The sequence below is a fragment of the Thamnophis sirtalis genome, unplaced genomic scaffold, assembly GCF_051295495.1.
Source record: "Thamnophis sirtalis isolate CommonGarterSnake01/CBP01778 unplaced genomic scaffold, rThaSir2_p1.2 scaffold_7, whole genome shotgun sequence".
Classification (NCBI taxonomy): Eukaryota; Metazoa; Chordata; class Lepidosauria; order Squamata; family Natricidae; genus Thamnophis; species Thamnophis sirtalis.
The window spans coordinates 76212363-76273310 of record NW_028261387.1 but is presented as its reverse complement, the minus strand read 5'-3'; the positions used below and the strand labels follow the sequence as shown (position 1 = coordinate 76273310).

General features: G+C 38.8%; 1 protein-coding gene across 1 annotated transcript; it reads left to right on the top strand.

The window, feature by feature from the left end:
* Positions 1-3054: 3054 nt before the first annotated feature.
* Positions 3055-42270, top strand: B4GALT5 (beta-1,4-galactosyltransferase 5). The gene is made up of 9 exons (XM_087720455.1): positions 3055-3456; positions 26188-26322; positions 31056-31169; positions 33736-33860; positions 34648-34764; positions 36356-36543; positions 36694-36816; positions 37651-37752; positions 41998-42270. The coding sequence occupies exons 1-9, from the start codon at positions 3333-3335 to the stop codon at positions 42143-42145; spliced, it is 1176 nt and encodes a 391-aa protein (XP_087576581.1). The 5' UTR covers positions 3055-3332; the 3' UTR covers positions 42146-42270.
* The last annotated feature ends 18678 nt before the right edge of the window (positions 42271-60948 follow it).

Below are 60948 nucleotides of genomic sequence, written 5' to 3'. Positions count from 1 at the left end.
ACGTATGTACGTACGTATGTACATACGTACATACATACATACATACATACATACCAGGGATGGGTTTCTCGCCCCGTTCCAACCAGTTCGGTTGGAACGGGGCTGGCGGCGTCCTCGTGCACGCGCGCAGCGCACGCATATGTACTAGCGTCTGTGCGATGCTCCAGCTGCTCCTGGAGGATCGCGCAGGTGCTGTATGCGTCCTGCGCATGCGTGGAAGCGCAGAACTCGTCAAAACTGGGTAAGGGGCGCGGGCAGGCAGGTGGGCCAGTTGCCGTTCCCGGAAGGTACTTACTTCTGGGTTCGCCGACCAACCGGTTCGCAGGGACCGCCGCGAACCGGTTGAAACCCACCCCTGATACATACATTCTCCTCTTTGAATAAAATAATCAATTTAACAATTTATCCTTTATCTTCCTTGTTATGGAAATTGTATATACTTCTATTTGTACCTAAGAATCGTTGTGAACTATTGCCATCAATTCTCCTGACCTTTGGGCCCAAAAGTTACATCCTAGTAGCTGTACAAATCATTTTGAAGCTCTTCCTAACCGTTTTAGCTCCTAATAAGCTGCAGTACCTACTTTCATTGTTTTGCATAAAGGTAGTCCTCAACTTACAACCACAACTGTCAGTAGAATTTCTGTTGTTAAATAAATCATTCCAGATTTTACGAGCATTTTTGCCTCCCTCATTGATTTCGCTTGTTGGGAAGTCGCAAATGAAGATCACGTGACCCCAGGATGCTGCCACTGTGATGAATATATGCTGATTGGCAAGTACTTGAATTTTGATCATGTGACTCTGGGGATGTTGCAACAGTTGTAAGTGTGGATCGACCATAATTCACTTTAGTGCCGTTGTAATGTTGAATGGTCAATGGTCACTAAACGAATGGTGGCAAATCAAAGACTTCCTGTTTTGCTACTTCTCTCCTTTGTACACACATTTAGTGGTTTTCATTTCTTTCTCATTTTTCAGTCTAGAAAGTCATGTATTAATCTGGGAAATGAAAACCAAAAGTCATAGACTGTACGATTGGTTGCTGTGGGTGCAAAGGGGGAGTTCCCCCTTTTCTCACCCTTCTGTGGGCTCTGTATGCTGTCTGAAGTGTTTACCTCATGATCTTCCTGTGTACCAGAACTATCCTGTCTGCTGTAAATATAAATGTTAAATACATTTTTATATATAAAACTACAAGTTTGTGTCAGTGCCTCTGACTTCATTTGGACAATTCCCTGACATATATAGATCTGCTAAACAGCTCCAATGTATATGACCCTAGGCAGTGCACGAGTACACCAGTACAAAATTAATATCTCTTAAAGGTAAAGGTTCCCCTCGCACATATGTGTTAGTTGTTTCTGACTCTAGGGGGCGGTCCTCATGTTACAGGAAAGCTTGTGCAACTGGCACAGAACTTGAAGTTGTGCAAAGGCTCTCCTAACCGCAGCTGCCACTTGCTAGAAGAACCCACAGATTGCAAGGACTCAGTGGAAATGTGTATTTCATCATCATTTTCATCATATTTTTTCCATTTTTGTCTGTTTCAGTTGATGCTTTAGTTTCCACACAGGTTAATATGGTAGTTGATTTCTGAGTTCTTCCATGAAATGATTTTGGCCCGTAACTGTACTGTGAACTACATTTGTATTTATAGGAGAGAATATAGAATTTGATCTGGGGCAGCCCATAAAATTTGTATTTTTCTTCATGTATATATATATGCTTTGCTCTATATATTTCTCTAAATATTTTGCTCTATAAGCGCTTCTATAAATTGATGCTGCCCTGTGTCTCCTTTAATTTACTCTTCAAATCTGTTGTTTTTCTTCTAATATAGGCAGATGGTTTCCTCCTTGCTAGTCCTAAAGCAGCTGCAACTCTGAATTTTTCAGCCTTCCACATTTTCCCTTTAGATCTTTTGCTTGTCCTTTGCTTAGCTGTTTGTGGTGGTTGATCTAGACCTTGCCATGGGGTGTTTTCCGTGACCACCAGTTGGAGGAATTGATAAAATGCATATTCTGCTTTTTGCTCTGAGAAGTTAAATGATTTCAAATAATTGGATCTATAGAATCAATGACATGAACTAGTGATAACATCTGAAATGTCTTCAGTCATTCCACAAAGGGCCAGGGTCATGTGCCAATAAAAGTCCCATTTTTCCCATTTGTTTTTTACCGCTCCAGTCTGGTGCTCTAGTGCGTTAGACTTTACAATCATATCATTGTGGCAAGCATGGCTGCAGTATTTATTTAATTGGAAGTGTATGAGGCTGCCCAATTCTTTGGTCATTATAGACCATGCTGATTAAGGAGGGAAATGCATAAGGAGGATACAGAATCAATAAAAACTATCTTAATAGGACTTTTCATACAACAAACTAGTTTGTCTACAATTGATTGTATAAACCCAAATTGGTATGTAGTGTCTACCTTCACAAGATAAATGAGGCACAAATACTGTGGCTCGACACAGTAACCGTTTTAAAATGGTGATTTAACTAAATGTGTGGACACAATCTATATTTAAAGATTCTTTTGACAAGGCTGCTCTTCTTATGCATGATGAGATAATTAAGTGAAGTCATTATAGGAGAGCTGTGTTAGTCCATGGCAGCCAAAAGGCACCAAATTTACATGTGATGAAATGAGCTGTTATCTCGCAGAATCTTATGCCGTTTAACACAATTTATTAGTCAGGAAAGCCGCTACCCGATGGAGTTAAGTGACTAAACTACAAGCCATTGAAGGCACACGCTTTGAAGCAGAAGGTCTAACGAAAAAACGGCCTCCGAAATTCGCTAAGGCAGAGCGCGACCGGTGACCTCACTGGCCAAGGCCACCCCCTCCAAGGCTGCCCACGAGACCAAGAAGAACGAAAAGGGGAATTTGGGGACGGTCCCTGAGAGGTGGCCGGCGAGACGGAGGGAGCGCGTCAAGTGCAGGTCAGCTTTTGACGCTCCGAAAAACGGATTTTGCAGAGAGCCCCTGAAGGCCCCTCTTTCCCCGCCCTCGCCGGCTCCTCCCACTCCGTTTGCCGGTGCTTCGAGCCTCGGGAGCGGCCAGGAGGAGGCTATAAGAGAGACCAGAGGGGTTCGTCGGGCGGCGCTGCTGGCCGACTCTTCACTCATGCAGCGCCGTCGCCGGAGGGGGGGAGCCGCGCGGAAGCACAGAAGGAGCAAGTGAGGCGAGGAGGAAGAATCCCCCGCTACTACACTACCTCCGCCCCCCCCCCCCGAGTCAGCCGTCCCCTCAGTGAACGCCTCCGCCTCTTTCTCCTTTCTCGCCTCAATCGGCTCGCCTGGAAGCGAGGCGAGGAGGGGGCGGACCATGCGCTGGAAGCGGAGCCCTTGGAGGCCCTGGCGGCTTCCCCGGCGGTCGTTGCTGGCCGCTCTCTTCTTTTTCTCGCTGTCCTCCTCGTTCCTCTACTTCGTCTATGTGGCGCCCGGCATTGGTAAGGGTCGCGCGGCGCGGTTGGGGAAAAAGCGGCTCAGTCGTCTCCGAGTTGCCCAGGGAGGGGCGGCGCGCCCGGGACGGAGACGGCGCTTCCCCGCCCGGCCTTGGCTTGTGAGAAGGAACGGCGGGAGAGGTAGAGAGAGCGAGAGAGCGTCGGGCAGCCGAGGGTGGGGGTGGGGGTCTTTTGAGGGGAGATGGGGGGTGCGCGATTTTGGCGCGCGTGCGCCCTCCGCGGGCGTGGGTGGGGGGCTGAGAGGAGTCTAACGGTAGCGCAGGAAAGGGGAGGGTATGAGCGCCGCCTGAGGTGGTGAGGGGCAGTCGCCAGATTCAGGCCGCCGCTGCCGCTATTGCAGCGCACGGTGGAAAAGCGGCGGTGTTGCCCACCCCTTCCCTGCCTCCCGCCCGCTCCAGTTGCCGCAGCCAGGGGTGGGGGCTCGGTGCCTGAAGTCTCTTGCCTCTCTTCCAAAATTTCGCCAACGGGCATCGGTGAAGCGCGCTCTTTCTCTTCCTCACAAAACACATTTCCTTTCCCCCCACGCGTAGTTATTGGCGATATGGACTCTTGGAGGCTGCGCTCCCGGGTCGCGTTTCCTTTTTGCAGCCCACGAGAATGCCTGGTTTTGAGCCTCAAAAAACGAGAGTTCTCTTAAGGCTGCAAAAAAGGAATATACTTTGGTCCCTGAAGCGCTTTTCCTGTTATTTGGACATTATATACACGTACGTACATACGTACGCTATGTATATATGCATGTATGTAGTCCATAATATAGTGATGATTTAAAAAAAATTAGTTGAGCACATGGAATCTTTTTTCTTTTAGTATATTTTGGAGGTGGGGGCCCACTTTGTTATTTAAGATAGTATCTCCTTTTATATATGGTAGTGAAGATACCTAATACTCCCACCCCCTATTTCCCCCCACGACAACCTTGTGAGGTGGGGGGGCGTAGATAGAGTGAATGGGCTAAAGTTACCCAGCCAGATCAGTATCAAACATTTCCCTGACCTCAGCAGAAGCGAGGTTTTTTCTTCTCCCTTCTCTCCTTAATACTGTATTCTTTTTACATTGCTATCCTCTGGCTTATTTAATTTTGCCCTTGCTCTTTTTATCTTTGACCTTGATTAATTCAGCTGTTTATTCCTTAAAATCTACATACAAAATGGAAGGTGGGATACGATTCAGGTGTTGAATTGGGAAGGTGGATTTAAAAAGTATGTTTGTATTCCCCCATTTTTTCTTTTACAAAAAAGCATCATGGAAATATTTGCTTGATATATTTTTAGCTCATATTACGGTAGTAGGTAGACAGTATAAAAAACACAGGAGGTATACAAGCCTTTACATTGACTGCAGATTGTGATCAGGGTTGGGTCAAGTGGTGATTGTTAAAGTGATTTAAAAACAATAATGTTGACTGCTATTTTCTCCCTTCTTTCTCCTTTTGCTCATATTATCAAGTGTCAGTATTCTGCCAATAGTCAATTGTTAGTTTTTGGTTAATAGAGGTGTTCTGCTAATCTTCAGATTTTTCTTGCAAATATTTTAGGTTCATGCTAAAATGATTTACAATTTAACAGATCATGCTTTTTGGGCTGCTTATTTCTTTGTGAGATAGATTTTGAGAAGTTTCTCACTGCTCTCTGGTGTTCATGCATATTTTTATGTGACTTAAAATTATAGAATTTAATCTTAAATTGATCACATTTTACTCTAAATGACAATGCCAAAATAACAATTTCCTAGAGATGAATAGTAGGCAACAATAATGTTTTGGAAGTATAATGTTCCTTTGCAAACACTTGCAGATTAAATTTGGTCTTCAAATCCAGTTAAATACTAGTAACTGTCTATCTACATGTCTCAGTACTATAAGGTTGCTTTCCTAGTGTGGGTGCCCTGTATATCTCCTAGACTATGCATCCCTTTAAGTCATATTGAGTGAAGAATGAGTAAAAGAATCAAAAAATTGGCATAAGAACTGCCTGATATGATAAATTGCTTTTACATCAGGAAAAAGTTTCTAAATAACAATTTTCCTGGTAGTATGAATATTATTCATACGATGCAACATTTAAATTTAATTTCATTTTTATTGGTATTTTAGAATAGAGCATCAGATCTAACCATTTAAAGTCAAGTCTCTGGTGTGGATTTTTGCATTGTCACAAAAGACAGTCTGGATATTGATAATATTTGCTTAATTGATTACTTTTGGTGAACAGTAGTGTTACACAAAAACAACTGTTGCTGAAGACAATGGTGTATAACCCGTCTATCTTGTATTCTGTGGGACACAATATCCAACAAAACTTTGTAGAAAGTTTAATAAGCTTGAATGCTATTTTTTTTTATTTTCAGCCTGCAATGACTACATAATAAATATATGATACTTGATATCTGTGTTAACTATGAACAATTAAGAATTACTTCTTTGTTAGGCTTAGAGCTTTTCTTTATGATAAAAAATAAGTCCTAACATAGTTAAAAACAGAATGAATTAATAATAAAGAATTCATAAGCAAATGCATAACTGCCATAGAACAAATCTATTTCACAGAGAGGCACCTCCCATATCTACGTTGATTCTCAGTTTGCTTATAAATTTCTTCCTGGAGGAAAGGCATATTCATTGAATTACAGTGGCCTCTGAATGCAGTTTTTTATGACTTTGTTATACAAGAGCTGCTCTAGAGATAGAAGTGTCCTTGGACTTGCAAAGCAAAGCTTATTTGTACTGTAACAATTTTTTTTCTCAACAGAACGTTTACATAATTATTTCTTAAACTTCCTTTTTGTCCTATGTACAAAAGAAGAAGACTTTTAGATGTTTTGCTGCCTCTGTAAACTTAATACTGGAAATACCTACTGAATAATTTATTGCTGTCTGGAGAACTTGTGATACATTTAGATAATTCTTTAGTTTATTTTTTTTTTGTTAGTCTCCCTTCTTTTACTTAACTATTACATTCATTTTTGATCTTTGGCCATCATTTAATTCACACACACACACACCACCACCACCATCATCATCCCTAAAAGCTTTAACAGCACTGCTAAAGTGATTTAGAAGACCAGTGGAAAGGAATATATTCCAAAGGCAATGAATCATGAAAAGGCAGGATTATCAACAAGATCTGTTGCTGGTTGAAATTCTTGTCCTTTTTATGTTATTACTTTAACACAAGGGAACATTACGGAATAAGGTTATAATCCTAGAAATATTTTTATGATTCCTTATATCTGAGCCATGGTAATCTGATGGTTGTCTGGTTATTGATATGAAACTGAACCTATTCTGATTACCTAGATGGATGATATAGAATTGTTATCTTATTCTAAGAAGTTTTTGCAGGTGATTAGAGGCCAGTATATCCTAGTTCTATCTTGTGTCCAAAAGGTAGCATTGGAAGACTATGCTTCAGTGCTTGTTTATAACAAATTCCCTCAATTTGAAAAACTCAAGATGTGTTGCACCACGGGAAGTTCTATTTGTGTGAGTGGGGGGTACCTGTCACTTATGTAAATGAAGTGCACATGAGTGCAGACAGTCACTGCATGTGTGGAGCCATCCCATCTCCCTCCCCCACTCTGCTGGACCACAAAGCTGGAAAGGTTGAAGACCCCTGGTTTAACACATTTGGAGGGCTTCATGTTTAGGAAATCTAACCCATGATCTAATGTACCTTATGTACTAAATAACAATATACTCATCAATAACAATATACCATCACTATCTCAAAGTATTCTTTATTTAATCTCAAGTGAACAGCCTGACAATGTTGCCTGGTTTCAATTTACTTAGATATTATGATTAAGTCTGTGTAGGAAGGATATATATTGGTTGTGTCTATACTTGACTTGGTTGATTTGGCAATAGTTATTTGTGTTTGCCCACATACCTTTTTAAATTTGCATCCTTTACTAAGGATACTTTTAAAAATATCTAGAAACTGTGGTTTGTTTGAAATTCAGTAGGTAAACAACGTTGCTTATAGGTGAAAGTCATGCTTATAACTCGCATTCGCTACTACAGGTAGTCCTCAACCTATGACCAAAATTGAGTCTAAAATTTCTATTGCTAAGCAAGACAGTTGTTAAATGAGCTTTGCCTCATTTTACAACCTTTTTCCACAGTTGTTAAGTGAACCCCTGCAGTTAAGTTAATTATATGGTTATTAAGTGCCTCTGGTGTCCCCATTGACTTTGCTTGTAAGTTGAGCACTACCTGTAATGTGTGTTTTAGTCTTAGCTTAAGGTTTTAATTGTTACATTGATAAAAAAATGTATACAATTCTTTGGAATCCAAAGGCCATTGGCCTGAGCTTGGATAAAGATTGGATATTTCTGAACTCACTCAGTGCTTCAGAGTCTTGGAAAACAAAATGTCTTACTGCTTTCAGCACACTATCAAAGAGCTTCCAATTCCCTCAAAAACACATTGGTTCTTGAAAGCACTCTAGTTAGGTTTCCCCTATTATTTGAGGAGCTGAGTCAGTGACTATCTAGGATAGCCTAAATTAATGGTCCATTGGATATTTTTTTATGAAAATAAAAATAAAGTAACTTTTTATTGTATCTGTAATTGTATACAAATGCATTGTATCTATAAAATATTTACATTTGGAATTGGAAAAATACAGGTAGTCCTTGACTTATGACTACAATTGAGACTTCTATTGTGGTTGCCAAGTGATGCAGTTGTTAAACAAATCATCACATGGCCAGCCCCGATTTTGCAACCACTTTTACTATATTTAGGCAATCAGACTTCCCAATTGACTTTGCTTTTTGGAAGCTGCCTGGAAAGGTAGCAAATCACATTCTTGTGACAAGAAGACACTGCAATGTTATAAATGCAAACCAGTTGCCAAGTGTCTGAATTGTGATCACTCACCACGGGGTGGTATGATGATTGTAACTTTGAGGAGGAGGCATAATTCATTTTTTCCAAGGATGTTGTAACTTTGAATCATCATTAAATGAATGGTCATAAGTTTATAAACTTTTTAGAATCAGTATTAACACTTGTAGATCTGCTTTGTTGTGTTAATTCTCTTTTGGACTTATTGACTCTTAGTCTTTAGTATAGCATGAATACTTTATAGAGCACATTAATAAGTGTGATATGCTCACTAATCACTTTATAGAAATAGAAATATGTTTGTTTTGAAATTTTTAAACAATTTCACTATTTCTCTTGAATTTTTATTTTATTTTTCATTGTTTTAAAAGTTAATCTTTGAATATTTTAAAATGTTATATAATCTGCAGAACCATTTTTTATATTTAGTTCATATCAGTGATTCTTTTTATTCCTAATGTTTCATTACATGAAATCAAACTTGGATATATTTCCATAGAAAAATACTTGGAGATCAACAATATGTCTATTTTTAAGCACTGACCTATTGTTTAAATCTAGCTTTATATAGAATGCTTCCATGAATGGGATACAAAACCCATCATCTCTGTTTCTTGGAATTACTTTAGATATATACATATCAAAAACAATCTAAATTAAATCTCCAGACAAGCCAGTTTAGGAAACAGCTGTTAGTCTGAAATTCTTCTTTTCTGTTACTATAGGATTCAACTTATGTGTGACATTATACTATTATACACACACACGCACACACACACACACACATACATATACAGTGACTTGCGCTGCCATTGTTGATAGGAGTGCAGTTTTCTCTTTGTAAATCCTTGATTAAGGTATTAATTTCTGCTTGATTGTTTGATTTGTTTATCTGGTTGCAGACTGTTGAAGAAGGTATGCTCTGTCTTTTTGTTTCCTCCTTAGCTTAGAATGCAGGGAAACTGAACATGGTAGACTAGGCTAAAACAAAACAAAACACTAGGGAATTCCTGGAAGCATGGCATTCAGACAAATCAGCCATCAATAGTTACATATAGATAAATCATACATACATACATACATACATACATACATACATACATACATACATACATACTTTTCCTGACTCAGTGGAGACAGCATCTTTGTGTGGGTTATTCTCACATACCATCCAATAGAACTGAGTCTGCAAAGTTTAAGTCCCGCCTCTTGAACAAGACGTGCTTCTGAATCTCTCCTTAAATATTGTGCTATTTTCCTCTCTTACTCCTTTTACACCTTTCCTTATTTTATTTTCTTCCTTTTAGGTTTCTTAGCTCCCCTCGTTGATTCCCTGCAGGTGGCTTGACTCCCTGGGGAGACATTGCCACGAGGCATCGGCTGAGTCATTATGATCCTATTAATTGCTTACAAGTAGTGCTCGACTTATGACTGCAGTTCTGGGCTCAATTATATTTATAAGTGATATAATGGTTGTAAGTTGATGAACCCTTGTAACCAGAAGTAATTTTCTGGCCTTTTTTGTGACAGTTGTTAAATAAACCCATTCATTTGATTGGGAGTTATTTTGCCAGAAACCAGGGGAAAAAAATCACAAATTGTCCTGGAACCATGGAATGCCATGACCATTCCTAGAGCTGATCCACTTGACATGCAGACATATGATCTTAGGAAGGTGACACAACCATTTACAGTATAAATGTAAATTTACAATTTACAAAGTTATGTAAACATAACTTCAGATGATTGTAAGATGACCAGTCATTAAGCAAGGATTACCAATATTATGATTTATAATTTAAGGATAATCTATTTCCCATGCTTTAGGCAATTTTAATAATCTAAATTTAGAAGTCAAAGGCATTTTTCAAAAGTTTACCTTCCAATATTTTGTTTAGGCTATAAACAGTTGGAATGATGAAAAGGCTGTGCTAGAGCAAATTCTCAGAAGAATATATTATATACAGTTAGTGGCTTTTTGCCTTGGATCATGTTGACTCTAATGGATGGTATTTGGAATCTTTCAGGTAAAGACAGTTAAGGAATTTAAATTGCAAATTGAAAGGATGTAAACCAGGGGTGTCAAACTTGTATTGTCGTAGCAGCATCACGTGACATATCGGGACTTTCCTTCCCCTTCACTAAACCGGTGGGGGGTGGGGCCAGCACATGACACATCCAGCTTGCAGGCCATGAGTTTGACACCCCTGATATAACTATTTGGGTTTTTTGGGATTTGAGTGTGTTTTATATTTTAATTGAAATAAGAATTCATATCTGCATGAACAAAGTTTATTTCTTGTAGGCTCACATTAATGTTACATTTGTGACTCCTTAAATCAGAAATTTAAAATATTACTGGAAGCCATTTCCATTCTATGAAGTTTAAAAGTTTTACTGCTAAGAGGAAGAGAATAGAAATGTATGAGCTTGAGAAGCACACTCCACTGTTTTTAACTGAGCAAAATAAGGGGAAAGATGTTTGGATCAAGTTGTATGAAGAAGTAAATATATTTTATTCGAAAGCTGCATTTAAATAAAAATGTGTGCATATATCATAAAAATCAGTATATATTTCTCTATATGTACTAAAAGCAATAGCGTTTATTTAAATTGATCAAAATTTGTTAGTGATTGGTAAGTTTAAAAGCTGAATTAATTGCTATAAAAATAAAGGAGAACTTTTTTTTCTAATGAAGGATTTTAAAATACCTATGTGTGAAGATCTCACTTTTCCTTCTTTCTTCAACCACTTTGATTTTTAACTTTAAAAGTCGGTCAAAGAAATCTACTTATAAGATTAAGCAAGAATAAACATTTGGGAACGTGGTGCAGATTCAGGCAACCAACAAGTCTGATGTATATGTATAAATAATTACTTGAATACAATCATGGCATCATATTAACTGACAGATAAAATTGCCAGAGTTACAGTTTTGCCATAGCATCTGACAAGTACCATTTCATGCAAAGCTACTTTTTGCAAACAAAATAGAACAGAGCAAAATAGAGCTGAATGAAACTTCTGGGAATTCAGTCTCTAATTTATCAGAGATACAAAAGCTGAGTTTTGCCATAGCATATTCAAAATTGAACTGTAGTGATTTTTTTAATCATATGGTTCTTCGGAATTTTTTTACTAAAAACCTACCTTTAAGTATTGGAAGGTTTACTATAGATTATGGTGCAATTCTATGCTAGAATGATTTGATTTGTGCATATTATTGACTTTTTTCCTGTATACATTGGTTGAAGCTATATGATGCCACAACAGAAAAATTCCATGTTCTTCACCTTTGTGATTTAAGTAAAATTAAATAAAACATCAAATGAATTATTTTCAAGAAATCATGTTTTTGAAGGTATGTGATTTATCATTTATGTTTATTACTTTTTCATTTTATTTTTTATTCTTGCTAATCTTATTAATTTTGGTGACGGTGATCCTTTAATACTGCTTTATGCATTTATACTTTTTTTAGTTGGCAAAATTTGTCTGGTGTACCAGCCAACAAGTGCAAAAAATAGAAATATCACTCCTTAGTAATAGCAGGGATTTTTTTTTTACAATGGCATAGTTGACTAAAACTGATGACCTTTTTATTCCCCACTGCAGAAAGCTACAACTGTAGGAAGTCAGAGATACTTTGTTTCTGTCAATTATAAAACTTCTTCCTGAAAAGTTCCTACTTACCATGTTCCCTAAAAGTTGCAGTTGGTACAATGACAACTGCCACTGTCCATCATTCAAAAATACGTTTTTTAAAATTCTGTTCAGCAGATTTTATCACAAGGTGATGAAAGTCAGTTTATATGAATGTTCCTGTTTTTCTCAGTTATTTACTGTTAAAAGTGATGATAAATTTATCAAAATGTACCTTTTTAATAACTGGATAAAGAGGTTTTTGCCATGTTTTTGCTGTGATAGACACTAACAAACATACCAGGGTAATAACTCATTTTCTCCAATATGATTTGGATATTAGGGATTGGTTTTTTTACCAAATATATTGCGTACTCTGAGCAAATGCTGATTTAATTTGCAGCTATTGTCTCTTGGTTAGAGACACCAGACTGTTTTTCTAAATAAGATAACTAGAGTTATCTAATTTAGAAAAAAAATATTGTGTAATCTAGTTTCAGATTAAACCAAGAATCAAACCAGAAAGAATAAGATTGCTAGGTCATCTTCAAACTCATGAAAACATTCTAGCTGATAATTTGTGACTACTTGTTTGCAAGAGAGAGATATTAACTAGTTTATGGGCAGAAAGCTTTGCATGATGAAGTTCTGCTTGGGAATTCAAGCAACACATTTAGTATTGGTATGCAGCATTTTATTCATTAATTTAAATCTTAAATGCTATGGGATAACAGTTTCAGCTATCTTATCAATAATTCATCAATGATTTTATTGTTGCTGTTGGATAAAAGCTACTCCGTACTTCTCTATTCATACATACTTTCTCAGTCAATGTATCTCTGGAGAAATGTAGATGTGAACATTTTTACTAGCATACTCCCCATAGCAATTAAAGCCTTTTTTTCTAGGCAAGATTCCCAATGGGACACCTCTAGAAAAAAAGAAACCATAATTCATTAGCTTTAAGAATAATACACTTAGCAATAGACAAAAATAACAATACTGGCAATCTGTATGGTAAATGAAATTCATCTAGACAAAGCTGCAAAATAATGTTTCTCAATTTGTTATGAATGAAAATTAATATGAGTGAAAGTATAGAAAAATGATCCCGTGTCACTTGACTATTTTAACAGGAATGTTCATACTTTTTGGAAAGATTAAATTTTCAGAATTTGCCCTGGCTATCATGCACAATTTTACAAGTACCTTTGAGAAATATATATTTTATGGGAAAAAATGGCTGTTGAAATATGTACATAAACAACATTATCATTCTTTGATTTCATCTGCTCCCTTCATTCTCCATAGTTGGTGGAGATAGCATCCAGGAATGGATTAACTCCATCCAACATTCAATCAGACTGAGTCTACAATCTGTGATGTCATGCCTCCCCTGGTAGCTCCTCCCAGCTTTTAGACTCAGTCTTTCCTAGGTCCGCCTTCCTGTCTTCCAACTTCAGAGCCTCCTCTGGTTCCCCTGGCAGATTAGTGGGGGTATGCAGTGCCAATACTGGAGCATCAATGGAGGGCTGAGATAGCACCCCGGCTGTGTCCTGGTCCACATTGAAGAAGGTCTTGTCTGTGGATGTGGGCGTGGGTCCCGCTGTGGGGGCTGCCCATTGGCGCTTGACCGACTCAAGAAATGCCTTGGGGGTTGGCACTGTGTTGGTCTCAATGGCCTGCTCACCAAAAATGTTTCTGCAGAGAACCCCTGGTGTTGAGGTGGTGCTTCTTTTGCTCTGTTTCCGAGCTTGGCAGCTGCCTTGGCTTTGAACAGGAGTGACTTATACAATGAAGGCTGGAACAACCCGGTGAAGGCTGGCTTAGGAGGGGGCATACCTTCGTCTTCGGATAGTTTATCCTCCCTAACTTCCCCCTCCTCTCAATCCAGGTCACTGTCCTCTTGTGATGAGGCTGAGGAACTAGAAATGTCTTCACCCTGGGTTTCCAGGCCCTCTGGTATCCTAGGAGAGAATGCCACCTGAGGCTACATTTATGGCTGCGGAAATGCTGCTTTCATGCATTGCTGGAAGGCCCGCATCATTAGGTCCTGAAAGTTGGGAGCCCCTGTGGGGGTTGCTGGCTGGTGCCCATGCCCAATTGTGCAGGGGGGAAACCCAGAGGTGGTAGTCCCATGGGCAGGGCTGAACCTAGTGAAGCCGTATGTGGGGGGATTGCCACCCCTGAGCAAGACCCCAAATGCCTGATGTGTCAATAGGGATCCTTGCTTGTAACGTGGGTTCCTTCCCTGTGTCCCCCCCCCCTTGTTGCAGGGACTCCAGGGGCCTTCCCCTTCTGTCCCAAGCCTGGGACAGACTTATGGCCACTTGCCATCTTGTAGAGCTGCTCCAGCTTCCTGTGCCTTTGCCTTTCATACTTAGAGGGTTTGGAAGGCTTGTGACCACTCTCTGCCTCTAGCTCCGCCCTGGGGGAAAGGTGCTTTTTCTTGTCTCTAACCTTTGTCCCTCTCCCTTCTGGGCAACCTCTGGGGTGGCCACTAAACTTGGTTGATCCTCTGCCCCTCTGGTGGGGCTGCTGGCTGTCGCTGCAGGTACCTGGGTCCTGCCGGTCTTCTCGTTGCCACTCGGCGCCATCTTTGAACACGTGGCTCCTCCCAGCTTGAAGATGGTGTCCGCGCCAGGAGACAAAGGGTGCCGCTTAAATTTCTTCTCCTGGCGGCTTGTGCTTCGAGGAGCTGCCGCGTGCCCCTGGTGCCGGTTCTCCCACCTCCTGCCTCATTCCGGTGCCGCTGGAGGCTTGGCTCTGCCTGTGGACCCCCTCCAATGAGGTGGGCCACATGAACAATGGTGTGGGTGCTCTACAGCATTTGGGGGAAGCCACAGTTCGCTGTTCGACCCTGTGGGAGCAGCGGAGCACTCTGGCGCCCGGCAGAGTTTCCGCGGCAAGGCTCACCTTCTGGGCCGGAATCCAGCACCTTCTCTTGCCGGTGGCCCAATTCACGCAGAAGCGGCGTGGGCGCTCTACGGCGTTTGAGAAAGCTGCGGCTCGCCAATCGACCCTGTGGGTAGCAGTGGAGCACTCCAGTGCCGCTGGAACCCCCGCGGCAGGGCTTGCCTTTGGAAGGCTTGTGCCCTTGTCTCCTGCTTGCCCAGCAGAGTTATTTTCTGAGTGATGCTCGTCTCACTCAGAGGCTGGGCAGCATGCCGCCCCCGAGGGGGCTTTTGGCCGTCTTTTTGCAGCTCAGGGAGGTGTTCAGCTCTCATGCGGCTGCTGCGGTAGGGAGACAGATTAATCCTTTTGCTTCCTTTAATTTCTTCAAATTTATCGGAGATCCAGGATGGCAAACCGTCTAGTTGAGGGACTGAATTGATAACTGGGCGGTGCCTGGTGGACCAGGGGCGTGTCCCAAGAACTTATCTGACTCAGTCCAATCAACGAGAGGATAAGGTCCTGGATACTCCTCCCCTCACTATGGAGAAAGAGGTGGTGCCATCCCCCAAACTATTCTTAGACGTTGTTCAGTGGCAGTGGGTTTCCCCGGGATCTGGCCCTTTCCCTAACAGTCAGGACAAACGTTTCTACAATATTGGTCTAGATTTAGCCAAGGCTCTTGAGGTTTCCACCGTGGATGCACCTGTCGCAGCCCTGTCATCGATAACGGTGATTACATGTTCCTTTGAGGAAGCCCTCTGCCCTGAGGACAAGAGGTCCAAGCAGACCCTGGTCAAGTGCCACCAGGCCGCCATCTGAGCAGTCAGGTCCTCCACAGCAGCATCTTTTTTCAGCAGATCTTCCTTACTCTAGTTGAAGCAACTGCAGGGTAGGATTCCCCTCTCTGATTCAAGAGCCCATCAAGACCTTAATAAATTAAGGGCTGTTACATCTATCAAGCCATGCCCACCGAACCAGTGGGGAGAAATTTTGAAACCACCACTGGTTGAAACTTAAATGAGGTTTTTACACTGTTTATTGATGTATCATTTCAATGAGTCTTTGAACTTTCCCTAACTTTCCGAGGTTATTCTGCATTGTGTCAAAGGTTTTTTTGTGGGGTGGAGATATTTGCAATTTAATGTTGCTAGCACGGAACCCAAAAACAATATAAAATGCCAAATATCCACCTAAAACCATATTCTGTTCATAATGGGAATATGAATAAACCTGTTCATGCTGTGAATATGGTATCTTGCCTGCATTTCATGAACAAGAACAAGCTACCTAAATCTGAAATTGCAATTATATAAAAAAAGGATGAAAACCTACCTAAGCAAAGGCCTACCTGCCTTCTCTGTCCAAAGCTCTATTTTTCAGTGTTTTCCAAGCTCATTGGCTGGCTGCCAAAGTTTACATTACTAGTGTATGGTCCTACCTTCCCAGCTTCTCTGTGGTTGCTGAATCGGAGAATATAATTCTAATGGCAACTTCTAAAATTACAGAAAGCAGTGAAACCCTCGAGCAGAGCAGTAGGAAAATTCCTGTTTAGATCCCATATAAGTTTACATCCCTCAAAATTCTTATTTCCCCCCACCATAGTATCTGTCTTTAATCCTATCTATAGAGTGTGTCTTTCTTTAGGAAGAGCATTATAACAAAAAATCTACCACAAAGTCCTTTACCCAAACACTACCAACTGTTTACACTCAATCTGTGGGGGATATCATTTTGAAATCTTACAGAGGTGAGACTATGAATAGGTACTGGTATGCACAAGTAGGGTTTTTTAGATGCCATTAATTTGCAAGGAAGAGATTATTTAATGATAACAGAAAATAGCTTGACTTGATATTATTGCTTACAAATAAAATTACTGTCTTTGTAATTTTCATTTAAAATCTAAAATGTAAGGGGGAATGTCAGACTTCTATATTAAATAATTTAAATATTGTTGTTTCCATGTCCAAACTACACATAACTCTGTGTGTGTGTAAAATGACCATTGTCTTACCTGAAGGGTCGTTTTCAGAGCACTGCGAAGGAGAGTCCAAGCAAGGGTTAAATACAGCCAATCTGCCCAGAACTAAATTGAAACTTGAAGCCACGCCTCTAGTGCTGACCATCTTCAGATTTTTTCAATGAAGGCGTGAAACTGTTGCACGCTGAGAAGTTCGACAACAAGTCAGAGGCCTTCCCGAGCAACTGAGAAGGATGAGATTAGATGCCAGAAGGCGCTGGAGAAGACGATAGCAAGAGCGGAAAAGCAGGCACAGTTGAACAGGCCCAGATCAAGATCCAGGTCCCCATTAGGGCCCATCCCGCGCCATTCACCTTCTCCTCGGGGAGGGTTCAGCCCCTCTTCTCCATCTGGGTCCCCCTCTAGGTCTTACATCAGCTCCAGGAGGGTGGGGTCCCCCTCTTCGCTACCAGGGTCTCCCCTGCCACTGGGTCAGGAACCTGAGGACCCCCTGGAGGGCTCCTCTAGGGGTTTCCACTCTGGGCCTCATCACTTGGATCCAGACCCTTATCAAGACATGGAAGACCTGGAGTGTCTTCCAGAAAGCATTAAGAGGCTGATTTCCACCGCCATTTCCCGTGGCATTGCTTGGAGGGACAGACTATCGCATCATAGTAGGTCCCACTACTCCTCTAAGACCCGACCCAGAGATACCTCTCCTTCCCTTGTCAGTGAGGGCTCTACACGAGGCGATGACAATCGCAATGACATGGGGTTCTCGGAGGATGAGGACTCAGCGCCTCCGGACTCACCATCCTCCTCTAACCTTCTCCCACCTGTCATGTTCAAGACCTTGCTCCACAAGGCACGCAAGACCACAAAGATAGGGACGGGGGACCCCATGGTTCCCCCTCCTAGGGACCCTGACATGGCAATGTTTTCCAACACCGCCACCAACAAGGAGGAGATCCCTGCTCCTCCACTCTTTCTGGAAGTGCTCAAGGGCCAGTGGTCTCGCCCCTCTAATTTCTCTACACTGGGCAGCAATGACCGTTGCGCCTATAATGTGGAGAAGACCTTCGCTCAGGCCCTCCAGATACCCGCTATCAACCAACCGATTGCGGCACTTGTCTCTTCTTCCCCGGCCGTATCAGGGGATGCAGCCGACAAGATGAAGCCTGAAGATAAACGGGCGGAACTCACCCTCAGGAAAAATTTCAATGCCTTCCTTTGCCTAGATCCCACCTTCCTCCCGAAGGTGAATACGCCATTCCATAGGGCACAGGAGATCATCTTGCCAATTTTTTGCCCAGATCCGTCACATGGACGCGAGCGACTGGCACAGACTGGACATTCATCGGGCTCTCCGGATCTACTTAAGGTGGACTTCGACGGTCCGTAGATCAGAGGCCTTATTCATCTCTTTTGACCGGGTTCCCTGGGATCTAGGGTCTCATCATCCACCATAGGGAGATGGCTGAGGCAGGCCATCATGACAGCCTACGAGGCTGCAGGTCAGGTTCCCCCTGCTGGCATTACTGCTCACTCCATGCGCAGCATTGCCACGACTGCGGCCTGGGCCACGAGAGCGCCATTCGAGGACATCTGCAGAGCGGCCACGTGGGCCTCCTCTACTCCTTTTATACAGCACTACCGGTTGAATGTTTACGCCTTGGCTGAGACGTTCTTTGGTAGAAGGGTCCTTCAACAGGTGGCAGCCTCCCCTCCCCCGGGCCCTCAATCTTCCCTCCCTGGGACGGTAGCTTAGGTATGTCCCTGCCGTGACCCCTCCCTCTACATCACCTAAAAGACACGTTCAGGTAAGGCCAACACTCTTTTTCCAGGGTGCTGCTCTGTAGAGTCCAAGCAAGGGACATACCCAAGCTAAATGTCACTAGAGCGGGACGCAGTCACGTTCAGGGTCTCTCCGCTGGTATGAATGCCCTGAAGAACTCGCCTCCCAAAAGCCCCTTCCGCCAAAGCAAATTTGTCCAATTTGTAATTCCAAAGAAACGGAGATAAGGAAGTCCAAGTAGCCGCCCTGCAAATCTCTTCAATCGGCGCTTGTGTCATCCAGGCCGCCATAGTGGCAGCACTTCTCGTAGAATGTGCTGTGATGTGGCTAGGCACAGGTTTGGACAGAAGAACATGAGTGAGGGTATTGCAGGCTCTCAACCACCGTCCAATGGTAGAGGAGGAAACCTTGCGGCCCTGGGAAGCTGGTTGGAAAGAAATGAAGAGCAATTCGGAACACTGAAACACAGCTGTGCGCTTGATGTATTTGCGGAGCATCCTACAGACATCAAGCATGTGCCACCGCTTCTCCCGCAAGTGTCTGGGATGTAGACAAAAACCTGGGAAAATGACCTCCTGGGCCCGGTGGTGATCCCTATTTTTCTACTTGGATTTTTGCATGCTTTAACTGCTAGGTTGGCAAAAGCTGGAACAAGTAACAAGAGCTCACTCCGTTATGCAGTGCTAGGAATTGGAACTGCCAACCTTGTGATCAACAAGCTCAGTGTCTTAGCTCAGCGTCTCAGCCACTGAGCCACCATGTCGCTAATACAGCCCTAGTACATGGGTAAATAACTTTATATTTGTTAATGTATTTTTATATTTGTAAACTCTAAAAAAATTATTAGGGGAAAATATGCTCAAGTTAGCTGGAAGACTAAATCACTTAGAGTTGATGTGATTGGCCAGGTCCAAGTGAGCTGCCTGATGCGTAGTCTTGATATCAGGATTGCCTTCAAACAAAGCTTTGTTCTCAGATCTGGGGTAAGGCTTTTAAGGAACCCCTGGCAATTATTGTTGCGGGGGGGGGGGGAGGGTGTTATTAATGTAGTTTTGTACAGAAAGCCATGTTCCTTTTAAATTATGTATTCCTTTAAATATTGCAAGCCACCAAGAGTTTTTATTTTACAGTTGGGCTGCCTCAAAATCTAATAAATGAATAAATGTAAGGCCAAAACCACATTTCACTCCAATTCAAAATCGATGTTAGGTTTTGCCTTTTATCTCCATTATTAAATGCCCGTGGTATTGCTAAGTGATAAAAACATTTTAGCATCTTTCTGCTTTTCGTGCTGATTTCCATTATTGGTTAGCCAACCGCTTTTGTAATTAAACATTTTTGGAGAAGCAGAGAACCTGTGTTTTGTCAGTTCACAAAACATTCCATGTACCCTCTGTTTCAGGGTATTCAAAATATCAACTGGATAGCATTACCTGCTTATCTTTTAGCAGTTTTTTATTACATCAAATATCTAACTGAATAATTCAGCCAACATAGAAGTCAAGCATCTGATAATAGGGTGGAAACTAGTGCCGTAATTCCATTGATGCAAAAACTTTTCATCTACCAAATTATTGGTAGAATGAAATAGTGAAGGTGATTTTTTGCCTCTTCTCTGACATCATTAATGTAAAATCTGTTGCTCTGTACTTTTTTTCCTCAAATATCTATTCAACCATTACTGAAATAGGTAAGAATGTTGCAGTAGTTTCCATCTTTTGTTCACATTTTAGCATTGTTCTAGCCATTTATAGCAAACATTTTTTAGTTTGAAAATCTGAAATAAGTAATGGTTCACATGTATGGTTTTAAACAGAAATCCTAATTATATGATTTTTTAAACATACCAACATTATACAGATGGATTTAATTTCACCAACTTAGAGAATCAGTGGACTTAGTATAAGTGGATTGTGCTGCACGTATAATCCAAAAATGAGTTTACTGTCTTGCTTGAAAAAAATCTACAGATCTCATTATTCAAAAAACAAAAAAATAGCTTACAAGTATTTACCATATGGTGGGATGACTTTTAACAAAGAATACCATGGGAAAAAATAATGTTGGTGATTGCAATAGACAAAACATTAAAAAATGACATGAAATTAATGGCCCATCTAATTCAGTGTTCAACATTTCTGTTTATTGTGAGACAGGTTTGATATGAAGGCATGTTTTGTATGATTGTAAACATGCACATATACTAATTGCCTGCTTTAAAAAGAACACTGCAAGCTGTTACATCTATCAGAGTAGACAATTTTTAAATGGGGGTTGATCATTCAGCAGTTTCTGTATCATGCTAGGAATACACATAACGATCTGAAAGCTCCTCTGAAATGTAGTCATTCTGAAGGTAAGTGAACATTGTAATTTTTGAAATTTATTTAATCAGTTTTTATAGGCACCCAGCTGGTGACTCTGGGTGGTGAATAATGCTAAAAGTAAAACAGAACAATGACAGAAATTAAATACATAGCAGCTAAGAAAGGTAACAATGCAGCCAGGAGATAGGTCCACTCACACACCCCAAGCCCAGGCAGTCCCAGCAGATCCATAGAGCCCAATCTAACAAACAAGGTCTTGCATGTTTTAGCACAAATATCCCCACAACTTCAGAGATTTGTCTCTCCCATGCCCAATTTGACCCATGCCCAGCTACTCATCTTGCACAATGTCCCCACAAGTCTAGAGGTACTTATACAAAGGACTCGGTGCCTCTGGTTAACCAAAGACCCCATTTAACATGCACCCTGTCACAGCCCTTCAGCCAACCAGCCCTCATTGGACTAGTTAGGAACCTCCACAGTCCCAGTGACTGAAAGTCTCCCTTCAGCTCTCACCCTCCAGAGTCCATATCCCTCCTGGTATTGATAGTAAGTGTTGTGACTCAGCAGATGTCTGCTGTGACTCTTTTCGGGATACAAGATTCATTATGCAGCTGGGGCTTGTAGAGGCAGGTTTGGAGATAAAAGGAAGGATGCTGCCACGCCCTAGTCGCAGGAGTCAACATACGTTCCTTCGTGTGTTCCTTGTTTGGTACAACATTGCTTGATTATCGTGATTTATGGAAGATACACTTGGATAAGTGCTTTCTGTTTCTTGTAACCCTGATTCAAGGCTACACTGGAGAAGTGCATTGCTTGTAAGAGTTTTTGTTTTTCATTCTTGTCAGAGACTTGTATTTATGTTATTTTTGGGCTCGAAGCCAGTTTGAACTGTGAACTGATAAAGAAAAGTTCCTTTTAAGTTTATTGAGCCAAGGTGGCGCAGTGGTTAAATGCAGCACTGCAGGCTACTTCAGCTGACTGCAGTTCTGCAGTTTGGCTGTTCAAATCTCACCGGGCTCAAGGTTGACTCAGCCTTCCATCCTTCCGAGGTGGGTAAAATGAGGACCCGGATTGTTGTTGGGGGCAATATGCTGACTCTGTAAACCGCTTAGAGAGGGCTGAAAGCCCTATGAAGCGGTATATAAGTCTAACTGCTATTGCTATTGCTGCTATTTGTCTGGCCATTTGTTAAGAGCCGTGAAGGGGGGACAGAACAGTAAGTGAGACTTTTTCAGCCAAAGTCCTCTCAGGTCATGATGGCTTCCTCTTTAAAAGCAAACTCCAAGATGACTGCATTCAAAGTATGTAAGATGCAAAAGAAAATATAAGTGATTGTATACGGTATATCTGGGGTCACTCCTTTTTTAAATAAAATCTTGAATTAGTGCTGCTCACTTGTTCCATCATCCTGAAAATTCTTTTTATACTTTTGCTAAGCTCTGTATGAGTTATTACTTTCCTTTTCGTATGGAGCTGCAACTTGAAGTTTTGCTTCATTATTTATGAATAAGGTTTCTGAATTTGGAACTTCTACAGTTGTTACGAATTTAATAATCAAATACTAATTCACAATAAATATTTAAACATCACCAGCCTGACTTTTCTTAATACATTCTGGAAAATAATTAGATATTCAAAACCAAGGAAGCTTTCTTTGTGTAAGTTCATTCTTTACAGAAGTGTGGTAGAAGTTAGTGTTTATCTTTTCCCCATAAGCTCTTCCTCCAATTTGCCATGCTAGCCTTCAAAGCAGTCATGTTTAGTTTTTCTCTCCAACTATAAACATAATTGTATAAACAAGAACTTCACTCAATTTTGTGTGCAAGAAATTTCCATTTCTTAAATGGCTTCTAGGTAAAATGCTTTTGAAGCTGAGAAGAACTGTGTAAGCTGTTTATGACAGTGGATGTTTGCCTTTTAAGAATAAATAATCCATTAACTTTGCGCATGTATTTGAGATGCCCCAAATACCTCTTTGAATAGTAGTAATCCAAAATAAGTGGCCATGGTGTTTTGCCTGTTACCAGATGAGCATTCAGGCAGATTAGGATTATTTGGCCAAAAAACTTCCTTATTGTTGGGTATTTATTGTCTCTATATTTACGGTTTTAGAGCAGATGGAGTTACAGTAAGTATTTGTGTATGGCTGAAGGTTTATATCTATAAGAATGAGTATGCTGTTACAGGTTCCTTAATGTTAGAAGGACTTCCAACTTGACCTAGAATCATTTCAAAATATTGAAAATTATATATTATTAGATATGACAGATTATTACATAGAAAGCAGTGTTAATACCTATTCAGATATTTTTGTTTACTGGAAACAGACAGGCTGCCCTCCAGTCTGAAAGACCAGGTGCAGATTTGCCACATTTGCTGAAATCTTGCAGATTTCATTTGGTGATACCATGGAGACAGTAGGTCGCAAAAAGGTTTCTCAGAATTAAAAAATGAGTAACAAAATCAAGGATTTTTTTAAAAAAATTATGAGCATCACAAAATCTTGCAAGGGGTGTGTGTCTTTGATAATGCTCAGATAGTGTTCTTGATAGTTTTTAGACCAATGTGTTGTATTTCTTGTTATTTGAAGAACAGCCTTTCAGCATGTATCTGAATCAAATTAAAGCATAAGAAACCATCATAAATTGTTCAGACATAGTACCTGAAATTTGTGTTTTCCGATTCAGGTTTCATCTAGGTTTCACTGAGTTAAATAGAAATGGCGTATCTCTTAATTATTACGATGTGAATATCATGTCTCAATGTGATAAATTTATTTTATTGAATTGTAACTTTTTAAATAATTCGCAATTTAGAAATGAATGAGTGTTAGATCATAAAGATGCTGTTTTGCTAATGGCTTCAGGCTTCTTAATGCCTGGATTTGAAATCTTTTTGAAATTCCCTTTTTGCGAAGGAAGAAAAGAATATAATCATAAGCATTTAGTTAGGGCATCCTTTTAATTTGGATACTTCTATAGCTTTTTCAAGTGATCACGTATACATTAGAGCTGCAGAAAGTGTTTAAACCAAGTTTTAATGTATAAAAATGCCCAACAATCAGTAATTGAAGACTGAAAGCAGATATAAATACATTACAAAGTTAGGTGGTGGTGATGATGATGATATCTATTCAATTGTTTCTTGGCAATTCTATGGACCACATCTCTCCACACCTTCTGACCTTGCATTACTTTTTTGAGTTTTTCTATGCTCTGGCTGGTGTCAGCTTTGATGGTGTCCAGCCACCATGTTCTTTAACGGTGGCCTGGTTTCCTTTTTTTACCGCTAACTCTCTAAACATACAGGTAGTCCTCAACGACCACAATTGAGCCCACAATTTATCTTGCTAAGTGAGAATTTTGTTAAGTGAGTCTTTTTCCATTTTACAACTTTTCTTGCATTATTTGTTAAATGAATCACTGCAGATGTTAAATTAGTAACACAGTTGTTAAGTGGATCTGGTTGCCCCCTTGACTTTGCTTGTCAGAAGGTTGCAAAAGGTCCCAGGAAACTGCAACCTTCATAAATGTGAGTCACTTATTAAGCATCTGAATGTAAATCACGTGACCACGGAGGATGCTGCAATGGTCATAAGTGTGAAAAACACTCATGTCACTTTTTTCAGTGATGTTGTGACTATGAATGGTCACTAAATAAAAGGTTGTAAGGCAATGACTACCTGTTATTGTTGTAATCTCCAGTTTATTCCCCTCCATGGCTTGGCCAAAGTAAGCCGGTCTCAGTTTCATGATTTTGCCTCCTAGTGACATATTTGGTGTTATGCGCCAAAGTACTTTTGCTTGTTAGTCCCCTTTGCTGTCCAAGGAACAAAATTATATAATGAATGTTATTGTATAAATTGTCTTATGAGACAATTCTTTTCACAAGAGAAACACACTCGTTTCTCTTATGAAAAGAAATGAAACATCTCAGCTAAATTGCCACAGAGCCTGTATTGAAGTGCTGTCCTAAGAAAGGGGTAGGGATCCATCTGACATTGATTTAAGGTAAGAAAGGTAGTCTTTTATGAAGGATGGCTTGCTCATAGTCTCGTTTTTTTTTTAAAGTCAAGAATACTGGAAGACTTTTTTTTTAAGGTAGAAAGAATGTCTATGTTTGTAATGTGAATTAGATTATAGTTCTGCGTTTCTAATTATAATAATTAAAGTGACCTTTTTCTGACCTGTCAAAGCTCAAAATACTGTTCTGTAGCCATAGATCTCTTGAATAGAATTGTCCTTTTGTTTTGCTTAATGTAATTACTGTTTACATAATGTCGATGTAAGAATTGGGATATTTAGTTTATATTTTTTTTGAGTTGGGTTTTCTGTACTTTAGAAAATATAATTGAATATAAGGGCAGTAGCTCAAATAGCCCAACTTTATTTCTATCTGTACAAATAAGCTGATAAATACTGAGATTTAGAGCTTCCTGATACCAGCATATGTCAGCCTTTATTACCAAGCGTAACAAGCTCTTCACTTGCAGAATGTTACTGAACCAAAAAACTGAGTTCAGGTTCCTATAGTCTTCCTTCTCTATGCTCTGACCTCTTTTCAGTATTTTGATTTTGTTTAAGTTCTTATTTCTCTATTTCCCTCTGTTAACATTTTTACCATCTTAGACTCTTTTATGTTCAACAATCATTTTCTAGAACTTCAATAATAGAGTTCTAACTTCAAAATGTGCATTTTTCAAGATCACAATGCCTCTTTGTAATTTAAGTGAAAGTTCTAGAAAGTTCAAAAGAGTTCAAACTTAGCATACTACTGTACATGTTACCAAGTTAATACTAATGCGTTCATGCTATTAACTCATCCTCCTCAGATATGATTGCTTTTACATTTGCTTGTACTTTTTATATAAATCCAAACTAGCAGCTGGTAAAAAAAATGTTTGGAAAGTCACTTAGTAAATTTAGATTAATTAGTGCATCGCAGCTGAAACTGTCCCACAGGTGCAGGTAATAAGATTAAATAAACGAGAGGAGAAAGGATGGAAACTGAATATAACAAATAATGTCTATGTTTCTTAGTATTGTTTTGTTCTGGGATGATTCGGAATATAAATTTCTAGAATTGTATTACTAGAATATAAGTAAATATATTTATTTTAAAATATTTAAATTGCATGATAAGAACTTTCTAAAATATTGGTAAAAAGAGCGGTTTCTGAAATACTTCAGAATTTATTCTCTTTTTCAGAAGGCTATAACTAGTCTTATCTTTGTTGTCTTACAGTGAACACCTACCTCTTCATGATGCAAGCCCAAGGTATCATGATTCGTGAAAACATGAAAACGATAGGAGCGCAAGTTTATGAACAGGTGGTCCGTAGTGCCTATGCCAAGAGGAACAGCACTGGAAATGACTCTGGTATGTTTTGTGAGAAATTGGGTAAATAAGGATTGCTGTCATATGTCATTAGGGCTTTTCGGAATATAAAAGGGAAGTGGGTAATCTAATTTTGGAGGAAACGATGTTATATAAGCTAGCTAGGGAGAGAAGGCACATCTCCTGGGACCTTTCAAATGTAGTTCTCCAGCTGGTGGGATCTGCAACATGACCTCACTGCTAGATCTAATAGGGCAGGCTGATATAACTGGGAGAGATAGTCTGTCAAGGGTCATTCCAACACCTTGAATTGGACCTGGAAGCAAACTGGCAGCCAGTACAGATCACGGAGCAGAGGTATAACATGCTCTGTTCCAGGAGTACATATAACTGCCCACGCTTTACTGCATTTTGTATTAGTTGAAGCTTCTGGATACTTTTCAAGGTCAATCCAATGCAGAGTGCATTGCAATAGTCCAATCTGGAAATCACTAGGGCATGAGTGACTGTAAACAAGGCATGCCAATTCAGGAGCATGTGCAATTCATTCACAAGACAGGGTCTTCATAGTCATGACTGCCACTAGCTCATCCAACAGGGATTATGACTCAAGGAGGATCCCAGGTTTGTGCACTGAATGGGGCAATGTCTGAATGGGGCAATGTAACCCCATTCACCGGCAAAGATGATTTAATGAAACTAGTCTGCCCCAAATCCAAAGCACTCAGTCTTGCCAGTTTCAGCTGAAGCCTGTTGTTCCTCTTTCAGAACCTTCCAGCCCCTGGGATAAGACATTCATAGCCACATCTTACTAGAGGTGGAGATGTATATTTGACTATCTCAGAATGCTGATGATACCTCATAGCAACAAATGAGTTTTCACAGGGGTCTCATGTAGACGATAAGAAGGAAAGGACAAAGCACCGAATCCTGTGCCACTTCACAGTGGGGGGAGCACTCCTCCCCAATCATCACTAAGTGCAAAGGAAGAAGATGAATCAAGGCAGCACCGTGCTGCCCATTTCAATCATCTCAGCCGATCCAGAAGAATATCATCGTCAATGGTATTGAAAGCCACTGAGAGGTCCTGTAGGGCAAGGACACATGCACTACCCCCATCCTGTCCATGCCAGTGGTCATCCAAAAGCACAATCCATGCAGTTTCTGTCCTTTAGGTTCTGAATCCTGACTGAAATGGATCCTGACACATAACGAGATGTCTTTGGTAATTGCTTTAGAAGAAGTGCAGCTGATAAACCGAAGTGAAAGACACAATTTCTTTGAAAATTGACATTGGCTTCATTATTCCTTAGCTATTTAATAAGAACAGCAAAAGTCCTGGCTTGTTTAGTGTTTCTTGCTTTTCAACTGGCTTAGATGGCGTGACTATGAAATCCCTGATACAAAATGTAGGAAATTGTAGTAATGTAGTAACCAACTTTGGAAATGTAGATGTTTATATTTAGCACAACCAACTTCTACATATGCATAGTACCTTGTTCCAGCCTTTAGCTATATGGGTGGATCATAATCAGATCATAATCCAAATATATGGAAAGCCGTAAAAATCATATACTTAAATAGTTGTGGCTTTTAAAAAGAGTGTTTTGTTTTAATTTTTGGATTTTATTTTCAACACCATTTGAACACTTAAGTTTTTATTTCAAACTCACCCAATAGCCAAATTATCTGGGTAAAATTACATAAATGCTAATGTAAAAAGAGAAGGAAACTGGAAAACAGAAGTATACAGGAAAGATATAAAACACATAAAAATTACTATTTTAGCATGAAGCATGGACTTTAAAATTAAACTGAATATTAAAATATAAAAAACATCTGATTATACCTGTAATGCTACTATAAATAATATAATGGCTTGACTAGAGAGAATGATGCATCAGCGAAAGTTTTAAAAAGCCCTTTTGGGACAACCGTGACCTGGATGTCTGAGAATCTCCATAGATATTAAATATGTTACAGGCTCATTTGTATCGCAACAACACTTTTCTACTCTTGTTTCCTTCTCTAGCTTCATTTTTAAATATAAAATGTTATATTTCAAAATAATGTATGCATGATTCTGGAAATGCTGTTAGCTGGGATGTTGTATTGCGCTGATGGCTTTCCATGGTATTTCCCCCTAAAATGAGTAAGCATGTTTTCACAGAAACGGTCCCTTGTGTTGACATGTGTTGCTTGAATTATTATTCAGAGTAAAATGCACTGTTCATTTTCCTGGTATCCTCTCACAATAACGTCTTTCAATTTCCTTATAAAATAAACTACACCCAGGAAAAAAGGAAATCATTTCTAATTTCTTTTATGCAAGGTTTCTGGCTTTTGTAGACATATATAACACTATCTTTGAAATCGCATAGCTTCCCCCCCCCCCCCCCGATTTCCCAGTCAATCTTCTTTGAAAATTTCAATTGTCTCCATTGCTTAAAGTATTTTCCTGAGTTAGTTAGGGAAAAAAACCTCTTTACAAGTTGATATGCAGCAAAAGAATTGCCAAATGGAATAAAAAGTAACTAGGATACATACACCATTCAAATTGTATCTTTCATGTTTGAATCAATTCCCCTTCAGTAGTTCCCTTGTTCCTTTGGAAATTTAAAAAATGAAAAAACTTAAACTAAGGGCACAGTCACAGTTTCTATATGAAAGAAAATTTTAAGGTATCTATGCAAAGGCATCTTAATTTATGTATTTTTGCTCCTTTTACTACTGATAATACAATAGTACCAGCAAAATAATTTTATTTTCCATTCTTTCCTCCCTAATAATTTTACAATACATAAAGAATTTTGCAGTTCTTAATTATTTTACCTTTACTTTAGACAACTTTGAAATTAATTTAAGGCCCTGTAGAAGTTAATTCACAAAAAGGAAAAAAAGATTTGGAGATTTGAATTTATATCTCATATATCTCATTGTATTTAGAGAGGCTATGCAGCCTCTGAACTCATTCACAACCTTCTTTATTTTTGCATGTAATTTTTTCATGAAAATCAGCATATTGTTACATGAACTAATTAACAGGCTCATTTATAAGAAAGCCACAATAGTTTCATTAAAAGTGAAATGGTAAAATTTAAAAAGGAGCATTCTGTGTAATATGTTTTATATCAAGGAAATTCACGAGTTGAAATTCTGATTGTCTAAATATGCATTCTTCAGATCTGTACAAAGTGTAGCTATTGTAACAATTAAGATAAGCAAAAAAAGGAATTAGTGGTTTGTTATTGATAAGAATATATGATAGTAACATGTAAGCACAATAACCTTGCTAATATAGATACTAATAGAGTGCCTTCTATTGTCCAATTTCAGTCTCATGTTGGCCTCCTTCACGGTGAAATATGAGCATGCTGCTGAAATTATTACACATTCTGATAGCTGAACTCTTTAACACTGTGACCTTGTTGGGAAAGAAAGGACAATCTAAATTTTGGAAAAAACAATTAGAATCTTTTATTCTTTAGTCTGCATGTCTTCATAGATTTGATATGTTAGGTTAGAACAAAAAATATTCATCTTCAGTGCTAGGAAACATCAGGAATTTTACGTCACATAAGGCATTTTAAAAACAGTTATGTAAATAGCTGCAGCTAGCTAGAAAATTTGTTCACATTTGTCATAAACAACAACATAGTGCTAGGTTTTCCTGGATCATTGGAATTCTCTTCCTTCTGAAGTTAAGAGAGTTTTATGTTTTGGAAGCAAGTGAAGACCATTCTGCTTTGTTTGGTCTGCAGCAGATAGGTTGAAGTTATTGAAAAGATAAACATCCCTGTTAGTTTTGATTTTATACCTGTTACTTATATTTTTATGTTTTACTTGCACAGGGGCTTGCAATTTGGTATGTGCTATTGTAAAATGAAATAAACTAATCAAATAAAAATAGGTTGTAACATATAAATTGAAATGGGCCCAGATTAAATATCCAATCAATGGATATTAGAAATGGGAAAATGTGTTATTGATCCTGAAGTTCAACTTGTTCCTCTTAAATCAGTATTAAGGTCTTAACAGTATACTGTAGCTAATGGAAGAACTAGATTATTTATTGATGCATTACAGACTCTTTTAAACATGCAGTCAGAAACATCAAGAAACGGTCTTATTATGTTTGATCATTTTGTCTAGGTCAGAATACTATACAGTGCCTATCCAAGACGTTAGAGTATTTTTCCAGCCCTATTTGGAAACACCAGGGATTAAACTTTAAATACATTGTGCAGGTGCTTATTAATGAACTAAAACTTTTTTTCTTAATAAAAATCTGATTTGAAAGGAGAATAGCTTCTTTATCAAAAGAGATAAGTTAGCTAATATTTTTATAGCCACTATAAGATACGTCAGATGAATTAAGTTTCCAAAATTCTGTCTGTTTCTGCTTTCCATTTTACATAATAAAATCCAAAAGTTGCTTTCATGGTGCTGTTGACATATAAAATATGAGCATAACATGGCAAATCCTAAAATAAACATTAGGAATTCTTCAAATGAATAAAATAAACAAAATGATGTATTGATGCAACTATCAGTGTCTTACTGGCTTTATAGGCATTTAATGCATTAATTCTGGAATTTCTTTTCTTTCTTTTCTTTGAGAGGAAATTTCATTTCCTAATGATGAAATCATGAAAGTCATTGTTTATGTTGCATAATACTAAGGATATTAAGAAATAAACCGAATGACTTGGTTAGTAATAGTAAATAATGAAATACTTTTGAATAGCAGTCTTGTTTTCTCACTTTTCCATCAGATTATCCTCTTGATTTGAATCACAGTGAAAACTTTCTGCAAACAACAACTTTTCTTCCTGAAGATTTTACTTATTTTCCAAATCATATTTGCCCTGAGAGGCTTCCTTCTATGAGTAAGTTTTATTACGATTTACATAATAACTCTTCTCCTTTTCCAGTTATATGCTCACATATATAAAGTCATTTTTCCAGCCAGAAATAAATTCTCTGAAATCTTATTTATTTCAGTGTTGCTCCATATATTTTACATTTTTAATTGAATCTGAATTCAGTTTGTTCAACCTAGAATTCATTATCCATGTATAAGTAGATTGCTGAACTAAGTTTATATCATGGAGGAAACCACTGCTTACTTCCTTGAATTGCTTTATACTGCATCAAGGTTTCAGCTAACATCTCCAGACTGTACAGAAGCCACTTCTTGAAATGCCAGATAAACCATTGAATTGGCACCAAGTGAAGAAAGATAATTATTTTGTTCATAGAAAGGGAGCAGGTTCTATTGCTTAGCAAAATAGATTCAAAAAGGATGTTCCATTGAATATTCCTTAAGCAAAGCATCCCTTCATGCTTTGACATTGTCCAGACATTATTTTGTTTATTAATGAACAATCTATTAATAAAATCTGCTTAGTTCATTCATGTCCAGATTTTCTCAACTGTGGGATGGGGGTATTTAACATATATAGATTGGAACTACTCTCATATTTAAAAATAGTTTATTGTCATCAAAAACATTTTATTATCCTCCATTGGCACATGGAGACGACTCTTAGATATTCATAAAGGTAATACAGGAACACTTAAAAGAATATAGGTTGTTCAAGCTTAACGTCTGTTTGTTAATGCCCGTTCAAACTTACGTCAAAGTTCAGGCCACACATTTCAGGCATTACAGGTAGACCACACATAGGACTGTCTCCCATTATTTATGATGATTAATGTCCCTGCAGTCATGTGATCACCATTTGCAACCTCCTTTGTTGGTTTTCTACAAGCAAAGTCAATGGGGAGACCTGCAGGTGTCACAAGTGGCAACCATGTGCAGTTAAGAATGGCAATGGATTTGCTTAACAATGACAATCAAAAGTGCTAGAATTTCCACTGTTTAGCAATGCGGTTATGTGTTGTTGCTCCATGTACCACATTGTTTAGTGACAAAAATTCCAGTCCCAGTTACCATCATTAAGTGAGTACTGCCTGTAATGCCTGAAACATATGGTCTGAACCTTAAACAGGATTATCCTAAAATGTTGAGTTCCATCTACTGTTTCTAAAGGCTGGTATAACCAATGAAGCATTATAAGTGCACATACTTGAAAGATTCATGTGTTTTCTGAATCTTTTACTATTGAAAGATTCAATAGTGTTTGCTGAGTTTCTGTGCTCTAAATTTAGGAATGAGCTGTCTTGGTTGGTGAGTATGCTTATATCGGTGAAGGATAATGAGGCCTAGTCACCCATCATAAGTAACAATTGCTCTCCAGCAAGTTTGGCAAATCCAGCATACAAATTTGTTCTATGTGGAGTTTATGTGCTTCTTTTCTTCATACTCAGCACTACAGTAAGAGTGTGATGCTGTTATATGTTAAGCATCTGAAAGTAAAAGCTTGTACTTGGTTATTCTTCCAAATGAAGTATTCAGTACATAAAGCAACCTGAACAAAAAATTACAATGGTGCCAAATAGTGCATGAGCTGAGAGCTTATGTACCCAAGGCAAATTTGTGTCCAATCACACTTGGCCAATAAATTATTCTATTCTATTCTATTCTAAATTAAGAGACTTTTGACTGATACTCAAAAGTTATGGCCGTTGCATCTCCTCCATGGTCATATGATTATGATCTGGGGTCTTGGCAAAGCAATCACATTTACGACAGGTTACCAAGCCCTCCACAGTCATGTGACCTCGTTTGCAATCTTCTGTGCTGGATTCCTCAGAAAGCCAACAGGGAAACCATCCAGAAAGGTTGAAAGCCACTTCATTTCTCTGGGCAGCAGTGCGCTACATGGAGAAATGAAGCTTGGAGTGTTTTCCTTCTCCATGCGGCACACCGCCTCCTCTCCCTGCCCTGAGACTTTTTAACTTTCTAGCACATGGCAGGGAGGAGAGCCAGCATGCTGGTCCAGAGAAAAGAAGCTCTGAACATTGGGATCCAAGCTTTTTTCCTCTGGGCCAGTTCTGGACATATTATCTGTTTCTTTGAAGATCCACTGCTTTGAAGTCACTGCTCCTGAAAAGGCCAGGCCAGCAAAACACTGCTCATTGAGCAAAACAATCACATGTGCCTTGCTTAACTATGGCATTGACTTATTACTGTAAAAAGCAGGCTTTATTACAATTGCAACATGTAGACTAATACCCAAGTACTCCTTGAATGCAAGAGGCTTCTAATTCTCATATCATCTAATTCTTGTACCATTAACAACCTACGGTAGTAACCCTTCAAATTTTATTTGCAAGGGTATGGTATCTCCTGATAATTTAGGTAAATTTATTGACTTAGAACTTTGATTAAAATAGTAAAGGGGGGAGTTAATTCTGAAAATTGCAATTGATTGCAAGATAGCAATAACAATAGTATAACAACAAAATGTATAATATGATGAGATATTGCAAAATGTATTTTTTGAGCTCTGCTTGCTGCTTCTCATTTTCTGCTATTTATATACACAGAGGGGCCAATTGATGTAAATATGAGTGAAATCAGTATGGATGAGATCCACCAGTTTTTCTCTCAAGATCCTACTATCAAATTAGGAGGCCACTGGAAGCCTAGTGACTGCTTGCCTCGCTGGAAAGTAAGCTACAGAAAGGGAATGTTGAAAATTATAATGCTATACCATCTCAAATCCTGAGTTTGTTATGTGCAATGTAAAGGGCTTATGTTTTTCTTTTGAAATGTTTTTATATAAGCTGCTGGCATTATAACTCAGAGTTTTCTATTTTGGTAGCTGTTATAATAGAAGAGAATATTTGTACAGTAGAGTTCTTAGTGCTTTCTGAGCTTAGTTGTTTGCTTGCAAACATTTTATTACTCAGGTAGCTAATATTGTTAATGTGTCTCGCACACAAGTTGAAAGCAGAGTTTCTAGCAGTACCTATTTCTCGATTTTGGAAATCTCATTTCAAGAACTGATCCTAGGAATATTAAAAATAAAACTTGAAGAACTGGAGTTTCAATATGATATTTTAATGAAATGCAAGTTGAAGAACCAAGCCTGAAGCCACAGGTTTAAATGTTATTAATTATAATCTAATATTTAGTATTAGCTGGGGATGAGGTTTGTTTGCAAGGACTCAGATGATAAGCCCATTTAACCCCTAAATCAAAAGTGTTGACACATGCGCTGGGTCTCCGAAATCTTATTAGGCTAAAATAAATTAATTTGAATTTTATTGTAACATATTCGAACAGAATGTTGCAGGAAAAGAACATTTAGGCAAGCCAGTTCCCACTCTTAAGGATTTAAGCATTTTTCTTGCAAAAATAATGGCCATGTGAGGTTTGCATCTTTGCTTATGAAGAATTGATAGCTTAGGTTGCTTGCAAGATCTTAGAAGAACTCATGATCTCTCTCCTTGTAGGTGGCTATTCTTATCCCATTCCGCAATCGTTTTGAACATTTGCCGGTTCTTTTTAAACATCTTATTCCACTGCTGCAACGCCAACGTTTGCAATTTGCATTTTATGTCATTGAGCAAGTAAGTTTGCATTTATTGTTTTTGTTTTCAAGGATAATTTCTAGATTTGTGAAGACCATTTTGTTTTGATAACATTTTCTCATCTAATCAAATACTGAAGTAATTCTTTTAATGAGGCAACTCATGTCATCCTGAAGCCTTGGCTGACTGTTCCCCTAGCCAGAAACTTCTACCCATGCAGAATGCAAATATAAAACATTCTTCCAGTTACTAGAACTGCTGGAGGAGGCTTCAGCAAGGAAGCCATATTGCTTTACAAAACATCTTCAAGGAATTGTTTCATTTAAACTTATAAAATAAAACTTTGAAGGATTTGCACAACTATGCTAATTCCTTTCTAGTGATGGAAAAATGCTGATCTGTTGTATAATAGCAATACCATTTAAACGTCTATTGCCCCAAAGTGCTTTACAGTACTCTCTGAGTGATTTACAAATGTCAGCATATTGCCCCCAACAATTTGGGTTCTCATTTTACAAACCATGGAAGATGGAAGGTCAACCTTGAGCCCGACAGGATTGAATTCCATGCTGTGAGCAGTTTGCCTGCAATACTGCATTCTAATCATTCCACCACCAGGGCTCCAAAAACCCTGCAAGAAAGATATACTTGTAGAGTTTTTGCTCAATGATATTATATCTCAAATGTTCAGAGTGTTGTTTCAAATTTGAAGTGATGGAAGACTTCCAAGAGTGTGTGTGTGTGTGTGTGTTTTGATTTGTAGATAAAACTTAAGGCTATCTAAATCAAAATTTTGGTACTTCCTAAAACATATAGCTTTAATTGACTCAATGTACCTCAACTATGTACAAAGTACCCCAAACAGATTTGAATTGCCAAACTTCTTGAAGAAAAATGTGTGTGTATGTGTACAATTGCCTATAATACATCTGAGTAAGATCCATTTAAGAAGTGGGATCCTTATACTTGTATCAAAAGATATTGTAGTTCTTTCTACAGACTAAGTTGGGTTATCACAGGACAAAAGTGATATATAAATTTTGCATTGCATTTATATTTAAGTGTTAATCAAATTCAGCCTATATATCTAGATGGGCATGGCATCACTGAGTTTCTAGGCATGGGTTTAACTCCTATTTAACTCCTATCTTTCAAGAATTATCCTGGCACCAATGTGTGTCTTTTTTTGGTATTTGTAGTTACGCATTAGGGTGATCGTATAAGCCCTAAATCTATCTGCAGGCCTTAATCTACTGATATAGCAATAGCAATAGCAGTTAGACTTATCTAAGCGGTTTACAGAGCATATTGCCCCCAACAGCAATCCGGGTCCTCATTTTACCCACCTCGGAAGGATGGAAGGCTGAGTCAACCCTGAGCCGGTGAGATTTGAACAGCCGAACTGCAGTCAGCTGAAGTAGCCTGCAGTGCTGCATTTAACCACTGCGCCACCTCGGCTGATATGTCACACATATCAATCTAATGACACAAAATTTTCTTAGGCAACATTTGAAAGAAAAATCTTTGAAAAAGAAAACTTAGCATACTGTAAGATATGAAGCAACTAAATTACCTATTCATCCACTTCAGGTATTGGAACTCAAGCTGTCTTTTTGGGCTTTTCTTCTAGGCAGGTAATCAGCCCTTTAATCGTGCTATGCTCTTTAATATTGGCTTTCGGGAAGCTATGAAGGACTTCGACTGGGACTGTTTGATCTTTCATGATGTGGACCATATACCTGAGAATGATCGTAACTATTATGGATGTGGACAGATGCCAAGACATTTTGCTACAAAGTTGGATAAGTACATGTATATGTAAGTAAGTATAATTCCCTAGTAAGTTTAATGCTAAAAGTAGAAAATTAATTAGAAGCAGATACTATGGTAACTAAAAAGAATTGAGATAGCTATATTTGCTGTGATCATTTAAACTTGACTGACATTTTTATTTTCATGTATCTGTAGCCTTCCATATGCTGAATTTTTTGGTGGAGTGAGTGGCTTGACAGTGAAACAGTTCAAGAAAATCAATGGCTTTGCAAATGCGTTCTGGGGCTGGGGTGGAGAGGATGACGACCTTTGGAACAGGTATGTTGCATGCAGCAAATGAAGAGAGTGGTTTGCATGTAAATTCCAATTGACGGGGCTCTGTGATTTAGTTTCAAATTTCACAAGACGTGTGAACAAAAAGAATTGCAACATGAAATTAAAAAGGAATGACTGTAAGTTTTTTCAGAAAATTTGTATCCTTGGTTGCATCTTGCATTATATACTCATCTTAGCAATACCAACTGCCTGGAAGTCTTCCCTATTTTCTCTTTATGCTATTCAGCCCTATTTTGTTAACTGCCACTCTTACAAGATGTAGAGAGTGCCCATCTCCCCAGCCATGTCATTATCACTGATACAAAGTTAGCCTTCCTTCCCATTGTTGTTAATTTTAAATCAATTTAGTGTTGCCATTTATTGTTTTAATGTTTCATATTGTTACTTTTATTGATTGTAAGCTGCCTAGTAAAGGTGTAGGCGGCATATGTTTAATAAAAAAATAAAAAAGTCTACATCTCCCACCTTTATAATTTAAGTTGACCCATGAATACTGATTATTTCCTAGGTATAGTTAATTTACTCTATTAGATAAGCTTTTTTAAAAAGTATATAACAACAATAATTATTCTAGCTATGCCATAGCTTCGTAGTTATCAATAAATAAACAGCTTATTCCATTTTTAACTGGAATATAATAACAGGCTACCACGCAACTAATTCAAATGAAAAAGTGTATAAATAAGCTAATTTAGGAGATATTTTGGGATGCTTGTTTATGAATAATGTCAATATGATGTTTGCTCAAATGATTGGCAAATACTAAATTGAAAGCAAAGTTCAAATCAAAATTTAATAACTTCCTTTCTCCCCCAGGGTTCACTATGCAGGCTATTTGGTTACTCGGCCAGAAGGAGATACAGGGAGATACAAGTCAATTCCCCATCATCACAGAGGGGAAGTTCAGTTCTTAGGAAGGTAAGTTGTTATAAATTTTGTATATATGCAGATTTTACGGTCCATCAGATTTGAGTGGATGTCATTCTAAATGCTAAAACTCTGCACCTTACAATATATGGTGAACAGTCTAAAACCTCCAGTGTATTTGTTAAACAATATAGATAAGCTATTGTCTGCATTCACCAATTAGATGGTGAGTTAATGGGTTAGCCCATTAAGTCCTTCATCTTAAAAATTCCTATGGATCTTTATTTTGTAACACCAAGTCATTGCGTTGCTTTTCTTTATGATTTTTAATCATCCGACGGTATTTCAATTTGAGTTTAAGATTATTCTAAGATGGAACTAACTTGCTATCTCTGCATAAAAGTATGTGTTTGTGGGATAGGTAATTATGGTAGTTCAGATTATCTTATGTCACAAACTAATTCAGCGCTCCTTGTTTTTCCAGTCAAGATATATTTGTCCCCAGCAATTTCCTAATTATTGAAAGCCTTGCCAAATGTTCAGATGTTTCTACTGGAAAAGGACAAACATGGATTATTCTCAGACAGATTTCAGCAAAATTTTAAGATCTCCTTTCTCTTTAGTTGGCAAACCTAATGTTTTTGTGACCTCTACTTTCAAGGATAAACATGTAGTCCTTGACTTATGATCAAAATTGGGACTTGCTCCTGATTTTACAACTTTTTTGCTATGGTCATTAAGCAAATCACATGAGTAAAACAACTTCCTCCTTTGCGTATCAAAAGGCTCCTGGGAAGGTTGCAAATACAGTTTTGATTGTGTGACTATGGGGACACTGAGACGGTTGTAAATGTGAGGACCAGTCATATGTCCCTTCTTTTTAGCGCACTCATAACTTCAAATGATCATTAAATGAAAGGTCATAAGACAGGGAGTACCTGTAGTCCAGATATTTTCCTAGTTCTGGCTTGAGTTTTAGTTTTGACCATTGGGAAGATACTATTTACTGCCCATTGAAATAGGCTGAAAAATGATGCCATAACTTTACCTTCCTTACCTTTACATTCATTTACAAAAGGTTGTATGTTGTGCACATAGTAAATTTTATGTCAAGATTTCTCATGTAGATCAGTACTGAATTGTAATAACCCTGAAAATGAATTGCAATGAGATCCTTGGTACTGAATGCTGTATCTTTTAAAATTGCCTTTTTATGTATCAAGCATACAGAGATTTTTATAGGTCTGCTTTAATGTAAAATACTGATTTCATATTGAAGTATATACTTCCAATTAATTGTATTCTGAGTTTATAGTACACAGTGTTCTGCTTTCTGATCTTCTTTCCAGTCAACCATTCCATTTTTTGAAATGTTTCTTCCTGTTTTTTTTCTTTTAGTCTTTACTATGCTGTTGAAGTTACTGTATAGTGATTTGTTTAACTGGGAATTAGAGCAGTTATAATTTGCAGGTTTTCTCCCTAGCCTCAAGTGTTTGTGGGTCATTGATGCTTGTGTGGAAAGGAAAGGAAAGGAAAGGAAAGGAAAGGAAAGGAAAGGAAAGGAAAGGAAAGGAGAGCTTCAATACCTTGAGCTGATTTAGTTTTAAAAAATTATTGCTTTGGGCCAAAGCCTGTTTAGGGTCCATTAAGTCATTAATCACTACTTTGTTTCAACCTTAAACATTTGAACAGTTTTTAAGGAAAGTTTCTAGAGTACCATCTTTAGGGAAAACTTGTTGTGGCCCGCTGGCAGCCAGCAGAGTCTGACAGTGAGGAGGTTGGAGAGGAACATGGGCCAGTCCTGAGGGTTGAGGAAAGCTCAGACGAGGGCTCTGCGTCAGAGGCAGAGAAGGAGCTAGACGGCAGCGAGGCAGAGGAACAGCTGGAGCCTGTTCCCAGTGTGCACATGCACAGAGCTGCCAAAGAGAAGAACAACTAAGAAAGCAGGGTCGACTTAAGTGTAAAGCCACACCTTGGAGGTGATTGTCCCCTCCCATGGGAAACAAAAGAGGAATGAACAGGGAATGGGCTTTTGCAGGAAACAATTTGTTCATTCGGTCGATTCAAGATTGGCAAGTTCTGTGTGTGACTTTAAGAGACTGTGCCAAGTTCTCCCTGTATTTGGAAACTACGTATTTTTCAGAGTGTAAGATGCACCAAGGCTTTGAAGAGGCAATTTTTTTTAAAAAAAATTTTGCACTCTGCAAACCTCCCCCAAATGGCCCGTTTTTCACAAAAACGGGCCCATTATTTTTTCTTCCAAAAAAAGGGATGAATAGCCCTTAGGAGGCTTGTAGAGTGTTTGGGGGGGGGCAGCAAAAAACGGTCTATTTTTTGCAAAAACGGGCTTGTTTCTTGTCCAAAAAAGGGCATGGATAGCCTTTAGAAAACTTACAGAGTGCTGGAGGCCTTGGGGAGGGGGGCAAAATTGAGCAAAAAACACCCTGTTTTTGGCATGTTTCTACCCTCCCCAGCCCCCGGGATCTCTTTGAAAGCCTCCTACAAGCTATGCACGACCATTTTGGTGAAGGGGGCGGGGTTTCAGGAGGCAAAAAATGCTGTATTCAGTGTATAAGACACACCCAGATTTTCCGCCTCTTTTTTGAGGGAAAAGATGCGTCTTATACTCCGAAAAATATGGTAGTTATCTGGCAGCACTCCAAACAAGATAAGGTGTTTGTGGATAAACATTCCTCTGAAAGACTGTTTAATAAGCCTTGCTGACTATGAATAAAGGAATTCACAGTCCTGTAAATAAGAGGTTTTGTAGGGACCAAGACTCTTTGCTTCTTGCTTTCTAAGGCAGCCTGGGTCAGAACATAACTTGCTTTCAAAAGCAACTCTTTAGTTGCTTAGTTGATTTATTCAAAAACAGCATGCCTGAATTCTCACTCTGCCTCTTCTCTTTTTCTCCATTCTCCTTGTTCTGTTATGAAACTGTTATCTGTTTCAGTTCCAGCTGCTAACAAGTAAAAGCAAGCCAGTCCAAGGGAGAAATTTAAACTGTAATTTGCATGTGATAGAGCATTAAATGATTTAATTGATAAAGAACTCACTAAAGGGACTTTTATCCCAGGAACATATTTCCCATGGCTCTTTCTGAAGGAGATGGAGAAAATTGCACCTTCAGGAATTATTGAATTATGAACATTTATGCCATACACACATTTTTGTTCTTCTGGTTAAGCTTTGCTAGTAGAGATAAATAGAGACACAGTGGCTCAGCAGCTAAACTGAGCTTGCTGATCAGAAAGGTCGGCAGTTCGAATCCCTAGCACCACATAACGGAATGAGCTCCCATTACTTGTCCCAGCTTCTGCCAACCTAGAAGTTTGAAAGCTTGTAAAAATGCAAGTAGAAAAAAATAGGGACCACCTTTGATGGGAAGGTAACAGTGTTCCGTGTACCTTCGGCACTTAGTCATGCTGGCCGCATGACTACGGAGATGTCTTCGGACAGCGCTGGCTCTTCAGCTTTGAAATGGAAATGAGCACCGCCCTCACATATTCCCACATATTCATGGGAACAACTAGCACATATGTGCGAGGGGAACCTTTACCTTTATGCTGAAGGGGTGACATGTTATATCCCAATGGAGTTCAGCTAGGGATCGTTGGTATGAAATTATGCCATATATTGTAGCTTCAGGTTATGGAACAAGAAGTAGGGGAAGCTCTGTGTGTCTGTATATGTGTGTGTGTGCACGCAATATGTATTATGTACACATGAACACACACCTAATTATTTTTAGAAAATTCAAAAAGACACTTCAAAATAAAGTTTTTTTTATAGTTTGTAATGTGTAATGCTTTCATTTTTGTCTGTTAGGTTTGTATTTTGGTGTTGCTTACATATATTTTCTTTGCAATATTTATTGATCAGGATCTGAGCATTTCAGTAGAAATCCATTATTCTAGTTTAGATATCCAGCTCTGAACAATGATTGTGTCCTCCCATGGTTAATTTATAGTTTCCTCAGTTAATCCAATTACTTGTGTTCATACTTTATATACATATGTATGTCCTATGTATATAAACTAATATAAATACAAAATGAAGCTATGAGTAGGATGTAAAGTTTTGGAATCCTGGTGAAACTGTATTCTGCCTAGAACTCCTCAGACCTTTTAAAGTAAACATGAATGGACTTTTGATGTCTGTTAGGGTTAGGGTTAGGATATTTTTTAATAAATTAAGAAACTATTGATGTTCAAAATGTAGTCATTAGTAGTCTTTTATGCTCTATGTTGGAATAACGTTGGTTTTAATGTTTTCTCTCTTTTTCTTTTTCAATAGATATGCACTGTTGAGGAAGTCCAAAGAGAGGCAAGAATTGGATGGCCTCAATAATTTGAACTATTTTCCAAATATTACATATGATTCTTTGTATAAAAACATAACTGTCAATCTATCACCAGAGCTGGCTCTGGTGAGTGAATACTAAGAGAATATGAGAAGAGAATGTCAAGAGATGGTTTTATAGATGTCTCCTGGACAAGAATAATCTTGTGTCGAATGAAGGATCACAGTATTTTGAAGAATAATTTTCAAAACTACGCACAGAGATCATCAGACATATTCATACTGTCAGCGAGTTCAGACTTAACTTGCTTTTTCCTTTTTTTTTTGGAAAAGAACAATGGTGTGACCTGCTGCTTTTGTCCCAGCATTCCATTTCCTTAAGCAATCTCCAGTAACAAATAGAAATTGAATGTCCTTTCCTGCTCATAAAACCAGTTTGGCTTAAAAAGAAAAGAAAAGAAAAGAAAAGAAAGAAAAATCTTGATTTCTTGACTTAAAGTGCGGGAAGCTATCCTGTAAGTAACGGGTGTCAAACTCACGGCATCACATTGCCATCATGTGACATATTGCGATGTTTTTTTCCTTTGTGGAGTTGGGGTGGGTGTGGCCTCTCTGTGAGGCATCCAGCCCGCGGGCCGCCAGTTTGACACCCCTGCAGTAAACTATGACCATTATTGGAGATGAACGGCTACCTAACAGTGGCACCATTTTTTTGCATTTGTGTTTGCATTGGTTTTCTAATTGACTTGCTCGAAGGAAAAAAGATATATATATATATCTATATATATATATATCTATATCTATATATATACACACAATCACTTCTTAAAGAAGTATAGATGTAGATAAGCTGTATAAATTGCTTTCCTTTATTTTTAAAAAAATGCAGTTCAAAACTGAAGCCGAAGGTTTACAACTTAGCATAACTCAAGTAAGCCCTCAACTGTGCAAGCACTTCAGTACATCAGGATGACATGCAAGTAATTCTCTTCAGGGCTATTTAAGCAGTTATTGAGATTGAGATTGTCAGTTGATAGGTTATTTTGGAAACAATACCAGTCTTTATTGGAAAAGGAGGAATCCGGCATTGGGAGAGTGAGTTTTATTCATGAAAGTGCAAAGGCCAATTGCATTTTGGGGATTGCATAGTCTTTCTGGGTGTTTTTGTGTGTGTGTGGCCCTGTGCGTTTTGTCCCCGTATTCCAAACTGACAGCAAAACATTAGAGAAAATATCTCCCTGTTTTATCTTGGTAAGGAAGGGACAAAAAGTCTCCAGAAAGTTAACCAAGTTTCCACTTTGGTTTGGGTAGAGTTTGCAAATCAGTCGGTCTTTGGTTGGAAGTCTATAGTGATTTCTGTATCATTAATTTCAGGGGGGGGGGGAGGTATAAATAATATTTTGATATATTTATTGTGTAAATGAAACTGAACTAATGTAGACTAAAACTGTAGGTTGAAGTTCTTGGGTATGATTATTAACCAGAAAAACATTGCACAAGTACAAGTACTGGGATAAATGTATCCAGACTCCAACTCTTAATTAAAAGAATGAAGGGCATTGAGATTAGTTTAAAAAATATGTGAATATCAGGCAGAATTGGTTGGTCCATAATCTCTATCTAGTTTTTGTTTTAACCTACCATAATAAGTTTGTGCCTTTGTTTTGTTTTGTTTTTCTGGTTTAAAACCAGTCCATCTCTTTATATAGCATGTACAGACTTTTTTAAACTGGGGTATTTACTCTGGTAAAACAAATTGTTCTTTAATATATATTTATAGACAGAGTTTAATGTGAAAAGTACTTTAATCTCTTTGATTGCATTGTTGCCTTCAGTTGCTTTAACTTGTATAGGGTTGTGGGTTTTTTTTTATTTTGTTTTTTTTTTGGGTTTGGTAGATATATGACCCCCCATATATAACTGTTGTGGAGGTGATTAACCAAACCCATTTTCTTGAATATCAAGAGTTATGAAGGGACGAGTGTGTGCTTGTGTGTGAAAGAGAAAGTGTGCATGTGTGTATCTTATCGGCTGGTATGAAAGGGCAGGAAGTCTGTTCTTGAATTTGCTGATAAGTAGACTTTAAAATGTTTCATAATAGTATCTTTATGGTTGCTGCAGAGGGAATAATTTACCTTTTATTCTTTTAATGGCACATGAAGCAATAAAGACTTCTACATTTTGATAATTTTCAGTTGTGAATAATTCATATGTATTTTTTTTAACTTGGAAGGCTAGTAGAAATTAACATTTTATTTAATGGTGCTTCGGTTGAGAATGTGTTTCAATCTGTCTTAATTCACCTTGACATTTCCAAACAGCTATTTGGCAGTGTTGCCCTCCCTCCCCCCCCTCTCTCTGTCTTTAAAAATAGATTGTGCACCCTTCTACTAAACCCTCTGAATTAACTCTGCTAAGAAATGCACTTGTTGAAGATTGGTGTGAAAGAGTCAGTTTCACTTCTTAATTAGTTCTGGATTGATCGCCCACCCCTCAAAAAAAATATTTTCTTGCCCTTCCTTTAAAAGCGTGGAATATCTTTTAAATGTGCACTGTTGCTCTTATCAGATAAGTCAGCTATTGTATGGTAAATATAATTGTTGGAAACATAACTGTCAAGCGCATGTGTTGATATGGTGTTTTTTAAAATGTGTACATTAATAGCTGAAATTTCAACAAAGTGCTTCCCATTTCCATCAGCACTGTCAGCTAATATTGCTAAGGGATAAAACACTATCATTACAAAAATGTATGTTTTATATGAGCCATGTGGGTCTTTATTTGCTAAACCTCTTTATTTTTTTTTTGTAAAAACTGTTTTGTATTCAGTTTAACATCTGAGCAACCACTGTGCATTGCCAAACATCTACTGTCAAAGATAGAATTGAATCATATGTAATTTCTTTCTTTCTGTTGTTTTGAGCTTCTCTGTGTTTTCTGTGAGGCTCCAGGGGTATATTTTTGCACTGAAATCTAGTGTTAAAACACAATTTTCAGCAATCCATTGTATCATTGCATTTATGCACCTGTGTGTTTGTACATTTTTGTATTTGTTAACTTATGAGTGATTTTTTTCAGTAAAAAGAATACATATTCAAGAACCAAGAAATAGTAATAATGTTGCTTTATTTGTGAGTGAATTACTAACCTGCAGTTCAGTGTAATGAAGAATCAGATTTATAGGCATGCTTTAATGCACAATTGGATTAATTTTACAATTTAAAAAAGATAATGCTTTCAGATTGTTAATTATTTGATTCAGTTTCCCTTTCATTACAGAAATCAACACATGAACTTTATTTATTAAACTTATATTTATATGAAATTTAACTTTCACATTTCTGCTTTATAAATAAAAATTGCTTCATTAAAAAAAAAACATACAAACAAATCAAATTACTCATTGTTTGTACAAGTGCCTAGATAAGTTCAGTAGGATGTATGAAATAGAAAAGGCTTTCTATTCCCTGAAGTTTAATTTATCAATGATAAATAACCATTCCTGTTGGCCTTGTCTGTGAAGCCAGATGGCTACATTTCTTGCTCTTATTGGGTCATGTCCATGGATGGATGGAAGGAAAGAAGGAAGGAAGGAGAAAGAAACAGGGAAACATCATCTGTGTCTCAGCTCTGTCACCTTACTGCTATTACCCCTTGTCATAGCCATCTGTAAGGCTTTGGCTGGCTGTATCATATAGAGCAGGATATTTATCAATGGGCTTTTTATCTCATGCATGCCACACCTTTCTCTTGCTTGACTGATCACCAGAGAGAATCTAGCACCTGTTTCTTTCAATAGAGGACTTCTGATTATCACTACCATTAAAGTCAAGGCAGAAATAATTCAATTTTATTTTTAAAATTTGGTTTAATTTGCTCTGGACTCTGCCTACTCCAGAATTACTCTTGCTTACTTTATTACTAATTTACTTACTTGCTATTAATTTAAAAATAAAAAATAGAGGAAAAAATCTGAAGTGTCTAGACAATAATATCCCATAATGGGTTTTTTAAAAACCCCACCTAACAGGGCTCCATGGCCACCTACCTCAAGGCCTGGGTGAAGAACCATGTTTTTAAGGACTACTGGAACTTTATTAGGGGAACTTTAGGGGGATATCATTCTAGAGTGCAGATATCAAAATGGTAAAATTCCTGGGTCGAATAGAAAGTGTTAAATTGAAGGGACTTGGAGCACACTAACTGCCCAATCTTACTGGACAGGCAGAAACTGGGAGATAGTCCTTCAAATAACCTGGCTTTTACTCATCCACTTGGTCATCTTGGTGTTTAGATTTGTGGCTGCTTTTCACCCAGGAATTCAACAAATTAATCGGTGAGATTCAAATCCATTTTGAAGGCTCTGGGATACTAAAAGATTTATACGGATTTGGATGGTCCCATGGGCTTTCTTTTTATCTTCTGGGAACTTCTTGCAGCTCTCCTTTTGCAAGCACTTTCTGTATCTAATTTAAGAATTTCCAATCTTCCCTCCTAAGTATAAGTCCCTTCACTTTCTCTTCCAGGACGTACATCCTGAACTTGAGCAATACATAATTCTTGTCATCTTCAGAGTAGAAAACATGACACTTCTGCAGTCACCAGAACTAACAAAAAAGTACTTTCTCCTTGGTTTTTCGTTCCAAAGAGCTATTTGTACTCACCCCATTTGCTCACTCATAATAATTTTGGTTGTTGCTAAGCAATACAATCAGTTTTTTGCTTGATTTCTGGTGATTCCATGGGTAAGTCCATGCAATTGATTGACAACAAGTATGGAAAAAGTTTTCTATATTTTCAGTTTAGCTCTGTAACCTTAGTCTAGTAGCCAGGTAGATGCCCCTTCAAATAATCAAATCTTACTTGGTTAATTTTTGGGAGTATTGGAACAAGATTAAAAATGTATATAGACTCAAATAATCTAAGCTGATAGATGTGTCTTTGTAATGAGAGTCATCTGTTCAAGAAATCTCAGAGACATTTTTATTTTTAGTATCCTCATGTATGTATTTATTTTTAATATGAGAAGTAATGGTGTTATTAATGACAAATTTTCTTGATTCTCATTGTTCACAATGCTTTTCTTGAAAAGTGATTTGGGAGCAAAGTAGCATTGATTTGAATGTAGAACTATACCTTTACCTTTAAGGAAGAGGACTTTTATTAAAATCACTAAACCCATTTTTAGAAGGAATAATAAATTCAGAGCAGCATAAAGCAAGCCACAACCTCAAAATACAGATAGTCCTCAACTTACAACCATTTGTTTAGTGGTTACAATGGCATTGAAAGCAGTGACTTATGACCGTTTTTAGCATTTAACGGCCATTGCAGCATCCCCATGGTCACATGTTCAGAATTCAGATGCTTGTCAACTGACTCCTTATTTATGGTTGCAGTGTGTCCCAGGATCTTGCAATCCTCTTTCACAACCTCTGGACAAGCAAAGTCAATGAGGTAGCCAGATTCACTTTAACAGCCACATTACTTAACAATGGCAGCGATTCGCTTAAGAACTGGCCATCAATGGTGCAAAACGCACTTTAACAACTGCTTAGCAACAGAACATTTGGGCTCAGTTGTAGTCATAAATTGAGGACTTCATTAAGTTGGAGATGAGTGGGGCTATTTGCATACACAATGTCTGGATGCTAAGCTCTTTTCTGACTCCAGAGACTGGTATAAAAAGGGATTAGCCAGTCTCTGTTTAATACTTTGGGAGTTTAACTAATCAGATTATCCAGCAATATGGATGTAATTAGAAAGGATCTATTAGCTTATGGAGCCTTGTGCATTTTTATCATTTCTTTTTTGTCAGCTGATGAGCTTGTGATGTTTTGCATGAGTTATTTTACTTGGGGGTGTGGGGGAAGCGTGTGGTTTTCAAATTGTGCTTTTTTTGTTTCACTCGTGCCCATTTTTTGCTTTCTGCATCTCCCATTCACACACTGAAATGCTTTATGTTGCTTTTAAATTGATATGTGTATCAGCTAATACTTGTGACTTCAGGAAATGGAATAAACCAAAGAGATACACAAATGCTATGTACTATAGTTATGATTCACAGCCAGCCTGAGATTTACAACCTAGATAACAATGTCAAGGTATCTATTAGAGGAAAGAAAGCTGACTTCAAAAAGCAAGCAAAACTTGCACAAAGAAGAAAATAAAATATTTTTATAAATTTCATAATGGAAACTAATGGCAGTTACAAAGAGATCAGCATATCCAAAACAGGTGCTATCAAGGCAATGAAATTCTTGGGAGGTAAGTGATTTTGTGTGTATATAACTTTGCTGCAAAAGAAGTAAGACAGCTATCGGCACCTGACCTAGTTAATTCAGCATGCAATGAAAATGAGAAAGTTTTAGATCAGACAGGGGGCAACATGACCAACATTAGATAATTAATAGGCAACTTAGAGCACTTGGAATACACTGTTCTTAATGCTGCACACAATGACAGTATTTAGGAGGAAATTACTTCAGAACTCATGCAAGTAGAGCACCTCTCTATTACCTATCCAAACTCTATGTATTCTGTATGTCAATTCACAGTGAATCTCTTAAGGAGCAGCATTTTTTTAATCATGAAAAAAATGGATTGCTTTAATAAATGGCAGACAAGCATAGTGTTCCAAAATTGTTAACCCCTTGTAATATGTTTACTACACCAATAAATTTTATCTTTCAGGATGTGGCTTGAATGACTGCCAGAGTTTCTCTGTTCACCTGTTGCTCATTTCCTTTCTGCTCTCTGCATTCCAGAATCTGCAGGAATGCAAAAGATTTTACTACAAGCTTCAGCATAGTTTGGAGGGATTAGGAAGAGTGTAAAAGTGATTTATGTGTGTCATCTGTTATCCTAGCAGTCTTAAGAAAATGACTTTAAAATGGGCTTGACTGTAAGGAGACTCAGACTAAATCCCCTCAGAAGCTACCGATTGCCTAAGGGAAACATACTATGTACTGACCTAGTGAATTCTATAATATGACTAATACAAAGTTCTGATATAGTTAGGTTTCATTTAGCATGAAATCTAGCATAAAGTCACTCATTATTATTTAGTAAGTATAAAACAAGATGTGACATTGCAAACCGATCAACCTACCCATAAACTAGTTTGCCATTGTATGTGTACATCGGTAGTTCCTATTTTGAGCTAAGCCATCATAGTTTGCTGTGTAAAGAGGAAATCAATAGGCTTTGTGAATCATGTATGGTTTAGTATGGTTTGATTAATAAACTATAGTTAAACCATGGATATGTAAAATGAGTGAAGTAATACATATGTATGAAGACATACTTCCTTACATCTGTCATTGATTTTCCACTATTTGTTTTTTTCCATACAGCAGAGGAACAATAAGTCTACCTAACTACCATAGGTATTCTTATGCTATTTGAAGAGCTTACAGTCTAATCTCAATGGAGGACTATCTAACTCGGGTGTCAAACATGATGTCAGAGTGATGTATCAGGACTTTTTCCCCCTTCGATAAACTGGGCGTGGGCATGGCCAGCGTGTGACGTATCCGGCCTGTAGGTCTAACTAACTGCTGCATTTCATTTCCTGGTGATTACAGGACTAGTTCAGGATGGAAAAGGCCCACCTCTGTGTCTAGCCAACATATAATCCCTGGCTATTGATAACTTCAACAGTGGATAGTTAGGAAAAGGCAAGGTTGAAATTTATTATGGTTGGTCAGAGTCAGCCTGATGTTTATATCGGATCTCTCTTATAGTGAGATAGTGCTTATATTCAATACTACAATATTGGTATCTTTTAATACTTGTGCTAGGTGTTTCTTTGTAATGCAGGCAACCTTATTATATTGTTCTTGTGCTGCTCTAGATGTTCAGTTATACTTTGTTTCAATTCCTGTTTTTTCCCCTATTTAGTCCTCCTGCTAATGCTTCCTTCCTTCTAATATTTTGCTTTTTTAACTATATATTGCAGCTCCAGTGCAATACCATACTAGGAACAATGACCCTGTTCCCTACACACAATCCTCAGTTAACTTTTTAGATGGATTGTTACACAATAAGTTCTTAAACCATGGTATAGTATTTGGAACAAAATGCCCAGATAGCCTAAACTAAAAATGCAAGAAGAAATATATTGGCAACAAAATTTAAGTGTTTACTATTTTCATTTTCATTGAACTGTTGTTCTCCTTTAAGCTGCTAAATGAGATTTTTTTTTTCTGTGCAAAACTATTATAGCCATTTCCTCCCTTTAGGTTATACCAGAGATCAGCAACCCGCAGCTCTGGAGCTGCATGTGGCTCTTTCATCCCTCTGCTGCGGCTCCCTGTTGCCAGTCAGCTTCACAATTGATAGGGTTAGGGCTTTTGGTTAGGACAGGTAGAGGAAAAAGGACGCCATGCCAGGAGGAGACTATGGTGGGGGAACCGTACTTCCGGTCAGTTCCAAAATTGAACGGGGGGCTTTCGGTTAGGGCCTTTGTGGCTCCTTAAGTATTTAAGGTTGCCTACCCCTGGGCTACACAAAGAAAGGAGATCACAAAAAAATCATCACCATGACGCTCATTCAAGTTCTAGAACTACTATATTAATACTCATTTATCTTTGTTTCCTGCCCTTTAGCCAGCTAGCTAGCTATTAGTAGACCTGTCCTCTTAATCCCAAATGACTTAATTTATGCAAGGGAAACCTACATTTCCTTTTTCACAGATTTCATAATATTTTACCACAACTGCATTTTGTTTATTTTGTTTTATTTTGTTGAACTTTATATTTATTTTTTTAACACCAAGTACAATGGTACTACTATGCCTAGTTTCATATTGATACTGATACTGATATATTTTTCTCTCTTCTCTGTTTTCTTTGTATATTTTTTGCTCTGATTCATTGTCTTTGCATTTCTTGTAGCTAGTGGTTTTTTGTTTTGTTTGTTTTGTCTTTTTTTACATTAAAAAAAGTAGTTCATTTCAAAATGTTAACTTCCCCAAATGTTAGATGGATGACCTTGCCCAAAGCGTTTTGTAAGGCAAGATACTCCTCAGTCTCTTCTTCACTTTTCTGGGCTTCCAGTGCGGAAGATGTGGCCAGCTTTACTTGGCACTCCCAAGGGAAGAATCCTGGCATGGGGCCCAGGGTGGAGGGCCACACCCTTCCCAGTCCTTCCTTGCAGCTCCCAACCAGAGGTAGTGAGGTGTGTGGGCTGTGAGAACAGCTGAACATGAGCTGGCAGTGACCAGATTGCTTACAGAAACTCCTGTTATTTCCAATTCTGCACTTTGTTATTTCCAGCATTGGAAGGAGGACGAGACAAAGAAAGGTGAAGTGTGATGCTTATTTTAAAAAACTAAATATACTTGATCCTTGACTTACAACATGGGTCCTCAAACTATGACCCACGGGCCGCAAGTGGCCCACCAAGGCCATTAATCCGGCATGTGTAGGACCACGAGGTTGCGATGACCACATCACCCCTCTCACCCTTTGGATGTAATTAACTTTACGAGCCACACGAGCTAGAACTGAAAGGTAAGGCAAACAATTTTGGCCTGCAGAGACATTCTGGAGGTGGGAGGTGTGAAAAACGAGGCATGCAGATGCCCCAGGAGCCAAAAAAACAGGCCATTTTTCACCTCCCCCGCCTCCAGAAGATAGATAGATAGATAGATAAATAAATAGACAAACAGACAGAAGGAGAGAGAAAGAGAGACAGATTTCTTAAGCTCCTTGGGGCTGAGAATAATTGCTGCAAAACTGAGTTTCCTGAAGTGGACCACTAGACTCCTAAACAACTGAAAAAATGATCTAGTAAAAAGAGAAGGCAACCAAAAAGAAAGAGCAACATGCAAATAAAAGCAAATAAAACACCCCTAGGAGCAAAACAAAGTTTAATCTGTGCGCAATGTTCAATGTACTGTTAAATTGGCCATCCCCACCTAGTCACATGACCTAGCAATGCCCACCCAGTCGCATGATCACCTAGCCACGCCCATCGAGCTGGTCTGAACCCCCCTTCCAACAGTCTGAGGGACCTTGAATTGGCCCCTGTTTAAAAAAATTGATGATCCTGACTTAACAACCATACTTTTAGTGACCCTTCAGTTATAACACCACCTCAAAACAGCACTTATGACCTTGCAACATCCCCATAGTCACACGATTCAATTCAACGGCTTGGCAACTAACTCATATTTATGACGGTTGCAATGCCCTGGACTCATGGGATCCCCTTTTGCGACCTGACAAGCCAAGTCAATGGGGAAGGTAGATTCACTTAGCAACCACTTTACTAACTTAACTGCAGTGGTTCATTTAACAAGAAAAATCATAAAATAGGGCAAACTCGCTTAACAGTTCTTTCGCTTACCAAGAAAGATTTTGGGCTCAGTTGTCGTACGTTGAGGACTACCTGTATATAGGCACTCCTTGTTTGTTTAACAATCACAACTGGGACCAGCAACTCGATCTCTAAGCAAAGCGGTCACCAATGAAACATCACAGTTTTATGATTTTACTTCAACTTTCCTTTAAGATTCCAAAGGTCATAAATGCAAGGATTGACCACAAAGGTATTTATTGCAAATGGCCACTTAATGAGATAGTTGCTAAACAAGAACTACCTGTAGTTCCAAATCAAAATTATCCTAACAAAAAAGTAAAGGAGCAAGTCTTCCTTAACCATGAATATCCACTTTGCAGTGCGGCAGGATGTCACAAGGGCCATCTTTTCCTATTCTTCTTTATAAAGTTCAGTTCAGTTCACTTTATTTGTATGCCGCCCTTTTCCCTGGGGGGGACTCAGGGCGGCTCACAGTTCAAAACGGGTGGGGGAAGGACAAACAATTTACAACATAAAAGCATTACATCATTTAAGAACTCAACAGTCATACAATTCGAGTAGGGGTTAGAATCTTTAACCCCAGGCCAGCCGGGATAGCCAGATTTTAAGTGCGGCGCGGAAGGTCTGGAGGGTGGTGAGGGTCCGGATCTCCACGGGGAGTTCGTTCCAGAGGGTCGGAGCAGCCACCGAGAAGGATGTGTTCTTGGACATTCTCAACTAAATAAACCCTTTTATTTTGATTGATTGTGGTATTAGATTGGGGCTGGGAGATCCAAGGTCTATTCCCTCTTCAGCAACCTTTGCAAATGGAAGCTCACGGTATGACTCTGGGCAAGTCACTCTCGGAACAACTTACCTCATTGGACAAAATACATTTCTCCCCCTTGCCTTCAAAATCTAAGTAAGCATCACACTTTTCTCTGATGCTCACAACTTTCTCCATCCTTTTCTCACATGCACACCCACATACATTTTCTCCCAGACTAACCCTAACCCTAACCCTGATCTTCCTGTCACACTCACACCCACACAGATTCTCCCCACTGATCATATACATGATCTCTCTCTTCCTCCCTCCCTCCCTCCCTCCCTCCCTCCCTCCCTCTCTCTCTCTCTCTCTCTCTCTCTCTCTCTCTCTCTCACACACACACACACACACACACACACACACACACACAAAGGATTTTTGACTTTGTTTTATTGGCCCCCCCGAATTGCAAAACCCAGACAGGTTTTGAGATATTTTGGTCTTTTTTCTTCTGTCTAGCGTCTACCCAGAACGCAACCCAGACATAGTTGCATTGACTCCAAGCTCTATCCCATATACAATGTTGGGAGGCCCGTCTTCCATTTGCTTCCCAAAGTACGAAAACGAGGTAAGCCAGCTGTCCCATTGTCTCAAGCATCAGAACTATCGCAGATGAGACATCAGATCTTATGGATTCTGTATTCAGACTAATTGTTCCCAGCACCCTAGCTTCCTAAGAGAATCCACAGCCTGCCTAAGACTGAAATTGTCCCCCAACATGGCTTTCCGCCAATAGCATGTGTGTCAAACTTGCAGCATCACATTGTCATCATGATGTTTCGAGATGTTTTTCCCTTCTTAGAGCTGGGGTGGGCGTGGCCTGCTGGTGATGCATCCGGCCCAAAGCCTCCAGTTTGACACCCCTGCAAATCATGTGCACAATGTTATGCATCAGTGAGTGGACCTGACTAATTTCTTTTTCCACATTCTTTGGAAAAAACAAGTTTCCAGAGCTTATTCTCACATCTTGCTAACTACCCCACTAACTTTTCAGGAACATGGCGAAGCCTTGTCTTTAGCCTTTTCTACAGACAGCTCAAATGTGTCCTTGCTGCTCTAGTTTTAAAGTAGTATTTTTAATATTTTAATATTTAGTATTCTCAAGTCACGTCTTGAGAAAAGCATAGGAAGGTTTTCAGGATGGCACAATCAGGACGGGATCTTGTTGAACTCCTGTTGACCAATTGAAACTGCTAGGGGTCCCTCACTTCCCTCTGGTCACTTATCTGTGTCTTTCATGTGCATTTTAGCTTAATTCTAATTTTATTAGTTTCCTTAATACTTAATACAAAATAGAAAAACAAGGTATGAAAACCAAAACCATCCATTAAGGGGGAAACTCCTCAGTGATAAAGATTAAGCATCTATATACTAAAATATCCATTTTAACACTATAAGGATCAGTATAAGATATTAAATCTTTCCCTGCTTTACCAAAATAAGAAATCAGAACTCTGATAATGGATGGCCTGATATGAAGTTAAGATAGCCCCAGATCCTTAGAACCTAATCAACCCATCTACGTCATGTAACCCAATCCAATCAATCCATTTGCTAGTCTGTACCATAACAAGCTTCTTCCCTAATTTTTTTTAACTTTTACCCTTAAAACCTTTTTTTTGGGAAGCTACCAGAAAGCAAGCCATTGTTTCAACCTACTAGGCTTGGCAACTTTAAGACTTCTGGACTTCAACTCCCAGAATTCTCCAGCCAGCTACGTTGAAATCCACAAGTCTTAAAGATGCCAAGTTTGAAGATCTCTGTACTAGGCAGTTGGTAAGGAGTGGGTGTGATTGATGTTCTACCACAAGTTCACTTCTCCTTCCATGGTAGGAGGAGACTTTAAAGATAGATGAGTTATTTCATCAGATACAAATAGTTCCTGGAATCTCTGTTCACAAATCATAACATGATTGCATGAACTGGAATGTAAGAATGAAACCACTACTTCATTCTGAAACTGCTTGCAAGAAAGGACTTATGACTAAATGCAAGCAAGAAACTCGCCTCTCAGCAAGGTTATGTTTCATACCAAGTCTTGCATGACAAACCCAGTACTTTCTCCTTCTGATAATGCAAATATCTGTTTTAGATTCCAGGCTGGATGGTCTTGTGATTGAGAAGGAGGGCATTCATATGACTGCCCAAGTACAGCACTTTTTTTGTTGCTGGCCTGCTACTCCCAACATCCCTCAGGGCTGAGGCCAATGGGGATATCTTAACATTGTATTCCCATGATGGGAATAACCGAAGATGGTGCTGCATCTTATTTCTCTTTAAAAACTAAATAAAAACAACAGCCTGTTGTAGTCGTAGGACTCTCTGGAATTTGGATTTTTGCCCCATCATTTCTCTCCACTAGTACAGTAAAGGTGGCTCCCAATACAGGACTATCAGTTCAAAATATCCATCGAGGGTAAAAGAAGGCCAACTTTGGTAACTGGGCAGCATAGGGATCTACTTGGATGCAAGTTTGATCTAAACATACAGTATCAACAGACAGCTAGCTCTGACAAATCAGCCATCAATAGACACATAGACATTAACATCTATAAAGGTAAAGGTTCCCCTCGCATATGTGTGCTAGTCGTTCCTGACTCTAGGGGGCAGTGCTCATCTCCCTTTCAAAGCCGAAGAGCCAGCGCTGTCTCCATGGTCATGTGGCCGGCATGACTAAGTGCCAAAGGCACACACAACACTGTTACCTTCCCACCAAAGTGGTCCCTATTTTTCTACTTGCATTTTTAACATGCTTTCGAACTGCTAGGTTGGTAGAAGCTGGGACAAGTAACAGGAGCTCACTCCATTATGTGGCGCTGGGGATTCGAATCGCCGAACTGCTGAACTTTCTGATTGAGGAACTCAGCGTCTTAGCACTGAGCCACCACATCCCATTAACAACATTTACAGACTATGCAAAACAGACAACCAGCTCAAAAGAGAAAAAGATGCCAGCGCTTTTCCACCAGTAATCAGCACTCAGATCAGCATAGATTAACTCCAAGGTTAACTTCAGACCAAAATCAAGTAAGCAATACCCCAATCAAGAAACTGCCAAACAGCCATCAATAAGCAGCTCAACCAAAGAATCTCTAAAACCGCCTCCACCCACCCAGACAGGCAAGACACCAGAATATAAACTGACAACAAACAACACTCCTTACTAGCATTGATGATGTTACCTAGTAAGAGGGTAATGAAACGTCTACAAGAAAACAAGCAAGCTCAAAGAATTCCAAGGACTCCTCACTTCAACCCTGAGCTACAAATATTCTCCTTTATTGCATCGTTACTAATGATCATTTTATTATGTGGCATCATCTACGAGTGTCCTTTTCTACTTCAAAATTATATTTAATTCAGCACCGTGGTGCCAGAAATAAGTTCCATTTCATTGTCATGATCGTGTACTAATGTAAAGAAATTCAAAGTCTGAAATTGCACAGATGCAATTATTGTGCTGGGCCTTCAGTGTTTGAAGATTGTTGTGTAGTTTTGCTCAGATCAGGCAGGAATATAGAAGGAAAAGTAATTATATAGGTGTCCATCTAAAGCCCTGTCTCACTCTACCTTTCCTTAATACCAGCAAGCTTAGAGATAAAATGTCTTTTTTGATGGCACCTCTACTTCCTTGCAAGAAAAAAGAAAGGAGAGTCTAAGTGTCCGATGCCAAAAGAACTCTCCTACGAAATCTTTGTACATTTCAGAAGATATTTGGATATCCTGCCCTGATCCACGTGTCAAGGACAGCTGACCTTGATGAACTAGCAGTCAAGCAGATGTCTTTACACTCGAGGAAAGATAAAAACGGTTTCTATGGATACCAGTAGACACCAGGTCTCACTTTGCATTTTTCATGCTCTTGAAGCAGCAGAGAGGAATTTTACCAGTTTGTATTCTGCAACTATGACAATCGCTTTGTGACAGTATACTTGCCATTCTTTTAATATTGCCAATCTGACTTTTTCCCAATTTCTCTCAGAGACAGCAGGAAGAATATTATTATAGGTGCCTCAGATAATTCCAAATCGGTTTTACTATTCTGCCTCAGAATCTGGTTAATTATTTACCAACAAGTTGTGATTACAGGCTGGATCTTAATTATTTTATATTCATAGTTAAGGGGAAAAGTTCTATATATTCTAGGAACTGTTCCTTTACAATGTCTTTTATAAGGGAGACATGTCAGGAAGATTTCTTCAGGGCAGTGTTTTTCAAGCTTGGCCTATTGGCTGGGAATTCTGGCAGTTAAAGTTCACACATTTTAAAGTTGCCAAGTTTGAAAAATATTGATTTAAGAGTGTCCTGCTTTGGTGTTCTTTTGTTAATAGTTCTTAAACTCAAGACAAGAGGAAGTGAGTGATTCATGTTCTGATGTTCTGCAAATTTCCCTTAATCCTCCCCCTTGATTCAATCACGCAGTCATTGTAACCACATTTATCCTATAAAAAGTTAGTCCCGGACAAAGGGGGGAAATCCAGAGAAATACTTCCTTAAAATACTCGAGATCCAAATTCCTTGTGAATGATGAACTGTGACGGTGTTATGCACTACATGAGAAGATTTGGTATTCATAGGACATCAAAGTCTAAATGTTTCTAATATGGGAACAACAGCAACTCCACTTCACTCAACATACACCAGCCCGTGAGTTAGTGTAAAACTATACCCTAGTTATAACACTATAGACTATACCTTTATAGTTCCCATAAATGATCTCATTGGCCAATGGTAGCTTCCTTACTTGAAGGAGACATGATGCATTAAGGATCCGGATTAGTGGGTTCTGCTTGTTTTGTCATCGTCCCTTCCCACTACATGTCACAGCCAGTAGGAAAATATCCACAAACACTTTTAATGTGGGCCTAATTTATAGGGTGAATTTCATCATCTACTGCTGAATATGATTGAGTGAATACGATTGAGCAGGTTCAGAGGTGTTTCATAGGAAGAGTATTCCACTCCTCTACTCACAATAGAATGCCCTATGCCACCAGGCTCGAAATTTTGGGCTTGGACAATTTGGAACTGCGCCGCCTACGGTATGATCTAAGCACAGTACACAAAATTGTCTGCTACAACGTCTTACCTGTCAACGGCTTCTTCAGTTTCAACCTCAATAATACACGGGCAAACAATCGATACAAACTCAAGGTAAACCTCTCCAAATTCAATTGCAGAAAATACGACTTCAGCAACGGAGTGGTCAACGCCTGGATTGCTTCACCTGACTCCGTTGTTACATCCTCTAACACTCACAGCTTCAACTTTAAACACTCTTCCGTGGACCTCACCCCATTCCTAAGCGGTCCTTAAAGGGGGTGTGCATAAGTGCACCAGCGTGCCCAATGTCTCTGTCCTACTGTCCTCATTTATTTCTTCATTTTTTTAATTTATATCCATATTTATATTTATTCCTGCTATCTTGTACATGTTAGACAAACTAATACATACAAATACAAATAAATACAAATACTGCTTCCTCTGAAAGTCAGGTTCCTTTTAAACATGGCTTTAGCTCAGTTCCAGAAGACTGCTCAATTGGTCTTTAAAAGCAGCTCAACAACAGGAGAGTTCAGTGTGAAGCAGTTGCTTTGTTGGCAGCTTTTCCATTGCCGCTCTTGGTCACAGGCGTTTCAGGTTAATCTAGGCCTTTGAGATGGAGTTCACAGACCTTGGATAACATTGCACAATAGCCTGTCTGAACGAAGTGGGCTATCTGGCTGCAAAGCAAGAAGACCCAGGAGAGAGTGCCCAGGGACCAGAGGGAATTGGATATTCTTGAAGTGGCAAAGGGATACTGTGTTGATCCCAACTCGTGAAGTCAGCTGTACGAGCGTCAAATGAATAGTTGGTGAAGCATGTCGGATTGCACCGATGGTGCAATTTCCATAGCTGGTTGCCAGCTTTTAAAAAAAAAACTACTTTTAAACCTGGATAATAAATAGTTTAAATCTGCCTTATACCGGGGAATGAAATGAAGGCATAGTGAAGATGTAACAAGAACAGGTTTCCAGGGCATGTTTATACCAGAGTTAGATGCAAGCAAGGAAAGACCCACGCAATATTTGTTATGAAGAAATCTTCTTGACACACCCAAGTGTAGATCTTGCTAGATAACACTGATCACTATTTCCATGGTATTATTTTTCTGAGACTTTGAACTCTTTGATCTTTTATGTGTGTGCAATCAAAAGAGATTGCTAACCACACCTCAATATTTTGGCAAAATCTCTTTGGTATGTGTATACACACACACACACACACACACACATGAATGATAAAAAATTTCCTTAGTATAAGATACTTGAGTATCACGCCCTTGTTTGAAAGATACCATTTACCGTATTTTGCTTTCCAATAGACACAACTCACTTCTCAAAAAGCCTTGTATTCAAAACCAGGAACTCCAAGGTTGCAATTCAGCTGGCATTGTTTTAAAATTATATTTATTTCATAATGTAGAACTTCCTCTTGGCAGACAACTGGCTTCTTAAATGGCTTTTCCTGATGCAGCCCTTAACATCCTCAACAGGCAAATTGAAGTTGATTCTTAATTATTCATTTCCGAGCTAAATTTAAAAACCAAGAGTGGTTTTAAAGAGTTCTTTACTTAATAAAACAAGAAATGGTTGACCCCCTGTTCTGTGTGGCAACCCCTGAGATATTGGAACACTGCTGTCATGTCACCCCTAGTCCTTCTTTTTATTAAACTAGACATATCCAATTCCAGAAACAGTTCTTTATATGTTTTAGATCCCAGTCCTCTAATCATCTTTGTTGCTCTTCTCTGCACTCTTTCTAGAGTCTCAACATCTTTTTTTTACACTGTGGTGACCAGAACTGGATGCAGTATCCCAAGTGTGGTCTGTGTCTTCTCAAATTCAAGTCCTCTGCCAGAGGCCTGGGAGTTTGAGGGATCTGCACAGGATCTTAGTTGTTCTGGATAAGGAATGGTCCAGAACACTGCAGTCTTTAGGATAGAAAACGCTGATCAGTGGTGGGTTCCGGGTTCCAACCGTCACAAAACTTTCCTTTATAGTGTGGAAGAAAACACCTGTTAATTGTGTACGGTTGATTATGCATGCATGCGAAAGTATCTCTGACAAATAAGCACACCCAACATGCCTCTACAAGGCCAAACTAGAATGAAATGCTGTGAGGAAATATATGAAACCATCTCTCTTTCCTTCTTTCTATGGGTTCAATGGGAAAAGACTCACCCAGCTGGCCCTGCATTTGGATGCCCTTAAATGACTATCTAGAGCAGTGGTTCCCAAACTGTTTCAATCCACTGCCTCCTTGGTGCTACAAACTGATCCTCAGTGCCCCCCATCCAGTGGTGGAATTTTTTACTACCGGTTCTGTGAGCGTGGTTTGGTGGGCGTGGCTGGGGGGGTGTCATGTGACTGGGTGGTTTGCACGACGGAAGGAAGATAGTAACAGTAAAATTCAAAACAGTAACAATTAATTGCACATTTATTCAAAATCCAATTTAAAAACCTTTTTAGTTAATGTTAATTCAACAAAATTGTTGAACATGATCCAGTGATACCAGGTTTTCAAAGTCTGATAGTCATTTATCAAGAACCTTAGTAACTTAGTAAACTCAGTAAAATTTAGTAACTACTTCACTGTTCAGTAAATTCTGTGTAATACAGTTCATGCCTGATCATTCACACACATGCTGCTGCCTTTTGTTTTTTCCCCAAAATAACAGAGTTATTAAAAAAAACTGCAGTGTTTTGACTCTATTTGGTTATAAAATATCTTGTTTGGCACACTGGGAACATTTAGACAGCATTTTCTTC

What these genes read in the sequence shown, in the direction of transcription:
- B4GALT5 (XM_087720455.1), top strand. Translation starts at nt 3,333, where the DNA reads ATGCGCTGGAAGCGGAGCCCTTGGAGGCCCTGGCGGCTTCCCCGGCGG. An exon ending in CTATGTGGCGCCCGGCATTG is followed by an intron (nt 3,457 to 26,187) that starts GTAAGGGTCGCG and finishes GTTGTCTTACAG; the next exon opens with TGAACACCTACCTCTTCATG. An exon ending in CATTTTATGTCATTGAGCAA is followed by an intron (nt 34,765 to 36,355) that starts GTAAGTTTGCAT and finishes CTTTTCTTCTAG; the next exon opens with GCAGGTAATCAGCCCTTTAA.